We start from the raw sequence: 65,210 nt of genomic DNA on the forward strand, positions 1-65,210 counted from the left end.
TTATTTTAATATCTTTTTATATCATTTAATTATAAATTTACCTTTTATTATATATATTTATTTATAAACCTATATACAACTCATTTTCCTTATTTTTTATGCGACAGAAAACTTGGAAATTCTTAGATTCAAATTAGAACTGAAATAATTGACGACTTTCGTGCCCTTTTGCTCGTCGCGCGCTCTCTCTCATTCCTCAACCTCACTTCCCCTAATCCTCTCCCTGCTACCGTCACAGCCATCGTTTCCGACGACGTCATTGTCATCCGCCTCCGGCAACCCTTCTTTTCCGACGCCGAAACCGTGTCCTACGATGAATACCCGTTCTTCCGTGATAATTTTAGGAAAGTCAACATCGATTGTGAGCTGAGGGTGCTTTTCAGCGCGGGCAAGACGATCGATCTGCTACTGAAATCGGGCAGAACGCAGTACTTGGAGTTCAAAGAAACCGATGACATGTTTGTTTACAAAGTGAATGGGGGGTTTGGCGAATGTGCCGGATTCTCACCAAGTGGTTTTCAGAGACAAGAAGCTTTCACTAAAGGAGAAGAACCAGTTGATGAGGTTATTCCAGCTGGTTCAACAACACTTGGATGAATATTGCAGGTAAGACTATGGTTGCCTGAAGGAAAAATAGAGTATATACAATGGTTTTATTTTGTAATAGTTTCCTGCCAAACCAAGCAGTAGGAATAATACTGTGAAAACTTGTTAAAATTTCTTCTTATGCGTACAACACGGGGTTCCCAATAACGGAGTTTCCTCCTTATGCGTTCAACAATTAGCCCGCAAATAACCTCCCCCAAGCTCCATACACTTAGAGCATCATACTATTTGCCTTACCATTCTATAACTGCTTAAATACAGAAATAGTACACACAAAATTACTACCTAAATAATTGCCTACATAACTACTCAAAGACAAATACTAACAATTCAGGCCTACTAAGTCTCAGATAGCTTTTTATCCCTTATATAATTTTTTTCAAGGTCCATTAGATTGAAAAATGAAAAAGACTTGGACTCCCTAAAGATTTGCACAATGTTTTATGTGCTTAATTTTACAAACAACACAGTGTAGCTATATTCATGTGGTCTTTTAAAAATTTCTCAGATGATGGCTTTTCTTAACTTTAGCTCCCTGTGATTACTGTGATATCTGGTGTTGCACATCACTCTTTTGCGATTTGAAGTATGATGCAATCTCTTCTGATGGCATATTTGCTACTCTGTACAGGTGAGAGCGTTGATCCAGGTCGTAGAGAGGCACTCCTTAAATTCGTCAAACATGATAACGGTAAGACTCCTATTGGGGTGATAATTTTGAACATTCTAAATTTGTTGTGATCCTTTATTTTCTTGTCTTGCTTATTTATATCCTTTTTTTTCCTCCCAGAAACAAATGATACTTTCGTCCTTGCTGCAAAGGTGAGGTTGAAGTACTGCATGTTATTTGCTTTCCATGTTTATCATTTACTATTCATGTAGGATTGATAAGAAACTTCTTTATGTCCTCCCGCATACTACTGAATGCAATGATGTTTTGTAACTTAACTTATACGTAATCAATTATTTATCTGCCTGCTGAATTATATATTTATATTAGAGCATTGAGAGGCATGCTTTGCATAAGTTAAGATAGCAAGCTAATAGTAAGAACCTCAAGTAGTTCTCTAATCGTCAGGTCTTCGACCCTAAAAGAAACCATAATGAACAAAGAACCAAAAACATTCAGTTTTGAACTTCTGGTAATATAAGCAAGTAATGAAATCAATCAATCAACTCATAATGAAAGAAGTTTAGCCGACAACTGATAACGAAGCTCAAATATGTGAATGGAACAATAATTGTGAAACAGTAGCTCAATTTGTAAAGAGAAAAATGTATTATTGAATATCTAAATGAGTTCATCAATTATGAATCAAGACAACATTTATAAACCAGAACAACTAAATTGGGAATAGGACTGAAGAAGCAACGATCCTCAATCACAGAAGTAGCAAAATCTGATTCATAGAAGAATTGAGAAATTGATCAAGAAGGGGGAGAAAATGTATCAGGGAGAAATAAAGAGAAAAATCAGAGAGAAGCACATCACATGCATAATCCGCTCATGGCACAAAATTCTTCAATAAAAAATGTTATTTCTCTCTTGCCTCGCGCTTTTCCTGCCACCCCTCTGTTTTGGTTCATATGTCACCTACCTCCTTGGCATAACTAGCTTTACTTCTAAATCCATCTCAACACTTCCTTTTAATTCCATTTTTTTTTAAGGTGGATGAAATTGTGACAACTTGCTCCACTTTACATCCACAATAAAATATTAATATTTATAATAAATAAAAAATCTCCTTAATCAAAATATAAGTAAAATTTAAAATGTTAAAATAATTTTTAAATTTTAAAAATTAAATATTGGATGTACTCATGGAATGGATTCAATTGTAGTTAACAACAACGACAAATATGATTAGAAAGAACAACCCTTGAATGCTTTAAGCAAGCAGACATGAAAGACTGGAGGAATTATTGCTATATCCAATAATGTGTTGTAAGCAATTGCGCCAATTTTGGCAACAACTTTGAAAGGCCATACTTAACTTGTGGTTCCCAACTAAAGAAGGTGAAAAAAATGCTTTGACCTCTTGACTAAGGTTAAGCAAATGATATGTCAATTTAGATCATGTAGATAATGCTCTTGTTGAGATCGAGTTATTGATGCCTTGATTAAGGTAGCCTTAGAGAGAAGGGGGACGAGGAAGAAACCGAAAACGGGAAATGGGTGAAATCAAGAGAGAGTAAGGGATTGGAGGGAAGGAGAAACGAAGGTACGAACTGTGAAGGGATATCGGAAGTATAGGAATTGTTTAAGAAAATGAATGGTTTAATAAAGAGAATAAAGGAGGGTGTCTATAGTTGGGCATGGTACAACCAATATAAACAGTGAAAGGTGCTTTGTTTTGCAATTTGACTTTTTCTTCATGTACCCCATTATTACTACTGCATTGCATCCCTATACTGGCAGAAAAAGACAAAAATATCCTCCCTCACTGCACCACGCTGTCTGCCGTCATCGCCGCCGTCATTTTGGGCCTGCTTGGGGTCTATTATTTCATTGTTTGTGGTCTCTTTGAATAATAATATTTTGGGCCTAAAGTGTATCCCAATGAACAAAAGAACTGATTATTCATTCGGAGTCACAAAAGGCCATCAGAAGCTGCTGAACTAAGCATCTTGATTATACACATATCAAGCAGATGGCAGTGAGTGCACAATTGCACATGGAATGCGTATAGGGGAAATTTTATTTGCACTGTTGTTTTTTCTGAAGACTGCAAAGAATATAGTTGAGAATTTGATAGCATGAAAATGTTCTGTAAGTGGGTGCCACTCTTTTACCCGGAAATTGATGGTGACCAGGTGGACCACAATGGAAGCCAATTTTTTTGAAAATTTAGTCACTCTTTTTGCATAGAGTGAGTGAGAGAGAATCTTTACAGGGTTCTTTTGTTCCTTTCTCATCCCAAATGGTTCTTTGGGGGCACACAGAATTAATGTCGGAACAACTCCACTTTGGCCACATGTTAATTGGCTCAGGGACATGTACGAGCTGGTATACACCTTTCAAGCTACCCTTTATCCTCTTATTATGCATTATTGGTTTCCTGATTTGGTTGTACACACTTTATGATCCAGAGTCACTTCTTGGAATAATTCGTAAGGATACCCTGCTTCCCATCCCTTTATTTTCACTCAGCTACGTAACATGTTTATGTGTTATATTTGCCCACCTTCCATTTCACATCCCTACCATTGCGTGTCTCATACTTTTCAAGCGATTCCTTCTTCAAATATCACCTTCATCATTTTGCATGTTCCTCATCAATCACATCAACCAACATCTACCCAACTCACCACCACAGCTATTTCCTACTGCAAGTGGCACATTTACAAAGTCTTTATAGAAAGTTCAAGGGCTCCACGCATTCATTTTGAACGTCAAACTGAATCAAATAATCAACGAATCAATAACATACATACCAAACAATGACTAGGGTCTGCACAGCACCACACTACACACTTTGAATTACGTCTTCGTCCATGATAAAGAGTGTGTAAGCTACTCAAATGCACCATGCTTACCTATTGCATCAAGAAAGTGCTGTCAAAATGGGCCTCTCAGGGAAGTTTTCTTCACATGATGCATTTGACTGCAAATGAAAGTGTCTACTTATACACGGACTAGGCGGTGGAGGAGGGAAAAGGAAAGATCGAGATCAACATTATATCATCAACGAAACATATGTAACTTTTTGGCTTTTGCAATCTTTAGCTGGCTTCCTGTGCTCATGTTTCTGGGATGTCCAAGGTTAGAAGAGAATAAAAGGACAAGTAGTGGTCCTAAAACCAAATATAGAACCAAACCTTGTAAGCAACATGTTACCACTGCTTGTTACCACAATATGTTACTATGGTCCTAAAACCAAAAAAGTTGAATGAGTCATGTTAACTAGAGGCATGGATAGATCCATAATTGCATCTTGGGAGGGGGCAAAAAAGATAAATTCATGATTTAATTTAGAGGGCCATTATTGTATTGATTTTTCTCTAGAAAAGCACCCTCCTTTCACAAACCCCAAAAGAAAAAAGCTCCATATATATATATATATATATATATATATATATATATATATATCACCCTGTAGATTCACACACACATATCTCTCACAGCACACGCAGATAAAAGTATCAAAATCTGTTCTCAAGTTTGCTATAGCTTTTTTTAACTTATCGCCCTATTTGTCACACATCTACATTCATGTGTGGGTGACTGACATTTCCGATGTTGTCTCTTGTAGTTGCAGGATTATCATGCTCTCTTTGACCTTTATTAATCCAACTTACAGGATACATTCACTGACAAGGAAGTTTGGGGTACTAAGGGTCACATACAAGCATACATATATTATTATTATTAACCAAATGAAATCCACAGTGGGATAGCAAACTATTGGTATGGTCACGGAATGGAATAAAAGGCTAGCGTTTCAGAAGGGGACCAGTGCTTAATTACATGGTGCATGGGTAGAACAGGAAAAAGGGTCACTGCACAGGACCCTTATTCACTGTCTCAGATTTTGGACCTTAGCAGAGAGCAAAAGGGGTGTGGGGACACTTCACCCTAACACAGGGTACAAAGACTTTTGGTCAATCCATAATTTACTGCTATAGCTCACTCCAAAAAGCATTGTAGCAATTCAAAGTCATATTTAATTATCAGGTTAGGAAGTTAAGGAATTGGGTAGGGTGTGACTTTGTAACTTGTTTGACCATGTAACTTTGGAGACTGTGTTGCTAGTAAGATTTCCAACTGCCATCATGTTCACACCCTACTTTCCTTCAGTGTTTAGAAGTCTCACCTATAGTTTAACATATTTTCTTTCGGTCACCTAAGATTCTTTGTTCCCTTAACCCATCATTTTGCTCAAAACACACTTTTTTTTGTTCCCTCTTTCTGGGTAACTCTTTGTTGTAACTTGAGTTCCTAACCGAGTTCCCAAGTAACCAACCATCCAAGCAGTGCTATCACAAGATATCAAAACTACAAAGAAACACAAAATCTTATATCCGATGTGAGAAATCATTAGTGGATTCTCATGTCCCTGTGTCACTGAATAATACATTCTACCCACCTTACAACTCCACCACATGGGTCGTATTCAGAACCAACCATTTTGTTCCTTCGCTATTATTATTATCATTACAAGCTTGATCTTCGTGCTCATTAGGATGATTAGTGTTTAATAGTATATATGTGTAGTTTTCCATACATGATTGATCGTTCTTGTTTCAATTTTAACGGTTCTATCAAAAATATTTCCTGTTTTAAACTCAACCCTACAGGATTGTATCGACCAGCCTTCATGGTTTCATCTTCTAGGATGTATCTTCATTATTGTATTAGCATATGTATGTATGTTTATCAGATTAGATGTAAATGTGACTGTATTCATTTTCTTTTTCAAATCACATGTATTTTTATAGGAGAGACAAACATGGAGTAAAATTATATAATCTATAGTAATAATATAAAAATTATCTGTCACAAGTCCCTATTCTGTGTAGTGTGACCCATTATGTTTTTTTCCCTTTCTTTAACATCTCTTTTTTCTATTATCTGACGATCTCTTTTATTTTAGCCGTGGCCATTGTCCAATTATTGTAAAAAAAAAACATGTAGAATATGTAAAGGATATAATATAATAAATATACAATTGTAACTATGTACAATCAAATTAAAAACATCTTGGACATTGCTAAAACCAAAATAAAATTATAAAGCATCATATTTCCTGTTATCTACAAATTAAATTTTGTATCAATCTCATTTTTTCTTCAAAACATTCATAAAGACGTTTAGTTTATTTTTAGTTCGTCAAGAGACCATGGTTCTACATTTTCGTATTATAGATATTTCTTTAATCATTTTATATGCTGTATTGAATTTTCATAATGGCTAGGTACTTTATGTCGGTGAAGTACTTATAAGTATTATCAAATAGAGTTGGAAATGGAAATACAAAAGAAATTAGAATATTAATGTTCCTTGATGGTATTGCAGCTACGTCAAAAATTTGTTATATAGAAGCATGTTGTCTTAAATACTCTTTATATAAGATAGTAAACACTAAAACAAAAGGTTTTTTTTGAATATATGCTAACAATTATGTATAATTAACTTAAAAGTATTTAAAATGAATTTTCACCAACGTTATAGTGATGTCCTATTTTTAAATGGGTTATATTAAAAATAAAAAATTTAAAAAGTAGAGTTGAGTTGAAAACATGAAGATAGACTGAGAATTGTGATTTAAACAAATGTGAAATATTTAAAAGGTTTTAGAAGTGGTAATCTGCAATGGTGAGTTTGAAGTTGCACTCAGAAAAATGGGAGTTTGGGGAAAGCACACGACCAACAGTGGGACACAACTACAGCCAGCCACATGACAAAAACAAAGGCTGAAGACCCTTTTGTCCTCCATGAGTACGGATATCAACTGAAGCACAAACACTGCACCAAATAAAATAATTTTAAGAATATTATGAGTAAAACTTTACGGGTTAATATTTATATTATTATTTGCTGTAATAATGGTCTGATTCACTGTCTAATGTTCTACACTTTTCTACTTTAGCAATGTTATTGCTTCTAAAAATGTTTTTAAGGAAAGCATCATAATTGCTTAATAACGTTGATGAGAGAGACAGAAATTGTTGAAAAGAAAAGAAAAAATTGCAATGGCCAACAAAAATTATTTCATCTTCTCCTTTGTTAAGTCAGCCTCAGAAAACTACATTTCCAACATTTAACAATTTTTTTTCTTTATACTGGGCCCTGCTGACGTCACAGGTCCGTTTAGATCTTTCTGGGCCTTGGACCTGTCGCAATCAGGTCCATTGGGAAAGCCCACTGGCCGCCTAATGCACTCATCTTTCCTTTTTTCCTCCATATAAACCTCTGCACTTCCTCCATTCCCTCCCATCTTACCCATAACAAAAAGTTCCCTTTCTCTTTCACTCTCACTCTCACTTTTTTTTCTGTGTTTTTCTTTCTCTCTCCTTTCACCCTCTTGAAATAGTGGAGGGAGGAGAAAAGGGTCTCAAAGATGATACCAAAAGACGCGTTTTTTGTTAAAGGTACCAGTGTTTGCATGTGTTGAACTTGCAAAATAAAATTTGCATCACCTAGACTCATAGCTTGCACAGTTATCTTGAACCTTTTTAATATGTGTAATTCATGTTAAGGTGTATTTTTGTACTAGCTCAGCTTATGCTATATAAGATAATTATACTGTCACTGACTGAACTATTTTACTTTATGGTAAATTGAAGACATTCTCTTGTATTCTTTTAATTGTTTTTTACTTACTTTTTTTTCTCTCCTAGCTACTTTTTATCTAATCTAAAGCTGGCTCCTGCTTCTGCCTCTGCCATTCTTCTTCATTATTCTCTGCACTAATTAAGAGCATGATACATGATGCAGGTCCCTATAAGGGGTTTCTCATCTTGCACGTGACTAGCAGCAAGGTGGCCATGGTCAACCCTGTGAGAATTGGGAGGTGTGACCAAAAAGAAGCCATTAGTGGCTCTGAAATTGGAGCTGACAATTCCCCTGGGGTGGTGGCAGCAGCAGCTGTTGCAGCAGGAGCTTCATTCTAATCTGGTGCTATCCTATCTGAGCTTTTCCTACCTTCTCTCATCTTTCTTCTTCATCTAGTTTTTACCACACTTTGTTTTTGGTTGGAGTCTTCTTGACCTTGTAAGACCTTTTCTTGACCTTGTAAGACCTCCCATCCTATATGTTTTCTTTGTTTTTGCTTTTGTGGAAGACCCTATATCACAATCCACTGATATAGAGTTTGATCTCCTTCTTTCCCCGTTGCCACCCAACTCATCCTCTCCTTCCTTGTCTATCCCTCCTGAGCTGTTCCAATTTTGGCCAACCATGATGCAACAACTAATATTATGCCATGGCTTCAAAGAAATTGATTGAGAACCTTACCTTACCTTACCTTAGAACCTCCCTCAATGGGGGTACTTCAAACGTGCTAGCTATCCGGAGACCATGGCTTCCAAAAGTACAAATGGGGTAGCATTTATTTATGAGACCATGTTCTTTATTTATGAGAAATCAATGTAGCTTGTAGTTTGTGAAGCAGCTAGCATGCTTGGTCGTGGTCCTTAAGGTAGGTAGGTATGTATGTATGGTAAGTTGTAAAGAGTGGCCATAGTTAATAAATCAATGTTGCTTGTATTCAGAGGAATTCAAAAGCCTTCTGTGTGATATTCTGTTAAGGCAATCAATTTCGCTTGTATCATTGTGTACAGAATATTTATGCTATTGCAGACATCTGTTTCGTTGTTTTATATGTTGTTTGGCTGAGAAAGTGTGCAACTGCATACATATTCTTTTAGATCTAAGCAAGAGTCTCCCTCGTGACTGCTCCAATGTACAAATATCCACTGTATTATTGGAGTTATTATCTCTTTCTCTCTCTCTCAAATTCAGAAGCTTTCTCCCTCGTGACTGCTAGAGCCCCATCTCTCCATCCAATGCATAGGACTCAAAGGAATTAAACTCACTCACTCTCTCCATTTGAATAATATCAACCAGAAGAATGAATCACCCTTCTCTTGCTTAGTATTAGTCTTTTATTTCTCTCTTTTCATTTTTTTAGTGTATTTGAAATGCAAATGTTGAATTATCTACTGCATAGAGCAAGCACAGCAGCAAGTGAGAAAGTGTGAAAAATTTCTTAGCAAGTGAGATGGCTGCAAATTTGATGCTGAAAACGCTATTTCCCTGTCCCTCTCTTGATTTGGAAGGGTGCTTCAGCCATTCCTTTCACATAGCAGGGCAAGGACAAGCAATTTGGGATAGAATACAACCTGAGCCCATAAGGAATATCACACCCCCCAATGTTTTTGATGGGGCTGCCACACACACCTACCACCCTCAAATAGTGAAGAATAATACCTCTCAAATTACCACTTTCTCCTTCAATTCATTTTCCACATAGCAAAATATCAAATATGTCGGCATCATAAAAAAAAAAAACAAGAGGGTGGAGGTGGAATTGATGTGTTTTTAACCATATACCAATTCAGCTTCCTAACATATCGTTTCCATCAATCATCGGCACGTGGTAGCCCAACCTAATGGCGTAGACAAAGATTTTTCTCTGTATACATACTGTATGAAGTATATTCCAAAACGGATGCATAAAATTTTGTGTATTGACACGATTTGTGTGGTGGTTATGCAAGTCTAGGGAAAGAAAGAAACAAAGAAAGAACAGAAAGAAATTGTGACGCATCAACTACGGAAACCTTTTTCCCTACAAATTTAATTCAATTGCACATACCTTGACTTTAATAATTTATTCTGCTTTTTCAGAGTTTTAATTACAAATGTACTACATCAACTTTTATGTACTGGCACACTTTTTTTTTCTCGATTTTACTAATTGAAACGTAGCCGCGACGGCGAGCATAAATTTAAAGAATTTTCTGTATATAGGGTTGTAGGTGTATAAGTAAATGAAATTTTGCATGAATAAAGATGAATGTAAAAAAAAAATGCGTGGAGGGTAATTATAAGGTGAAGGTAAAGAATGCAGTGTAAAGGTTTGTATACATATTTTATGTGTCGAAAAGGGATAAAAGGTTGGTGAGTTGTGGCACAAAATGATGATGTCTATGAATGGACATTGAAAAGTTAAGTGCCTTTCCCTAGGGTATGACTTAGTAACTATTTAGCCTCACCCCACCAATGGGACCCTTTTTTTTTATCTTTTTTGTGTTTGTAGTTTGTGGCAATGAGGGAGCGATAACATAAAGGCTGAGCTTGAATTGTGTTACAGTCACAATATGCTTCACGTATTCCTTTTGAGGTCATTTGGCATTAGGTACTACCACCCTTGGCCCCATCTTGGTCAAGCCTTTTTCCACCTTTAGGTTACATGCGAACATGGCTCCTTCATTACCTCTTACTTTTTCTTCAATATCATTCCATTCACCACCCTTTGGAAGGTAAGGGAATCACATCTCAATAATGCCTTCATGGAAAAACACACATACAACAACTCAATTATTCAAATTCACATTTTCCACCACATACCAAATTTAACATATATAAACAATTCTCACTTCTACAATTAGTAGGGCTACAAACTCATTATTACATTTGTAGCATGCCAAGGAGGCCATGCCATTTTATTTCTCTCAAATAATTAACATCACATTGTATTACTTGTGTCATTTTGCAAAGTTTAACCTCCAATGACTTTATTATACATCAACTTATACCTCTCTTGCCATAGGAGGCCTTTCTTACTATCTTTAGTTGATGTTGTTGCACTCTTTAAGGGGGGTTTGGATGTTGGGAAAGATAGGTTTCTTTAACACTTTGGTGGAGGTGGATTTGAAGTGATTTGTGTATAAATAAAGGGTAGGGAGAAATGAGGAAAAAGGAGGAGAAAGTACTCTCTCTAAAGTGTGGTCACTTGAAAAGAAAGTCTGACTATTGATGATCGATTATTAGTATGTAATTGCATGTGCATTAAATTTTGAATGTGCATGGAGTTTGAACATGATTGTGTTTCAACTTATAAGGTAGTTTGATAGACTACATGACCAATTAAGAGTCTACACTCTCTTCCCTTAAATACACTCAAATTTATTCACTTTTCCTACATCAAAAAATCTAACTTTTCATCCATTTTCTCTCATTTCATTCTCTTCTCACTCCCACCATCATCCAAACAAGTCCATAAAGTTTGTGTTTTGTTATTTATAAAAAAAAAATATAAGAAAAAATGAGTTATAGTATGTTTAGATTCTAAATTTGATGGAAAGTAAAAAACTTTGTATATTAAACTCCTTCTTTTACTCTTTGAGCAATGAATTTTGTATATTAAACAATTATGTATATTAAACTTAATACCAAACTTAATATGATTAAAATTAATAATTAATATAATTATCTTCATTTACTTAGTTATTCTACAACATATAACATATTTTTAAAAATAATTCAAAAAAAATTAAAAAAATAGTATATAACCCTTTCAATTCAACCTGATTAAAGGTATGTTTAGGTTGGATAAATCTAATAAAAAATACAAAAATTCAATCTATTCTTTTTTTAAAATCAAATGATGAATTACTCAACTCAATCTAATTGGACTGGTGCACACCCATATGGCAAGTGGTGATGTGGTTAGTAAAACAATATATCAAGATTAAATTATACTCTAGGTTTATGCTCCCTAAATCTCAATATTAGACTAAGTCAGTGTTATAATAGTTAATTTAATTGTTATACATGTAATTTGATTATGATTTTATTTTTAAAAGACTTTATTACGAAGTGGACTTTAAGCCTAACTCAACCCCATAAAACCGGCTCATAAGGTTAAGGTTTGCACCCACTTATACACAATGAAAGGCTCTAATCTCTAGTCGATGTGGGATCTCCAACACACCCCCCTCACGCCGAGACTGCCAACTCGTGCGTGGGACTATATATTTTGGGTGGTCCGATAGCGGGTGGCACGATAGGCCCAACAAATACTCGTTAGGATAGGCTCGAAATGGCTCTGATACCATATTAAGAAGTGGACTTAAGCCTAACTCAACCCCATAAAATCGGCTCGATAAGGTGAGGTTTGCACCCACTTATATACTATGAAAGGCTCTCATCTCTAGTCGATGTGGGATCTCCAACACACCCCCCTCACGCCGAGAGTGATAGATAGAAGCTCGTGCGTGGGACTATATATTTTGGGTAGTCCGATAGCGGCCCGATAGCGGGTGGCACGATAGGCCCAACAAATACTCGCTAGGATAGGCTCGAAATGGCTCTGATACCATATTACGAAAGTGGACTTTAAGCCTAACTCAACCCCATAAAACCGGCTCATAAGGTTAAGGTTTGCACCCACTTATACACAATGAAAGGCTCTAATCTCTAGTCGATGTGGGATCTCCAACAGACTTGTCATAAATTTGAGAATATATATATATATATATATATAAATTATTTTAATTTTGACATGTCAAAGTATTGAATGTATAAAAATATATAATTGATTTTTAATAGGTTAAATTACTCTTATACATCTTGGAAGTTTAACTAAGATTTAGGGTTATTTTTTCCTCCATCCTCTTCGTGGGATGTTCAAAATTGGATAATTGGATAATTTGAAAATATGAATATATTTATGGATCTATAAATAAATTTTAAATAGTACAATTTATAATATATTTATAAATTTTAAATTATAAATCCAAACTGTATTTTCACAATACAATCTAAATGTATTTTCAAATTATGTTATTTAGAATACATTTTTAGATTCTACAATGTATGTATTTGTATATTGTGCAATCTTAACTCTGTAATATTCTCCATCCATTTCTATATTTGTAAAGGTGCAGAAAGAAATTATTGATTACAGAAAAAGAAAGAGCCTAAAATTCAACTCAAGCAATTTTAGGCCCAACCCATGATGAACTTGGTCCATATCGGGTTACTATGTAATGGGTTCGGTAATCCATTTTTCCACTTCCTATCATCTTTAAGCAATAATATAATAGTCCCTGCTTTTATCTGGTGGCGTAGTATAATTACACAACACTCACATGTTTAAATGTTATTGGTTTAAAAATTATTCTTAGAAATTTTAAGACGCAAAATTTATACCAAGTTTATAATTAAAAAATATTTTTTAAAATAAAAAAATGCAGCAAGCAAAATCAAAATTCACAATACACAAATAAAAACTTCATTTTGAAAATTATTGGTGCAGTGGAACCTCTCTTTTGGCATCTTAAGGTGTATTTGGATTGATGAGTGCATGTGTGTGTGAGGATGTATTTGGATTGATGAGTGCATGTGTGAGGATGTGAGAATAAAGTGAGGTTGTTTGTATTAAAGTATGTTAAATGGATGTGTGAGAAAAATTTATGGAAGATTGTGATTAATGGAATGATTGAGAGAAAAATTTAATTTTTTTTAAAAGTGTAAAATGTAAGTTTAAAAATTTATCCTTGTCTTTAAAAATATTTGAATAATGAAATATGAAATATATTTTTGTGAATATGAGTTAATTAAAATTTTGTAAATTATTTCTACTACCGATAAATAATTATTTGTAAAATATTAAAATTACAAATTTATTGTTATATTTTGAAAAACTAATTAATTAATTAATATATATATTTAAAATTAAATAATATAAATATAACTATTAAAATATTAAAATAATAATAATATTTAAAAAATTAATTTATAGAAATTATATACATAATCAATTATATATTATTCATAATTGATTATATATTTTATTATAATTATATTTTTATTATAAATATACTTAATATTTTTGTTTTGTAATATGATTTTATCTTTATTTTTTTTATTATTATAAACATGCTACCTGTTATTTGTTACCTATTACCTACTGTTACCTGTTACCTGTTACCTGCTACCTGCTACCTGTTACATGCTACCTGCTACCTGTTACATGCTACCTGCTACCTGTTACCTGCTACCTTTTACCTGCTACTTGTTACCTGCTACATGCTAACCTCTACTTGCTACATGTTACGTACTACCTGCTACTTACTACCTACTACATGTTACCTGCTACGTACTACCTGTTACCTGATACCTGTTACCTGCTACCTGCTACCTGTTACCTGCTACCTGTTACATGCTACCTACTACCTGCTACCTTTTACCTTTTACCTGTTACCTGCTACCTACTACCTGCTACCTACTACCTGTTACCTGCTACATGCTACCTGGTACCTGCAACCTGCTACCTACTACCTGCTACTTGTTACCTGCAACCTGCTACCTGCTACCTATTACCTGCTACATGTTACCTGCTACCTGCTACCTGTTACTTGTTACGTGCTACGTGCTACCTGTTACCTGCTACCTGCTACCGGCTACTTGTTACCTACTACATGCTACCTGCAACCTGCTACATGTTACCTGCTACCTACTACCTGTTACGTGTTACCTGTTACCTGCTACCTTCTACCCGCTACTTGCTACCAGCTACCTGCTATCTGGTACCTGCTACCTTCTACCTTCTATCTGCTACATGTTACCTGCTACCTCCTACCTGGTACTCGCTACCTATTACATTCTACCTGTTACCTGTTACTTGTTACCTACTACCTGTTACCTGCTACCTTTTACCTGTTACCTGCAACCTGCAACCTGTTACCTGCTACCTTATACCTGCTATCTGCTACCCGCTCGCTACCTCTTATCAGCAACCTGCTACCTGCTACCTGGGACCTGGTACCTGTTACCTCTAACCTGCTACATGCTACATGCTACACGCTACCTGCTACCTGTTACCTATGACCTGCTACTTGCTACCGGCTACTTCCTACCTGGTACCTGGTACATGCTACCTGCAACCTGCTACCTGCTACCTGTTAACCTCTACTTGCTACATGTTACGTGTTACCTGCTACTTGCTACCTCTTACCTGTTACCTGCTACCTGTTACCTGCTACCTGTTACATGCTACCTGCTACTGGGTACCTGTTACCTGGTACTTGCTACCTATTACCTGTTACCTGGTACTTGGGATCTGGTACCTGGTATCTGGTACCTGGTACCTGCTACTTGTAACCTGGTACCTGCTACTTGTAACCTGGTACCTGCTACCTGCTATTGCAACCTGCTACCTGTTAGCTTCTACCTGCTACCTGCAACTTGCTACTTGTTACGTGCTATCTGCAACCTGCTACCTGCAACCTACTACCTTTTAACTGCAACCTGCTACCTTTTACCTGCTACTTGTTACCTGGTACCTACTAACCTCTACTTGCTACATGTTACGTACTACCTGCTACTTACTACCTACTACCTGTTACCTGCTACCTGTTACCTGTTACATGCTACCTACTACCTGCTACCTGTTACCTGTTACCTGCTACCTGCTACCTGCTACATGCTACCTGCTACCTGCAACCTGCTACCTGCTATCTGTTACCTGATACCTGCTATCTGGTACCTGCTACCTTCTACCTTCTATCTGCTACATGTTACCTGCTACCTTCTACATGTTACCTGTTACCTGCTACCTGCTACATGCTACCTGGTACCTGGTACCTGGTACCTGCAACCTGCTACCTCTTACCTGCTACCTGCTACCTTCTACCTGCAACCTGCTACCTGTTACATGTTACCTGCAACCAGCTACCTGCTACCTGCTACCTACTACCTGCAACCTGCTACCTGCAACCTGCTACCTGCTACGTGCAACCTACTACCTGCTACCTGTTACCTGCAACCTGCTACATGTTACCTGCTACCTGCTAGCTTCTACCTTCTACTTACTAACTGCAACCTGCTACTTGCTACCTGCTACCTGCAACCTGCAACCTGCTACCTGTTACCTTTTACCTGCTACCTTTTACCTGCTACCTGCTACCTGCAACCTGCTACCTGCTACCTGCAACCTGCTACCTGCTTTGTTACCTGATACCTGCTATCTGGTACCTGCTACCTTCTACCTTCTATCTGCTACATGTTACCTGCTACCTGCTACCTTCTACCTGCAACCTATTACCTGTTACTTGTTACCTGTTACATGCTACCTGTTACCTGTTACCCGTTACCTGTTACTTGTTACCGCCACCTGCTACCTGCTACCTGCTACCTCTTACATGCTACCTCTTACCTGCTACCTACTACCTGTTACGTTCTACCTGCTACTGTTACCTTTTACCTACTACCTGCTACCTGCTATCTATTATGTGTTACTTGTTACCTTTTACCTGTTACCTGTTATTTGTTACTTGTGACCTTTTACGTTTTACGTGTTACCTGCTACCTGCTACCTGTTACTTACCTGCTAACCTCTACCTGGTACCTGCTACTTGCTACCTACTACCTGTTACCTGCTACCTGTTACCTTCTACCTGCTACCTGGTATTTGCTACCTGTACATGTTACCTGCTACCTGTTACTTGTTACCTGCTACATGTTACATGTTATCTGTTACCTGCTACATTTTACTTGCTACGTGCTACCTGCTATCTGTTACATGTTTTTTATTACATGCTACCTGGTACCTATTACCTACTACCTGTTAACTGCTACCTGCTACCTACTACATGTTAAGTGCTACCTGCTACCTGTTACTTACTACCTGTTAACTGTTACCTACCTGTTAAGTGCTACCTTCTACCTGCTACAATAGTGGTTACAAAGTGTTATAACAGAATCAATTTTCAAAATTCAAACAAAAGAGTAAGGAATAATGAAATACCTATCAAAACATTTTAATTCAAAATTTTATTTGACTTATTATTTTCAAATAAATGTAAGACAAGTTTTAATAATAGATTCTTTCAAATTTAATATTAACTATTTGTTTTTAGTTTTAAATTTAAATAATTATAAAATAATGAAATAACTAAAATAAAATATTAATATAAAGATAAGATAGGAATATATTTGTATATAAAAAAATAACTATAATTATAATGAAAAAATTTCTATATATATGGATATAGATATTAGAATTTAAAATATATCTCATAAATTATTCCATGTATATAAATAAATAATGTACTTTGTTTTTCTCTGTTTTACCCAATAATTTAACTTCCAAGAATTTTATATTTATTTGAGAAACATAGTCTCTATGAAAAAAATATTATAAAATAATACATTATTGTAATCTTTATTTAATTTTATTTATATTATAAACATATTTTTAATTGTTTTTCTTTTTGAATTTCTTTAAACTTCAATATGGCCTATTTCTTTGTCATGATAATATTATGAAATATATATATACTTTATGAATTTCTCTAAGCTTCAACATGTTTTTTTTTTCTTTCTCTAATAATATTTTCAAATATTTGTTTAGGCACATGAAAAAAAAATTCATAAATTTCTTTGACTTCAACCATGAGATGAATCCAAGGGTCACGGTATATTTTGCATTTGTCGATTTCAAATTTTAGACATGTCAGATGTATCTAACGGACGAAAGTATTGCTGGAGAGATGCTGCAAGTTTCATAAATCTCTCCACACCATCTGCAAAAGCTATTCTTGCGGTGAAATCCTCGGACTAAAATTCAATCCAAGGGCTGGAGTTTGATATTCAAAAGAATTCACTTACCACCGTCAGATCCGAAGCAAAAGACTCTAGAACCCTCTTTTCTTCTCTGTGTCCACCGCCTTTAACACAGGCCATTGGGAGAAAGATACACTTCAATTCCTTCTTGATTGCATAGTCTAACCCTTCAATGGGTGAGTCATTTCCTTTCTTTCTCTCAGTTTATTTCCTTTTGATTTTCCCTTTAATGTTCATTCTACTAATCAATTTTTGATTAATTCTTGTTAGGACCATCTTTTTTCCTTCAATCGAATATGCACGATTTTATTTTTAGGTTCAATAATCTATCGTAAAACAAGGTTGTTTTTTTTTTTTTTGTTTTCAGGTATGTAATGCTTGAATTTTGAGGTATTGGTTTTGTTTGGTGAGAATGAATATGATCAAAGTTGGTCCTGGTCATCGTGTTTTTCATGCACCCAACCTGTCTCACTTGCGCCGCGATTTTAATTCTGGAGCATGTTCATCGCCTGTGGCTTTTGACCCTCTCTCAGAGACTTCCCTTAGTCTTAGACCTAAATCTTTATCCCGCTTTCAATGCCAACCTGTCCTTAAATCTCGCCAACCTCTTCATCTCTGTTTCGCCAGTGGACAAGGAATGAAGGAAAACAATGGGGTAAGAAAGCACCTATTTTTTCTTTTATATTACTAGTTCTTGTTTTTTTTTAGATAGACGGGTCCTTCAGAAAACTTGACATTGCTAAAGACAAGAAATGTATGATGCATTTTGTGAGCGATTTTATTGTTACTGTGTCTGTTTGGTTATACTTTTGCAGAGATGTTTATAGAAGATAAAATTAGGTTCATAAAGTGAAAAAAAAACTGTTGGATAACAATCTGTGGAAACCTTTTGATATTTGTTTCTCCGAATCTTTTATTTCATTTTATGTTCAGAAACAAATTTTAGTTAATGGATATGTTTGTTTTTAGAGAAATGGGATCAGTTTTTTTTTTAGGCCAATTTTTAACTGAAACATTTTTTCTGTATATAACTCTCTAGTTTTCTTCCTAAAATGAACTTTGCTGGATATGTTTCAAGGAATGTGTCAGTGGAGGAGTTGGAGTTTCATGGATGCTCTTGATATATATATATATATATATATATATATATATATATTATTTGTGGTTTTTGTATTTTGGATTTGAATTGTTCTTCAGTTACTAAATAAATACTATTAACATTATTAGGATTTCCAGAGCAAATCTCTTCAAGAAGCCATGGAACAATTTAAGGGACAGTCAATAGAGGATATACTGCGACAACAAATTCAGAAGGGAGGAAGTGGAGGCATCCCTCCAGGAGGACGACGCGGTGGTGGTGGCGGAAGCGATGGTGGCAGTTCTGGGGGATCAGATGGGATGTCAAACGAAAATCTTCAAGTTGTTTTAGCAACAGTTTGCTTTGTATTAATGGTAAGTTCTCTTGTTGCACAAATTGTGCGTATCTACTTATTCTCTTAGTCTAAGATTTCTTTATTGTGTGAAAAATAAAGGAAAAACTTGAAGTGACGTTGCTAAGCTAATAATGGTGGTTAGTTGTGTCTGTAAATATAATTTGTGTGTACTTTTCCTTAATTATTTAGAATGCATGAGGTGGTTGATCTTGAAATATAAAATATTCGTATGCAAACTTTGTGATGATATTTGAATACCTTTCTTATACATAGTTGATTAACAAAATTGATAGGATGCTTGTGCATCTCCCATTTTATAACACCCTACATCATTTTCCAGTATATTTTTGTCATCGATGGCTTAGAACTCATGAAGCTAGCTAGGGACTGCATCAAGTTTGTATCTGGTAGAGGCCAGAGTGCTCGATTGAAGCGAGCCATGTACAAATGGGTACAACTTTACAAGAATATCATTGAGAAGAAGGAAGCTGTCAAGAATGGATTGGAGAAAGCCTGCACAAGCTGGTTCCACCCTGATTTCTTCCTAGGTGTCAGTAGGCATAATTTGAAATCAACTCATGAATAATTTTTTCTGTATCTGTTATAAACCTGTTTCCTTCGTTGCTTTAAATATATATTTTTGGTATATTTAATATTATTATTATATTACTGAATTATCACTACTCTAGAACATAACAGGGTAAATAAAATGATTGCAGTTCTTTGTATATAACGTTTTCCAACTAGAGGATACGCTAGCAAGAGAATCCTACAGTTTCGTGTGAATTTAAGAGTCTAGTGAGTTTTGCAATGTGGGGACTAGGTTGGTCATGGCTATTTACTTAGCATCCTGTTTCAACTCTTTTTACCTTTTTCTGTGGGTCTAGGAACATTAGCTAGATTCTAAAAAACGATTTAGAGATCTTACCATTCACATTTGGATAGCATGATTTTAGTGAAAAAAGTAGCCAGAGAAAGAGGGGGCGAAGGATGGAGGTGCCCTGGAAAAGAGGGGTATATGTACTGTGTTTGAGCAATTACGTGTTTGTTTGTCTTCATAGTATATGCGAATGTTAAACAGCATGAAAATTGCACAGGCTTTTGCTGCATAATCAATTAACTTCTTTTGCTGCATAAATGATTAACTTCTGCTACATAATGGGTTATTGTTTGGGGCACAGACAATTATATGTTTGTAAATAATCAATTATGCCACAGTTTGGTGACCTGGTTTGTGCACCTTAAAAAAGGAATGCCAAAAGATTGCTGAAGCAGTGCTAATAGTAACTTTGTGTGCTGAATTTCCACTAACATGTCCCAAGTGACTACGGCTAATAATTGTGCAATTTTTTTTCTTTAATTAAAAACTTTAAAAACAAATTTATAAATAATTATATAAATCAAAGGAAGAGGCAATGGACTCTTCATAGTCACAAGAAACTCCTAGCTAGCCAGTTGTAAAACTGATGAACAGAGAAGTTGGATGCTTGGGTCTGCATATAATCAAGAGGACAATAACCTCTTATCCATGCCCATACAAGTGATACAAAAACAACCCAAATCATGATCAAATGTGTCATTGTAATTTTTTAAGGACAAGTTCGCACTCACTACGGTAAAATGAGCTTATTTTTAGCTATGAAAATGTGTCCGGGATCCACAAAATCAACTCTATTCGCAATAGGGAAAGGAAACCATATGCATAATCAAATAATAGCTACTAAGACAATGTTTGAATATTAAAAGAATAAGCTTCTTTATAATTTAAAATAAAATTAATACATGTACAAATTAAAAACAAGAAAAGTGGAAATAAATTATATGAAATACTCTAAATGTAACCATTTATTTATATTTGTGGTAAAATTGTTTTCTTAAGCTAGGGTTTATTCCCCCAAAATATAAAACTTCGTGTTCCAATGCACGGACTACAATGAAAAAATGGTTGCTTTATTACTACATTATTTTTTATTTTTTTTAAATTACTTTAAAAATAGTTTTAAGATAGTTTTTTTTTTTCATTCTGTATTTTTTGAATTAAAAAAAGAATTGTTGAAAAAGTAGATGACATTGAGAAATAAAAGGGCTAACAAGTAATGCCTGAACAAAATAAGAGGTGTTTGAAATGAGAATTCCCGAACAGTGCAACGCTGTTTGGGAATGGGGCCTGTACATTATACTATTAATGTAATGGAAGTGGAAGGTAGAAGAAGTGCATGAAAATGGAGGTTGAGAGGGACGTGAGAGAATGGTTTTCATGGGTGACCATCACCAGCAAAGCTTGGACCTCAAATGTCCAATTTGTGGGAACGACAAGTCACCTATTTATAAAGTCCTGCAACCCTAAACTAGCCCTATACTTCCATGCCACAAAATTTTATTAATTCCGGTCAACGCAACAAATCTGTCACTCCAACCTCCACAAAAATACTTTTTATTCACATTTTTAAACTATTTTTCTACATCATTTCATCAATTCCATCCTTCAATTATTTTAATTACGTAATTTTACTTCATCTATTATACCTTATATATTCAATTCTTAACTCACTCTCATTAATAAGTACAAAAAAAATTACAATAAGTATCAAACATATTGTAAAAAATAACATCTCATTTTAGCCTTTTCTTTTCCAACACGTTTTTGCTTTTGTCATCGTTGTCAGACACATTGACATAAAATAATGTTTATATATTCAATATTACTACACCAAATTTCATGTATTTAATGTTTCCAGAATAAATATCTATGTAAATCTCACTACACATATACATGAAACAAAATAAGTACTCATTCTTTAAAAGCTAAACGTTAACTTTTGTTAAAGTTTCTCTTATTAAACGCTAACCATTTTTGTTTCCCGAAAAAGTATTATAATATTGTACACATATTTGTATATTTACAATCTAATTTTTAAAAACAAATTATCTTGGAATTTTAAAAACAAATTTTGAATATAATATTGTACACATATTTGTTACCTGAAGAGGACCAGACATAATTTGTAATTTTGAGTTACCTAGTGACCATATTAATAATAAAAGGATTTGATATTGCTTGGGAACTGTAATATAAAGCACTTTTTATGTGTTCCTACTCTCTTGTCCCTTTTAAAAAAGCTTGTCTAAAGCTTTGAATTTATACATCTGATAAAAAACTTGGGAAATTTTTTTAATGTACACTTTCAACTCTCTTTTATGTGTCTCTTGTTCCTTGGGAAAAAATAATCCCCACATGCCTTGTACGAGCATGCAACACCGAATTATGAGGCAAGCCTCAAACACTTCCTTTGTCACAATAATATATACGAGCAAAGCAATGAACAAGAACAAGGTCCCAATACCATTTATTGTTTGGATTTTTAGTATTAGAATACATTATTAAAATAATGTTAAATTTTTTTTAAAGCCTAATTCAATTTCATAGATAAGGTGATGATTATATCACTTAACATTGTTAATAAAATTGTACTAATTTTCAGACACAAATATATTTCTTTCACATTAATATTTCTTTGTTTGAAGATAATTCTATTCGTATATCATATATACTTTAAATCATTATAACCCAAAGATTTTTTCAGAGTAGATTTTGTTTTTTTATTAGCATGAATCAGATGGAAATGTTCAAAATGAAAAATCAAATCCTTATGTTGAACAAACAGAATGTGTATCCATCTATAAGAATTATTTCACACCAAATTTGCTATCTCAAACTCCACAAACAAATGTTGGATTGATTCTTTCCTTGACTCACATAGAGGACATATTTATGCTTACATTAACTCCTCTTCTAATTAAGTTCAATCTAGTGGGAATTCCACACAACAAAGTTTCCCAAGGAAGGGTTAAGACACTAGGCATTGCTTTAATTTATCAAAGATATTTAAAAATGTTGTTAGTAGCACCTCTTGCATAACTCTATGGGTTGTATATGATGTATAACCTCTCTTTTTTTTAATAGGATTGGAACATTCCTAAAATATTCTAATGATGAAAAAATATATTTATATTTGACCTAATTTAAAAAATAATTAAATAACAACTTAACCATCAATTATTATGTATGTTAGGTGTATAAGAACAAATAATATTATTTTAGAATTTGGCATACTAAATTTAACAAATCAAAACTTATAAAATATATTTTTAAATCTATATATGCAATTTGAAGTAAACTATGAATGCTCTTGTTACAAAATCCAAATATCCTATCAAATTACCTTTGACTAATATATTCAAAATAAAACTCACACGAGAGATTAAATATAGGAGATGCATAAAAAATTAAAACCTGAATTAGTCAGTGATATTGAAGCCAACAAATCATTAGTTTAATTCTATAATAAGTTTATAATTAATATTTTAATCTCATACTAACTTATATGGCTAAATTATATTTTTATAATTTATATAAAATTGTGGTTTGATAGGGTGATGAAAGTTATAAGTTAGTTATTTTTACAGTTTTCAGTTTAACAAAAAATTATATTGATTGGTCTGGTTTAATACCCTCACATGAGCCCATGCACATGTACATAAACACGTACTAAGATATCAAATCAAGATCTAACGTGTATATAAACTATTAAAAGCATGATTATAGAAAATAATTACGTTCAACATAAGTCACATCTTTACTAAAATGAAATGAAATATTGCTAAATTGGGATATTCTGTTCAAAAGGAAATCCAAATATGCACTAAATTGTGGTTAAGTATCAAATAATTTTAAATTAAAATAATTTTATAAATACAAAATATGAAATATAAAATTTAAGCTAAGAACAAATTTAGAAATATATATATATATATATATATTAATTAATTAAAAACTATTACATAATTGCTTAAATAAGTTTATATATTGTAACTACATTAGGTTTTTTGGTCTCCTCCTTAAGTCTATGATTTGACATTAAGGCTGTGTTTACTTTAAGAGAGATGTACTAATTTTTCTCATTCTTCTCATATGCAAAAGAATTGAGGGAAAAGCCACTTAAGATGGTGGTGTTTTTCCTTTTTGGCATTTTTTTCTTTGTCATTAATGTAATAATATATATAATAATATATTTTATTTTTATTATTTTTTCATCATAATTATCATATTATGATATTTCATATTTTATTATATTTTTTTTTCTTTATAAATAAATTTGTTGTACAATTCACTCTATATATAATATTTTTTTATTATAAAATGTTCTCTAAAATATCTTCATGGTTATGTATCTACATACAATCTAAATCAAAATCAATTAATGTAATTTTTTTTTCAAAATGTATAAATAAATATAACAATAAATTTGTATATGCTTAGATAATATTATTTGTATGTTTTTTTTCATGTTTTGATAATATTAAATAACTCGTATTTTTTTTAAAATAATTATTTAATAGTATCGAAATAAATTATTCAATTGTACATACAATAATTTAAAATATTTCAACTAACTCAAATTTACACAAAAATACATCATATTTTATTATTTAAATATTTATAAATACAAGGATAAATTTGTAAACTTATATTTTACACTTTTAAAAAAAATTAAAAAAACCTCACAATAATTACATCATTCACAAACTTTCATAAACTTTCCTCACACATCCACTCTAACATACTCCAATCCAAACAACCTCAATTTCTTCACACTTTCTTCTCACATCCTCACACATCCACCCCCTTAAATCCTCACACATCCACTCCTCAATCCAAACACACACTAACTAAGTCTACTAAATATAATCAGTTATATTATTTTGACAATAATTTAAGACATTTATTTGACTAGTGTATGGGACATAACAAAAACAAACATAATGAATTTTTTAAAACAGAATAAACTCCCTATTAAATTATGCAAGTAAAAAAGTAAGTACCTTAAGAAATTTAAGTTTAAAACAAGAGATTATCATTGAATTAATTGATAAAAATAACATTACAGTACTGTCAGGTTAATTTAAATATTTTATTAGTAAATTAATTTCACAAATATTTAGATTACTCATTACAGAAATAATTAAATGGTATTGTTAATTTTTTTAGAAGAATTATTTGGTGTAAAAAAATTAAAAAATACTTGTATGGCTATTTCTTTTTAAAAAAAATATTTATATTTTTGAAAACATTAACTAAAAAAAATCATTAAATAGAAACTAAACTATTTTTAGAAACTAAAATAATTAGTTAGTGTTTTGAGAAAATTTTATAAACTAAAAATATTATTGTTATCTAAAATAATTTCTATTATTAATAAAAATTTATAAAATAATTTTTAAATTGGTGTCTAACCATTAACTATAAAATCTAAGAGTTTAGTTACTTATGAGTAACTACCAATTATTTAGTTTCTAAATTTGGTAGCAAAAATATTGGTTATTAATTAGATACCAATTTAAAAACTATTTATCAATAATAGAAATTAATTTAAAAATCAATATTTTTTTTTAGTTTTTAAAATGATCTCTAATTTAGTTAATATTGAAACTAATTATTTTTATCTTTAAAAATTAGTTTCTATTTTATGATTTTCTTGCAATGTTATTACTTTATATTTTAAATTAGTCTATATTACTCTTTTTAGAAACTAATTTAAAATTTAAAATATTAGTAATTGAAATTTTGGTAACTCATTTAAATACCAATTTAAAAAATGTTTTATAATTTTTTTATTAATAATAATAATATTTTAATTTTTAAAATAATATATAATTTAACTAATATAATAATTAATTATTTTTTATCTCTAAATTTAGTTGCTATTCAATGATTTTCTTATTCTTTAAAATATATATATATATATATATATATATATATTTCTTTCTAATTTACATTTAAGAAAAAAAAACGAATAAAAAAATTGTAACTGTCACAAGACTAAAAATGTAAAATTTTAAAAAACAAATAGAAAACTGAATTCACTTTGAAAACTAAACTATTGTTGTTTTTTTACGAAGAAACTGTATCCTGGAATAAAAATCCATAAATATTTATGAAGAGTTTTTTTCTTTATATAATTTTATTGTTATTTAATTATAATAAAAAATCTTTTATACTATTTAATTAATTTTAATCTCTTGTTCTACGTAGACTCATGTTGTTTTTACAAAAGAAAATACTCCCACACTTGTTTCTACAATTAAAACAATAAAAAAATAAAGTCAAATAAGAAACACGGAAAGAAGTAGATTAAAAATAAATTATAAAAAATGTTCATTCAAAGAAGATTTTATTTTAACTATATAGTTGCATATAAAGAATGAGATTCATTCATTTAATTTCAATTTTAACTATTAGTATAATTTTTATTCTTCCTATATTTTCTTTTAAAGACAATCATTTTCAATATACAATAAAAAATAAATATAAATATATAATAAATATTGTTTGCAAAATCCTTCACTAAATTTAAAGTTTTATCTTAGAAATTTACAAAATAAATAAAAAATGCTGTTATTAAATTTAAAACTAGAATCTAATTGAATAATAACTCATAGAGGTTTAATCCTCAAAATGGATTTCTCCCACACTCTCATCTTTCACATGATACCTTTCTTCCCTATAAATATCCCATACAGTTGTTAGACTTTGGTACCTTCCTTCTTCCTCCTTCATCATCTTTCACATACTTTCCATTTCTCTACCTTTCTAATCTCATTCTCTCATACTATATATTTACCAACTCAACAACTGCTTAATTTTTTTTGCATTGAACTCCTTGTGTAAATCCCTAAGGATTAGATATGGTGGTTATAAGGAGTGAAAAGATTTTACCCATTCATCTTCCCGTTGTGGACTTATCCACAGAAAGATCAATGGTGAGAAAACTCATAGTGAAAGCTTGTGAGGAGTACGGTTTCTTCAACGTGATCAACCATGGAGTTCCCTGCGACACCATAGCCAAAATGGAAGAAGCAGCTTTTGATTTCTTTGCGAAGCCACTGGCCCAAAAGAAACAACTTCCCCTTTATGGCTGCAAGAACATAGGCTTCAATGGAGACATGGGAGAGATTGAGTACCTTCTCCTTAGTGCTACTCCTCCCTCCATGGCTCACTTCAACAACATCTCCAATGTGCCTTCAAACTTCAGGTTCGTCCACTCATTGCACGTACTTTCTGTCATTGTCCAACACTTTTACATTTATCTCTGACACTTGCTACAAAAAAGTCAAACAAAACCCTTTTTCATAAACTATAAAATCAACTTATGCTTCTTATGTATGGAGATGATTATTCAAATTGATCTTGCTGCATGTTTGGTTCTGTCTCTCCCTTAACTACAATTGAGGTGATGGATTGGTTTTTGTTTTATTTTATTCTGGGGACATGCCACTTTGTGTGATCATGTGTGTGTGGCAAAAAGATGGACAAGATCTGGTGAATAACAAAAGTAACAGTTGGGAGGTGACAAGGTCATGACTCATGAGTAAGTAAGACACCAATAACCATGGATACACACCTCTCTATTTACAAATATATAATCCTCTAATAAAATAACATGTTCAGATAAATTCCTAGTTACCATATATCAATTCTTTTCAAGTGGGGTTCATTTCAGGTATTAAATTAATGTACCTTGTTATAACTTATATTTTCAACCAATTTATTTGATTCTAAACCATTTTTATAAGTTTTTTCACACACATGCAAGATGTTTTATTAAGTAAAAAAAATGTAATTAAAACAAGAATACGGATTAATTTTATAAAAAGAAAAAGAAAAAACTTGCACGGTAGCATCAGAGTGACCAGATAAATTCTTATTTGTTGTTGATATGGACCAGGCTAGCTAGTAAGTTCTTGCCAGCTTAAGTAGTGACCACCTTAATAATTATAATGTCTGGTTTAAAGAATTAATTGTTATAAACCCTATATGACATTGAAAAAGTATATAATATTAGAAAATAGGATTTTATTTTATTTTTACTCCTCTTGTATTGGTTATTTACTATTGTTATTGTTATATTTATTTATTTTTATATTGTTTTTATCTTTGTATTCTTTCCATGCAAAATGGAACGTAGGATCTATTATTTTGGTGGGTTGAAATGATGTACGTCCCTATGAGTTGTATCTGACCAACACAAAGAAAGAAGGGAGAGAGAATGTGTTTGTGTGTGAAGGTTATTCCCATCTGTGAGTGATGGCACTGTGCCAACCATTTTTTATAGAACAGCACGTTGCAGGTGGTCCTTAGATCTGTATCATCATACAATTTCACCTTCTCCCTCCCTCTATTTTCAAAGAAAACTTTTAGTTTCATATAGAGAAAATAAGTGGAAGAAAAATACAAAAAAAATAATAATGAAAAGAGTGTTCAGTTAGGAGAAAATTAGTCAAAAATAATACTTCTATTTATTATTAATTAAGAATTTGTTATTATAAGAAGAAGAATGGAGGGAAAATTTGTTGATTTCTCCTTCATTTTGAGTAACTTAATTATGTTGATTTCTATAGATTTTTTAAGCATCCTCACACAAAGTTCTCTTTCTCATATTTTATTCACACATCACCTACTTAAACTATCCCTTCTTCTTCGTCTTCGGTTATATTTATTCTTAAAATCATTAAACAAAAATCAATTTTAAAGATAAAAAATAATTAGTTGTTATAATGACTAAATTAGAGATTATTTTAAACATTATAAAAATTATTGGTTTCTATATTAGTTTCTATTTTTGAGAAATAGTTTCTAAATTCATATTTAATTAGTTACCAAGGTTTTAACTACCAATTATTTAAATTCTAAATTTGGTAGCAAAAAAAACTTAGCTAGTTAGATACCCTTTTAGAAACTATTTATCAATAATATAAACTAATTTAGAAATCAATAATTTTTTTAGTCCTTAAAATTGTCTTTAATTTAGTCATTATAACGATTAATTATTTTTTGTTTCTATTAATTAGTTTTTATTTAATAATTTTATTGTAGTTGTAGTTATTTCTAAACTAAACCGTATGAAATACTATATATAATGAGGATTGTTTTAACCTTTTTGAATTTATATAACTGCATGAAGAATTAAAATAAAACTATGTTAATTAAGATTTTTTAAATAAAGATTGTTTTAATGAATATAAATAAGTTACTATTTGGATGGAGAAAAAAAGATAAATATAGAATAAGAGGAATAGAGTAAAATAAAGGTATTATATATACATAGAAATAACAAGAGGCTGAAAGATTTTTTTTTCTACTAGGACATAGGTGAAAAAACAAAGAAAATTTATATAAATAAAAGGTAATTGCTTATTTCTTAATTTATATTTTAAAATATATTTTTTGTAAAAAATATTAATTAACTTTTTAAGAAAATAAAACAAAAAAGTGAAATGAGCGACTACATCTTCATTTATTACTAATAAGGAAAAGGTGTTATTTTTATGAAAATGTTTTTTTTTCTATTTTCTCTAATAAATAATAGGATTTTATTTTTCATTCTATATCTTTATTACTTCATTTCATTTCAATAGATATAAACAGATTGTGCCTAACGGGAATTTTTTATGTGGTCCAACAATCCTTTACTACAGTTAATCTGACTTCCCCATATAAAAAATATATATATACATTTTCTTATATATTTATATTAGAGTTTTTTATTTAAATGATAATCTCATACAGTTAAGTGTATGTACCCAATTTTTGGTACAGCTTTAAAGTATCAATGCATGTTTTAGTTAATTCATTTTAAAGAAATGTAAATTGAGCATGTATCTACATGTCTTAAAATGTTGATTGTATTAAGAAAGTAAGAGTAGGTGAATAATTTTTAAGCAGTTAATAAAATATATGATGACCAGATCCTTTGAAAAGGAATTATTTAAAAACATCCAATTAATACGAAACTCGTAATGCAATAAGATTTTTATTTATTTGAAGTGCCGTACTGTATAAAACAGACAACACAGATGGCCTTGTTCTCTCAATTCCAATGCTTGCTTTGAGAAGATTCAGTCCTTGCCACTTAAATAACACCATTGCTTCAACAATGCTATGATTGAATGCTGCTATGATTGATGTGATAAAAATAGGGTAGAAAAGAAAATTAAAAAAATAGAAAAGTACCATTTTTCTTTTCATTTATATTTTGTTTGTTGAGTTGTGAGGCATAGAAGAAGAAAAGGTAAGGTAAGAGAGAAAGGTGTTATAATTATAAAAAAAGTAAATAAAAAGAAAAATGGTGTTAAAAGGTTTGTGATGCACGTGAGATTTGAAGTCATTCGTGGAGCACATGGGAGTATGGAAAAGGAGTAGGTACTCCTAGGAGGTGGGATAATATGTCAGAGACTCACTTTACCTCTTTCTACTCTGTCTTTGTCATGTCAACACTGATCAGTGCTGCGTGCTTGTGATTTATTTACTCATGATTATGATTAATTTGGGAAAAAGGGGGCAATCAAATTGGAAAGGTCAGAAAAAGTTCTGTTGGATAAAACATTGGGTTTCAGATTGACACATACATACATAAGTATCTCAAATAAATCAACAACGTCCAATCAAATCAAAACCAAAAGGTCAGACTTCAAAATCAGATTCCCCATTTGTTATCCACAACAACTTCTTTAACAATTCTTTTTCTTACCCAAAAAACCAATCTCACAAGTGAAATGTATAAAGCATATGCTGTCAGTGTACTGTACGGTGCAGATCAAAACATCTCTGCTATTTCTTCAATTTCTTCAATTGCCATTGCCACCATTTCAGTTCACTGTTATCTAGCTGTGGATGGGTGAAGTATACCTCTTATTTTGGCCCATATAATTTTGTTCAAATCAGTACTGCTACTATATAGTATGAAAGATAAATTTGTATTTTTGAGCATTTAATATAGTTTAAAGTTGAGATTATAGTTTACTTATCTAAAAGTTTGAGATAAGCATGAGAGAAAAGAATATATAGGGTGTGAGTGTGTGACTGTGCAATTGTACATGACAGCTGTAGTGTGAGTGCATACACAGAGGGAGTGAGGGAGCTGGCATGTGAGATTTTGGAGCTAATGGCAGAGGGTCTGGGGGTTCCGGATAGATGGTTTTTGAGCAGGTTGATCAGGGAGGTTGATAGTGACTCAGTCCTGAGGTTCAATCACTACCCACCGATACTTAACAAAGACTGCAAGGATAAGGACAAGTCTCCCTCCCACAACCACACCAAGGTTGGCTTTGGGGAGCATTCTGACCCTCAGATCCTTACCATCCTCAGATCCAATGACGTGTGTGGCCTCCAAATCTCTCTTCAAGATGGGGTGTGGAACCCAGTTGCTCCTGACCCCTCAGCTTTCTGTGTTAATGTGGGTGATCTCTTGCAGGTATATGTGTTCTTATCCTACACATCTTTTTTCTTTTCAGCCCCACAACCTGGTTTCATTTTCCTCAGCACAACACATACTCAGGGTAGTAGTGGGGGGCCTGGGGTTGCCTTTGCTTTTGGTTGGGCTGCCTTTGCTCTAACACCTCGCACATGGGACTGCCAAACAAATTAACACACACTACTTATATCTCTATCTTTCTGTCTTCAAACAAAAAGCTTAACCCTTCAACTTGATCACAAAAGTCACTGAATTTTTTTGATTGAATATCAGAAAGGTTTACTTCAAGATCCACTTAGAAGCAGCAGATAAATATTATATGAGGGTTGTGGATAGAGAGCCAAGAAGATAGACACACGCACACACACAGAACACAGAGAAACAAGATGTAATGTAACATAGTACATGGTAATGGATTTGGAAATTTAGATATCCCACTTTCTCTTGCCCCAATTGTGATTAAACAAAAAAGGGTATAGTTAGACACGTGAGATGTCATGTCACACATGACAAGCAACATGTTAGTTATGTACAACATCTTGAGAAGTGGATGGAATGAATACTAATAATGGGGAGGTAGGTTAAGGTTTGGTGACGAATTAGCTTTCGGTTATGTGTGGAAGAGGTGGTACAAAAACGGGAAGTGAATGATTTATGTTTATTGATGTGTTGTGTAGGTTATGACAAATGGAAGATTTGTGAGCGTGAGACACAGGGCTGTGACAAACTCACACAAGTCTAGAATGTCGGTGGCGTATTTTGGGGGTCCACCACTTGATGCATGCATTGTTGCTCCCTCAGTTATGGTTACACCCCAGAGGCCCTCCCTCTTCAAACCCTTCACTTGGGCTGAATACAAGAAAGTCACCTACTCAATGAGGCTGGGAGAACGCCGCATTGACCTTTTCAGGAACTGCACTCAACTCGACTGAAACCTTTCCTTCTTCCACACCCAAAACTACACTTCCTAATACCAATACCACACTGTAAAGGTTTTTCCTCCCTTTACTTTTTGCTGTGGTCTCCATTGTTCTTCTGTTGCTATGTGCTTTGCCAAAATGTCCCAACAAATTTTGCATTGCCTCATACTCTGCAAATTAACTTCATAAGGAAAACAAAAAACAAAACACAAAAACAAGTTTCTGTTGATGGACTGCTAACATTGGGTGCCATTAACTACCGCTGTTGCATCTTAACTCAAACGAATCTGTGTTTGAGGTTCTTTGATTCAGGTGGTTGTTCTTGTGATTATGAGGGAACTTTCGTTTATTGAATGGTTTTTTTATCAGCAATGGTTCTTTTATCACATGCACGTGCAACCTTTTTCTTCCTCTTCTTCTTCACTTTTATAACTAAAAAATATATAGTTATGCAATACGGACTAATTTTTATACGATAACTTATTAACTTTGTTTTTATAAAATAAAGAATATATCCAAAATGAACTTTTCTAAGTAGAAAAATAATACTTTAACATCCTTATAAAAATAAAGTATAAATATACAAATTAATGATTGATGACTTGAAATTCTGATTTCATTTTCTGGTTGATCACTTTCTATAATTAGTAAAGCATCAACATTAAAATACACCAACCTTAAAAACACGTGTTTTAGCTTAGAGATAGATTCCATGCTCCCAAAACATTTAGAAAAAACTTATTTGCAGTAACAATGAACCAGTTCCCATGTTCCAAAGCCTCATTAGTTTATTTTAAGTCATATAATATTTTTCTTATTATGAAAATCTTGTTTTTTCATTGTCTTTTTTTTAGCCTCAAATTCAAAATTAGGAGGTTGTTAGTCAAAATTAGGAGCTAAAATTGAGGTCCACTCAAGTTATGAGTTCATACATCTTTCTTATACCTTCTTATAATATTTTAGAAACTTGTATATGTTTCTACAAACTTTTAGAACCTTCTAGAACATTCTAATTTTTTACATTATTTTTTTAGAAAAAAATAATAAATCACGTTATGCCTACTAATTTCTTCTTCGAGTTTCTTTACTATGTGTTTAAAATATGGAGTGGAAAAAAAAAGAAAATAAAGAGAAAGATAGTGAAAATTTAAATTATTTAGAAGAAGTAAAAGATAATCATTACAAGAAATTCATTTAATAGCAACCAAAGTTACACACCAAAATTAATTAATCACGATATTAACTAAATTAAATACTATTTTAGAGATTAAAAAATTATTTGTATATAAAGTGATTTTTATTATTCATAAAAATTTATAAAATGGTTTTTAAGTTGGTATCTAAATTAACTATCAAGATTTTAGCTACTAATATTTTAGATTTCAAATTAGTTTCAATTAGTCTTTTAGAAACTAATTTAGAATATAAAATATTAGTAGTTAAAACCTTGGTAGCTAATAGTTAGATACTAATTTAAAAACTACTTTAAATTTTTATTAATAATAGAAACTAATTTAGGTATCAATATTTTGTGTAGTCTCTAAAATGATTTCTAATCTAGTCCAATAGTAACTAATTATTTTGGTATCTAAAATTAGTTGCAATTTGATGATTTTCTTGTAAGGAATGTAAAGTTAAAAAAATGGAAAAAAAATTGTGCAAACTTGTAAATGATTATATTGATCTAATAAATTTAAAAATATGTAAAATAATATATTTAATAAATTGATCAAAATTTCTTTGTTGATATAAATTAGTTTTAGTAAAATATAATATTATATTATATGATATTATTTTTTCTTTTTATAATTATTTTATGAATTTAGTTTCACTATTATTTTCTTCTCACAGTTTTTATTATTATTGTTTTGTTAACGGATTACATTTTTGTATCTAATTAATTGTATGTGCTACATATTTATGAATGTGTTTTTAATCGATTATATGTTGATTTCTTTGCAAATATTATTTTTATACGAAAAAGAAAGATATAATAATTTAAAGTATTTTTTCATGTTTTTTTATTTTTTATTTTTTTGTCCATATTTTTCTTCGTTCCTATTACAAAGTAGATTTTAAGCATAATTCAACTCCATAAAACTGACTCACCTAACTGACTCATGGTGAGGCTTACACTCACTTATATATAATGAAATATTTTCATCTCTAGTTGATGTGAGATCTCCAATAACTCCTCACTTGTCTATGTAAATTCATCCTTTCAAAGAAATATACTCTTATTATTCTAACAAAGTAGATTTTAAGCATAATTCAACCCCATAAAACTGACTCACCTAACTGACTCATGAGGTGAGGTTTACACTCACTTATATATAATGAAATATTTTCATCTCTAGTTAATGTGAGATCTCCAATAACTCCTCACTTGTCTATGTAAATTCATCCTTTCAAAGAAATATACTCTTATTATTCTAACAATTATTCTTTAAAAAGTATTCTTTGTTTTGTTTTAGACAATTAGAAATAGGATAAGAGTGATATTTCTCAACCTATACTTAGAAGACTTACAATATTCACTTTTAAGAGGGATCACATTGAACGTTCATAAAGATTATGTTGATGTTAATAATCATGTAAAATATTGTACATTTCAAAATGCTTCTTGTAGAGTGTTTCTCTTAGTTTGAAATTTGAAACTTGACAATATATTATAACTGATTGTATTATTTGATATGCAATTACAATTATTAACCTTCTAGATTATATAAGTTTTAACCTCTCTAAATAAAGTAGTTTTTTTAATTTCAAATTGTTTAATTTAGAACAAAATTGGATTGCTAAATTCAAAACAAATATTTATCCAAATGAGCTAGCTAACTTTAACCTCTACAAAACAAACCTTGTTCTCCAACAATTTTCTGAGCCAAAACAATATGTCGTGGGGCACCAGTGGAGAGCAAGACAAAAATGAAGCTTTTGAAGGTTAAAAGAGTTATAATTAAAAAAAGTTGTAAAATGAGTATTTCAAAAAAACTGTAGAAGGAAAATATGGTGTGTTGGACAAAAATATTGTGGTGCAGGAAGTAAAAGCCCCTTGGTCTGCAGAGGCAAAATATTTTAGTCCGACATGTTTTGGTTGGGCATTGAACACATTAAAATGGGTTTCTTCTTGTGTGACCTCGATACTTCTTAAAATACAAAATTACTTTATTGATTTTATTTATTTATTTTGGAATAGGTGATTAAAAAATTATAGATTATAGAATCTTAAATGTATTTTGGAAATACTGAATTTTATAATCTAGAATACCTATTAAATACCTTTTAAATTTTATAATCCATAATATATAGAATTTATAAAGTATTTATGGATACAGAAATATCTTCAAAATTCTCTCATCTAAAAGGTGTAAAAAAAATACATTTTTAAATTATAAAAATTCAAAATGTATTTTTTTAAAACAAAATAATCTTTTCGTCTAACCGGTGCTAAAATAAACTGTCTTTAAAATGTTGTAGAAAATAAGTATGAAATAGTAAGAAGGAATAGGGCCTATTTTATACACAGTTTTCTTTGCTGGTTGTAGTTTCTTGGTACCTAGTATCCATTTTTTAGGGTATGATGACAATAAAAGGTTAGATCTATGCCTTCACCGGCCATTGTTTATTACCTAATACCTAGATACTCACCCTCCTTTGTAACTAAAAAAAATATATAAGGCAAGGCTTCTATAGCTTTTTCATATTTATCCTTATCGGACTAGATAATCAGCACAAAAATTGAAATAAATTTATTCAATAAACTAAAATTACATTATAGAAATTTTTATACTAGTTTAAAAGATTTGGATATTTCTCGATGGGTATACATAGAAAAACATAAACCTATTTTATAATAGTTAAATTACAAAATAGATATTAAACTTATTTTCCGTTAAAATCATTTACTTTAATTTCTCCATAGATATATATTTTCACATAATTAAGCCAGCATGAGCAAAAGCGTGTATCAATTATTCATCTGAACAGGTTTGAGAGTTGAGGACTTGTGAAGGTAGACGAAACCGGTGCTCCACTAAGTATCTCAAAAATACGCTAAATATCTCATAATAAGATAATTAATCAAAAGTAAACATATTAAATATTACAGGCATATTCAAAACACGTTTAAAAAAACATTAGAAAATGAATAATGCTAGATTAGTAGTGCTGCTTTTTCTAGATGTTCTTAGTAAAGTCTTAACAAGTTATTCCACTTAGTGGAATCTAGAATTAGGAAAGATATACATACACGTAACTTTCCAATGATTAAAATGTGGTGCATTTTGAGCTTTGGCTTCCTTCCAGAACGTTGATACTTAATTTGGTCATAATTTATTATAACAGTGTGCAATAAAAAGAAAGGTTTCAAACTTAGCCGAAATCCTGTCCCCAGATTTTGGACCTTTTGCTGAAAAAAAGATGGTGATGGTTAGTGGTGGCAAGAGAAAACGAAGATGATGGTATATTTTATGTTGAATAGGGAACATTGTCACAAGTTGAGCAGCAAAACTTGTTGCGATAATTGAGCTAAAGTTGGGGATGAACTAAAGCAACACTGGGAGGGGTCAAACTAGAAGCTTAGATGATATTTGATAATTCACACATCGAAATTTGGGAACTTAATTCAACTCAAACTGCTATGAGATGAGTCAAAGTGTTGGAACTTGTGGATGAAAATAACATAAATAATAGTGAGTGCTTTATTTTATTCAATTTTTTTTATCTCACTAAACTTTCATTAGTGCCCTTGTTAAGTCATATATTAAGTAGGGTAACAATAGTTTTACTTAGAAATAAGTATCATATCTCCAAGTCGTGTCCTGAAGTACTCTTCACAACATTGACTTGTAAGCTTAAGTAGGGTAAGGGTGACTTAAATTCAAACTCTTTCTCAAAGTGGCAAAAAAAAGTCTATGCATGAATTGAAGCCTTTTTTATTTGTAGGATTTTTTTTCTTGTAACTTAGAAATATTTATTTTTGTAAACGCAATTTGAAATTTGAATATTTTCTAAACCCTTACTCAAATTTTAATTCTTGTCTTCTAGATCTAGTCCTATAGAACTATTTTTTTTTTGTTCTTTCTCAATTTTGGATTGAATTATTATTATTAAGTTATAGAGATTAGCACAAATATAGATTTGATCATCCAAATTTGAATCATAATTATAGGTTATTTAATATAACATCTATAGTATTTTAGTTAGAACTTATAAATGGTATCTATAAATGGTATCTGAGTAACTTTATTTTCTTATTTCAAAATTAAAATATACTTCATTTCTTTTACTTTTTAAGAAACGAAGATAAGCATATTTATAATAGTTGCGTTAAATAAATAATTTTGAAATTATAAATAAATATGTAGTTATTTTGAAGAATAAATACTACTATTTATATTGTTCTTATTTGCAACAACTACTTTCAACCATAATATACCATAATATAGATGTGTTCATTCTCAATCCTATATTGTTAGAGGAATTTAATTAAAACTCATATTTATAGATTAAATCGTTAAACAAGTTAAAATCTCATATTAATTAAAGGGTTGAACTTAAACAAAACCTAAAACCACTAAAGTTCATCACAAAAAAAAGTATAAATAGGTTTCGAGAGGACAAATAAATGATAATTCTCTCATCGAGAAAGAAAAACAAATATTTATATCTCAACTTAGTTGGAACATATTACTTCTCATAAAGAATAGATGTAGTTTTCTACTAATTTTTTTTTTCTGTTTTGGAATTCAAAGTGTTACAGGTTTTTTAAAAGACTTGCATTATTATGAGTGAAATGTGTATTTAAAGTGTTACTTTGATCTCAATTTTAAATAAGTGAAATTATTAGACGTATTCGAAAAAATAATTAATAACACTTTTATATATAAAAAAATAAAAATAAAAATTAAGTTTATAGCCAACAAACATCTAAATAAAAATTTAAAAAAAAAACTAAATTTAAATAAAAAAAGTGTATTGAATATTAAATCACATAACAAAATATAATATGACACAACTTTTTCATTAATAAGTTTAGATAGATTATAAATATATGTTCATAGACTGAACCTGTTTAATCCTTAAATTATGCTAACTGAACCAACAAATCACATCTTAGAAAATCCTAAAATTTAAAACCTACATCCACGCATCCGAGATTAAACAAAAAAAGCCCTTCTGATTGGTTTAGGTTTGCCGCAAATCATTGTTAGAAAAGGGATTGGTCCATAATAATAATAGTTATTATTATCGTTATGTAGTGTAATTATGTTGTTACTATGTTGACTTGGTCTTAAGTTGCTTATTTAAAACTGTCTTTTATTGACTTTATCTTAGTTCTGTCTTTTTCTTATGGGAAGAAAATGATGGTGACTTCTTGAACATTGAGGTGTTAGATTTCTAAAATGGTGCATACAAAATCAACCATATAATCATAACTCACTCTGCAAGATATTTCTTCAGAACAAAGAAGAAATAATATTACAAACCTCCACCTATGTATACGACAGTCAATAAAAAAATAAAAGATAAGAAATAAAAAGTGAAAACTAAAGCGTTGTAATTGTTATACATTAATAGATTATAAGAAATCCATTTCTAGTTTCTTCATGAAAGATACAGTTATAAAATAGGTTTCTCCACATGAGAATGGAAAATCCATAAAATAGATAAGACTATAAGTTCAAAAATATTATCATATAAATTAAATCCTATCATTTTTACTTATTATTATTTTGTCTTTTGTTTTTTTAATAATTAGAGTTGTCTCTCAAATTGGATTATTCGACTCATTACAATTTATTAAGGATCGATCATTTATTGGATTAACTAAATTCGATTAATTTATCACTCACCACCACCAATTGGTAGCTTAAACACGTTAGTTCACTTAATTTAAACAATTTACATCTTTTATTTTTTTTATTCTTTCATATACTGATTTTTAATATAAAAACTGAAATCAAATTTAAAATTTGTAAAATAACTATGACAATTTTTTTTATCATATTAATATGTATATAATGATTATGACGTGTGTCAATAGAATGTGAGACAATTAATGTATATTTCTACCACCTTATTTTTTTTGGGCATTGCATTTTAAATCTCATGTTTTTAAACCTACATCCCGTATAAAGAAAATTACAATTTTATCCTTTTGAAATTTTGTATTTTATATTCACCTTTTGTATTTTAAAATGTATAATATATTTTTTTTTATTTTTGACTTGTGCATTTGGAAATAAAAAATACATTCTTAAAATACTTTAATTTAAAATACATTAATATCTTTTTGAAGATATATCTGATTCCAACAAAATATATCGAATTGTGCATTTAATAATATATTAATGAAAAGTATTGTCTGAATGAATATATAATATAATTTGAAGTGCATTTCTTTAGGGATAACTTTGTTACTTTTTACCCCTCATTGGGGTGCAAGTTTTAAAACATGAGAGTGAAAAATACAACATGCTGTTCTTTTTAATTATGTTAGAATATTGTTGGAATGCGTCAAAACATTTTTTATAGTTTTTTTTATCATGAGTTGGTAAGTCGAATTTTTATCATACATCCGTAAAAGTTTTACTGTGTTAATTTAGATTTTTCTAAATTTAAACATATTTTTTAAGTTTTTTATGGTAATAATAATAGATGAAAACCTTAAATGAATTACTATCTTAAAATATTATAAATTATAATATATATATATATATATATATATAATCCAAATTAATTTTAATAGTAAAATTTGTGTGTTAAATTTACAGTCTTTTGTCTATATTATTACTAAAAAGGACAAAAAAATATCTTAAATTTTATAAAGATAAAAAAAGTAATATATAAATTTTTTGAGGACATGCTTATATATGAAATTTATAGGAACACAACGCACCTATTAGCAACATTACCTAATATATTTATAGTCCCAATAAAATTATTATATTTTGATTTCAATTCTTATAAAAAAATTATTCGGTTTTCATCCTTTAAAATTTTAAGATTTTATTTTTTACTCTAGCATTAATTACATTAGCTAACAACTGTACTATTAGCAAAACGGTTGAAAATTTATATTTTGTCACACTCACTATTGTTTCATAGATAATGTCAACATTTGACATCTCCAAAAACATATAGATCTCTTAAATAAAAATAAATTAATTTAACTCAAAATAAATTTTAGAAAAGAGAGCAGTAGTTTCATATTTTAGAAGGATAAAATCAAAGAAAAATGTTGGGACCAAAACCAATATTTATTCATTCTACGAAGACTAAAATCATTGATTTTAACTTTTTTAAGGTACTAAATATAAAAATATCAGAGAAAATAAAATAAAAACACAATCACTTTATAAAGTGATTACAGAACTATTTAAGTTAAAATTAAAACAAAAAGGAAAATTACAATTTATAATTTTATTTTGCTCTTATAAACAATAAAATATCAAATACCATAAATCAGATTATTTATCAGAATTTTTTATTCATGGTAATTAAAATGAGTATCAAGGATTTTACAATAATATTGATTGGTAATGAATAAGTATATATATTATTTAAATTTAATTTATTTTAAAAAAAAATAAAATCGGAGACTGGAAAGGAAACGCTGGTTTGGTGTGTGAGCTAAGTCCTAAGCTTGAATTGGGAGTTGAACGGATCTTCTAAGTCCCCCAACCAAACAAATTTTGTGGCCCACTATTATGTCACTCCACATAGGCCATACGCCTGGGCTGGGACCATCATGCTGGCCCATTCTCTTTTTTATTATTATCTTTTCGAAAAGTTACTTATCAATTTCCTATGCTTTAATTGTCTGAGCAATTTTATATAAAAAAAATTGTTATATATTTTTTAATTTAAAATATCATTATTTAATTATTTTCATAATTTATCTAATTACTATATATACATAACTAAAAGTGATGTTGACCTATATCTTAACGATCCTGCATTTAGTTCCTGATATAAAAAATTAAACTAAAAGAGAAATGTTGAATTCGTTAAATGTCTTTAACAATATTACTTGTTTATTTATTTATAATTATTAACTGACGAATACCATAACTGAATGAAAAGATACCTAACTAGAAAAATAAAAAGAAGAATTTAATAAGAAGGAGTATTTTGTATTATGAGGGAAAAGTGGAAATTAGGGAGGGTTTGGTGCATAATTCAAAGCACGTGAGAATTAAGAATGACACTGTGGTTGATTAGTGTGTTTTATGACGTAAGCAATGATTCAACTTCACATCTCCATGTATTAACAAATTTATATATTTTCTGCTTCACCCGCGTTTTAGGTGTAAAACAGAACTCTCCACTCAACCATCTTTTCTTTCAAGTCAAACACCACTACACTTAATCTTATCCCTAATTACTACATTTCTAAACAAAAACTCCTTTTTTTCTACAATTTTATTTTTTTAGTGTTTATGAAGATTTTATTGTGTTTTGTTCTTGAAAATAATTGTTGAAGCTCTACAGGAAAAGATGTTAGAATTACAATGGTGTGGTGCAGATAATTTTAAGGTTTAATTATTTTATAATTTTCGATATTTTAAATTAAGATTTGATTATAAATTTTATTTTATTGAGTATTTAAAATATTTTTTATTTTCAATTAAGTATTTGTAATTTGATTTTGTAATCGTTATTTTTATCTTTTTGTTTTAACTTGTTAAGGAGTTCTTTTGTCTCCATCTCCAATCTCTTTCAACTTATGAGTCTTGGAATGTAAAAAATTGAAGAAAGAAAGTCCAATCTCCTTCAACATATCAGTATTGGGATGGAAAAAAAGTTGGTTGACAAGTTGAAAAAAATTGAAGAAGGAAGAAACTAATTGATAAAATATTTTTAATAAAATTTTAATTTAAAAATATTTAAATTTATAAGTTAGTTAAAACTTAATTAAACCTAATTATATTCTATTGTTGACATGGAAAAAAAAATCTACACTTATTTTATCGGAAGAGTGTAGAAATGCGTTATAATTTTTTACTAATTAGAGTATAGATGATTGGGGTGTTGAGAACGGATCCTATATAAAGAAAGTTGAAAAAAAAGTATTAAAAAATTAAAAATCAAATAAACAAAAAATCAAACAGACTGCAACTTAAAAAAAGGTTTACTTTTAAAAAGTAAATTTAATTCAAATCTTTACATATTTTATTCATAAATTTATAACATCACTTTATATTTATATTTCTTATATATTTATAATCATCAGATAACTTATATCTATTTATGAAAAATATGTTTAATTAAATATAATTTTTATTAACTATTTGAGTTAAGGTACATAAATATAATTTTCAACTTGTGAATTTATATTCGATATAATATTTATTTAATTTTAAATAATATATTTAAAATGTTATACTATTATCATTTATATAGTGACACATAAATGACATACTTTATATTTTACATTATATATCTTACTATTTATTTAATATTAATAAAAAATAGTAGTAAAAAAATTAGGTGTGACTAACCCAATAATCCTGGCAAATTTATAGATGAAAGATGTGTTATACCATGAAAAGCTATGAGTATTTGATTCTTATTCAAGCATCACTGACAAAAGTAATAAAATAAAAATTAATTTTAGAGAAAAAAATAATTAGTTGCTATAGTGATTAAATTGAAAATTATTTTAGAGATTAAATAATTTTTTTTTTCTAAATTAGTTTCTATTATTGTTAAACGGTTTCTAAATTGGTATCTAAGTTAATTAGATACCAATTTAAAAATTATTTAGAACTAATAAAAACTAATTTAGAAATCATTTATTTTTAATTTTTAAAATAATATTTAATTTAATTATTATTATAATTAATTATTTTGATATCTAAAAATTGATTTTTATTTGATAATTTTCTTATATTACATAAGTTTTAGATTATTTTCTATAGTTTAGCAAGTGCATTATTTTTAGTACATATTGTATATAGATTGGGTAATCCTTGTACTTATTATTGATATATTATTGTTAAAAAAGTAGTTTTTAAACATAAATTTATTATTAATTGATTTATGTAAAGTGTTTCAAAACTCTTGTATCTATCAACGTAGAAATAATTAATATAAAATGTTGATAAAAAATAGCATTTATTATTTGAAGACATTCATAATTTATATATAATTAATAGGAGCATTAATTACCTTCTTAACAGTTTATCTCATAAAATGGTTGTTTAGTAAAATATTGAATTAATTTGGTATAAGAATGAGCATCCATTAATCTGGAGCCAAACTAATTAAAATGTTGGTTATCGTCCTAATTAGTATTAAGGAATTGGACAACGAAGTATTGACGTAATTGAATAGTGATTAGCGAGTAGTTTCATCACGTAATAAGAGACTACAAAAGTTATTTTCGGCTTTATCTAAACCTTATATGCCCAACTAATCACGCATTAAACATGGTTTTATTTCCTTTTACTATATTAATTAATATATTTTCGTTAAGTATGAACAAAATATATATTTCTTTTACTTCATTAAGCTACCCTTTTGGCCAAGCACAAAATAGAATCTGCATAATAGACCACAAGTTTTTTCTATCAATTTTTATTTCCTTTTGTTTTCATTCCCTTCGTTCACTAATCTACTAATCAATTTTCCCCAAAAAAACCAGTACATAATTTAGTTGCTTGGTCAGAATGTTCACTGTAAAAAATCATTAGCAACAATGAATAACAGATTTTCATGTAAAAATGTATTTGTATTTTTATTCAAAAACATTCATAGTTATTATATACTTTTACCCTTTTGGTTAATTAATGTTCACGAGAATAAGAGATAAATATTTTTTTATCGACAAAAAATAAATAAATAAATATGAGTCACTTTAGGAGTGATCAAACCCTTATACATCTTGAATACTTAACATTCAATTCAACATAACAAATACGATATCCCCTCGCAAACAGCAAAATAAACACTCGATCAACTTAAAACAAAATAACTTTTTTTTTAATCGAAAACATACATACTAGAGGTCAAGACACCAATCTGAAAAAGAAAAACAAGATGAAGAAACTTTGGAGGTAATCCAAGACCAAACCTTCAATTGAGCCGTGGAGAAGATTTCGAAATAATCGATCACTTCTCCGTTAAAAATGTGTTTATTCCAATGTCGACAAAAAAGATATATATATATATATATATATATATATATATATATATATATATGTGTGTGTGTGTGTGTGTGTGTGTGTATGTGTCATGTTAGACTTAAAATAAACAAGTTGGTAACTCTAGAAATCACAATCGACTAAACTGTCCAAATCTAGTTTAGCTTAAATGAGATTAAGACAAATTAGATTATGTTTAACCGAGTTTAGTTTGACTTGTATTGAGCCACTAGATGAGGTCAGGACCATATCAACATTAGGTAGGATCGATGTCATGTTAAATTGAACTGAATTTACATGGATTTAGATCAAGTAAAATCAACGTCAATCTAATTAACCCAAATTACAAAAATATGAATTTGAGATACAAATTATTTTAAATTTTTACTTTTAAAGTTAAATTTGAATTTTTAAAATTTTAAATAATTTGATTAGTATAGTGAAATTCAATATTTTCAATTTCTTTCAAAATTTCTTACCTAAACATTATACTTTATCATGAAACATTTAAAATTATCGATACTCTCTTAAAATGTCTTATCCAAACATACTATAAGATTTTGAATTTATTACATGAAAAGTATTTGTGTCTAATATAAATAATTGATCCACGGATAAGATTTGATTAGGAGATAAGTACATAATTATAATTTGCAAAACCTAATATAAGACAATAGTTTTCTCTAACCATTGCATTATAAACAACATCTTTCTTCTTAATCTTGAAGATATGATTGATTCCATATACAAGCATAGGTTGCATATGAGGTTTGTTTTATTATTAGCTAGAGTATGATCATAACTAAATACTAATTGTAAAACATGTTTTTCCTTTTAGTGGAAAAGCCAACAAAAGAATCCACTTTCTTTGTTACGGGAAGGAAAGAACTTCCCTACATTTTGAGGAAATGACCTATGAAAGTTGACAAGAGACAAGAGTTGGTCACCATTAACTGTTGTTGACGCATACTTTAACTTGTGGCTGTGAAGGGTCTGGGGAGGCCTTTGAAATGCCTTAAACTTCAAAATCATGCATGCTTAATTATTATTTTTTATTTATAATTAAATAAGTTTTTTCTACTTCCAAATATATTTTTTAATACTAAAATTTTAATAAATATGTTAATTTGATGACATGATTTTATTATTTTTAACTAACACTATATATATATATATATATATATATATATATATATGTGATAAAGTGTTAGTACACCTACAAATATTTGAATAAGATAATGTTAACCCTAATGATTTAAGAATAACAAAATTAATGTCATATGTATTAAATGATATAAAAAATTTCAACACTTTTATTTATTTATATATATATATGTATGTATTTATTTATTTATTTACTTATGATTGTTTCATCACAAAACTTCACGCAAGTGATATGCATCATTGAAAATGATGTACACGGATAGAAAAGAGAAAAGGATTAAGTGCTTCCAATCAAATGCATGTCACTCAATAAAAATTCTGTTCGGTCATTTTAAAAAAATTTAATGTTTAAATTTTTAAATAAGAAGAGTTTCGGATATAAATATGAATAAGTTGTTGAGAAAAAAAACTGTAACTAAAAAAATATTATTTTATGTGTGTACTCTAATCCGAGACTATTTAATTACTGTTGACTAACCCCTCAATAATTTGGGGTGAATTAAGCCCATTATAATGTATTATGTAAATATATGTTTTAAATATTTTAATTTAATAATACATATAATTATACATATTTAATTTGAGTCAGTACATTATATATTACTAATATTATGTGTTTACATATTTTTATATAAATATCTTTGCAAAGTGGGTGGGGCCAGGGACCTTTTGCCTTTCCCAGCGGCTGAAAGGTATATGGACATAATTATTTGAATTTAATTATATTCTTTAAAATCTTTACTATTGTTTGTGATTGGATAAATATAAATCTGATTAATAAGTAAGATGTATTACCTATTACTAGTTTTATATTAAATAATTATTTTTATTTTTATTATATATTAAATAATTATATATTTATGTTGGGTGTTATATATTGTTATATTGTCTTCTATTACAAGTACTTCAATATAAATTTAAAAGTGGTTTGAATCATTTCCTAATTCCAGACAGCCTGTTTAAAAGAAAAGAGGTCCACTAAAAATAAGAGAATACACACTTTTATATAGATATTATTAGAATCTGAACTTTTGTTAGATAACTATTTTAAGTTTTATATAGATATTATTAGAATCTGAACTTTTTAGAGAACTATTTTAAGTTTTATATAGATATTATTAGAATCTGAACTTTTTAGAGAACTATTTTAAGTTTTATATAGATATTATTAGAATCTAAACTATTGTTAGAGAACTATTTTAAGTTTTGATGATAATAAAAAGAAATTTATTTTTTTTATCAATAATAATAAATAAATAAAATTAAAATGGATTAATAGAGATGATTTCGCAACATAATAAAAAAAGCTTAGCAGTATAGATTGGCTACAAAAATAAAATGTGTGATTTTCCAAAAAAGTTATTATATATGGTATTCTTACAACTATTTGATACCAAATGTCTTTTATTAAATTTTTCTTGTTTTCTTTTTTATTCTAATTGTTTTTTTCGGATGTTCGTAAAAGGTACTTGCAAAGATATTCTGACATTCAAATCAGTTCAGGTCAATTTTAATGATTTATTAATTTAAGATGCAGAGTAACATTATCTTTAATCATAAAGTCTCTTCTTATTTATATTATTCTTATGGATCTTATCCTATCACGACAATTACTACATGTCCAATAAATACATAACCATGCTTTGTTGCTCTTAATTAAAATTAGCACACTTAAAATGTGGATCCTTTTTTAACTATAAACATTATCGGACATCCGGTCTATTGATCTCTACGGAAATACCAAGAGATTGCTTACATGTTAACTAGCGAAGACCCAAAATCCGACTACCACTTACGTTTGTTATCAGAATTGTTATAAGAATTGGTATTTTTACAATTGGAGATCTTTCTTATAATTTATGTCCCAAACATAGCTTAAACTGTCTGAAACATATATAACTGGATAACTTATTTATAATTTATCTCTCAGCCATGAATGTGTTCCAAAATTGTGGCAATTTTTTAATTGTATTATAGTGTATTTTTAGGTTTTATAATTTTGTAACATACACAACTTCAGTTTTTGTTACAAATATTTGTAAAGAACAAACTCACGTCTAGTATAATCAACGAATGCCCTATAAAAGAAGTACAAACTTTCGTCCAAGACTAATAATGCAACTAATAACTTTTAATTTTTTATCTTTTTAAAAAATATTAATTAACCTTTTGGAAGAACAAAAGCACAGTGACAATATAATCTTCGGTGCCGTATAGACAAAGGAAAATACTAAGTCAACAATAACAAAATAACAAATAGAAAATTGTTGAACCTGTATCAAATTACTTGACAACTTAATTCAAAGAGATAAAATTTGTAGGATTCAATTTTCAACGACTTTGATTAGTTGCAATGCAATTTTGATTAATTAAAACTCTGAATTTCATTCAAAATCAATTCTAACTAGAAGTGATTTTGAGGGGAAAAAAGGAAATCTTAAACTTAGGGAAAATTTAAATTGTTGTTAAAAATAACATAAAAAATATCTATAATAAAGAAGGATGGAATATAAGCTTTTTTTGTAATCACTTATGATTAATGAAATTCTTAGTGACTAATGTTGAGATAACAGTTATAAAATCATTATATATATATATATATATTATTTTTTCAAAGTTTTTTTTTATTGGATAACACATTTTTTTAATGATCTTAAAAAAAACACTTATTTAAGACACTATTTGACCTGCTGTGTGGTTTTTTTAAAAAAATATTAATATATATAATATTTTATTAAATATGGTCTCTGATAAAAGCTTTTATCATCTAAATTGACATCATACTATTTACAATATTTAGTTTAATTATTTTTAAATATATTTTTTTACAATTTATAATTTTTTTAATACATCATTCAAAAATTAAAGTTTTGGAAACTTTCAACCAAAAATAAAATCAAATTATACCAGCAAATTTTATTTTACAAATTTATTTACGAATCAAGACCGATATGAACTCACTAAGAACAGTAATGAATTTTTAAAAAAATAACACTTGTTTGAAACAAAAAAACTTGGTAAACTAAATATCATTAATTTATAGATTGTTTACTATACTATGTTAAAATATTTCAAAATTAAGAGTATATATGAAGTTTTTATTGACTAAATGTTCCTTTTCTTCCTCTATACAAAAGTAGAGTGCCATTCGGTTTGCACCTTATTTATTCTATTTCAATTACGAATTTCTTAAAATTAGTAAATGTTAGAACAACTTACATGTATTGTTTAGCTCCATTAGTAATTTTGAGTATAAATTTTAAGAATACAATTTTCTTAATATAGAAAATAAGTTATCAGACATTTATAATAGTATTATCTTGATAGAGTGTGATTTATTTTATAAAAAATAAAATGATTGTGTTTTATTTTAAATAGAAAAAGTTATAAATGAACAGTATAAAGTAGATTTACATTAGGATTTAATAACAAACTATCGATGTGATAATTTGTTAGTTTACTATTATAATGATTAATATAAAAATTTGTATGAATAATAATTTGTGATTAGATTTCACACACATTAAATTCTTAAAATATTAAGGAATCTAATTCAGTTGTTTGAGTAACTGATTCAAATTCCTCAACATATTCTCAATTCTTACTTAAAAAGGTATCAAATTCCTAAAATAGTGATTTTGAAAATATAAAATTTATTGTGATAGTTACTACTAATGAAGAATCAATGAAAGATAATGAAGTTGATATTCCCTAATTTCTTTAAATTAAAAGAAGTGTTGTATTAGGGTCATCATTAACATACACTAAAATTAAAAAAAAGAAAACAAAAAGGTGGTATTATTATGTGTTGTTGTTGTTGCAATGGAAAAGATGGCGACAGGTGAGTGTGGTTGGATGATAAGTTTAAGGGCGCAGGTTCATTGTAAGAAAGGGTGGGGAGTGTGTTTCCAACAGTGTTGAGACGGAAGAATATGTAAATGTTGTGTCGTGTGGGCATAACATCGCACATAGTATTCTCAGATACCTTAATGCTGCAATCCAACTTTAGTTCCTTCAATGCCCACGTGGGTTCTCCATGGGCCCCACTTCTTGACTCCTAAGTCATCATCTTCCTGCTAGAATCGTGAACAACAAACATAACACTGCAACAACTCAGACGTGGCTCCACGATAAAAGCTTAAAAAGTCTTCGCAATTCTTTGTTTTCATGTGGAGTCCAGTTATGTACTTCCCTCTTTTTGTACTACTGGAATACGTTTCTCATACCTCTATCTAACGTCAATGGTTCTCACTGCTAAATTTTAAAATAAAAACTCAAAACAAATATTAACATATTCAGCATATATTTGCCTAAGATAAACAAATAAATATAACACATCTTGCTGTATTTGAATAAATTAAGCCATGTAGCATTACCTTAATGCATCCTTCATCTTCGTTATTATAATGACCTAGTTTATTATTTTGGACGATACAAAAAGTATAATACTTTTTTTGTCACATTCCAATAAAAAAAAAAGTCGATTTTTTGCGTGTGTTACTATCCGTTATGAGAACATTGATTAAATAAGAAATAAACATTGTATTTGATCATTGTTATTACATTCTTATTTTTCTTAGACGTATGTGATTTTTTTTCAACAAAAAATTAATTAATTTAAATGGGTTACTTCAAAGATATTTTAACCCTTATAAAAAAAATAGAAAAACAACCTTCACCATCAAACGTAGAAGCACGTGGTTATTAGCTTAGATTGTACACACACGTAATTCTGAAGAAAAGTCTTTCAGCACAAGTCTTATGCGTGATGAAATTTATTTATTAGTAAAATATTCGGTATTTAAACAAAATGTGTTAAGAATTCAAAGTTAACTAAAAATATAATTAGCCACATCACTTTTTTTTATACTATTATGCAAAAATGTTGGTGTTCTTGTAAGGATTGAAACTGTGAGAACCATCTTTCTTGTTGCTCGATCAGTTTTCATCTTTTCTTCATTTCACTAAACAACTTCATTCATCTTTTTCACTAGTGTATTTCGTAAACTTTTGATTTGGATGATATCTGCAAAAGGTACTCCGATACTCAAGTGAACTCTCGGTATTTGGTGTTTAGTACAATTAATACATGATGATGACGTACTTTTTTTCTCAAAATTTGTGACTATTTATATGATTATAAGACTCATTTGTCATTGAGATAGATTAGAATTTTGGATCATAATTAAGAACATATTATCTAATACTTAATCACTATTTAGTCACATTAACCTTTTGTTCAAATTTAATGATATTTTTCCTCTGGATCGATTCAACCTGGTTCCAAAATCTTCAATGATCGTCTAGTTGCGATGGGAGTTTAGTTTTGGATAATAATACATTGACAACCCCAATTTTTTATACAATTACATTACAACTCTCAATACTATTATTTTAATATAACAGGTTGAAATATTCCTAAAGTATACAATTTTTAATTAAATTTTTTTTTATAAAAAGACTATTATTTTAATATTTTTTATATTATTTAATTACAAATTTAATCTTTACTATATATATTTATAAACTCATTATATCAAGCATTATATAACTCCAAAGAGTTTTCAAGCTACCATTTTTCTTTAGTTTTATGATTTATTTGGAATATAATATAATATAATAGAAGGGAACGGGTGGCAAGTTCTAAACAGCTCTTTGTTGGGACCACATGGGATGGTTGTGGTGTAGGCACGCGGCCTACAAAGATACCCCGCCGCCACGACCATCTTGTTTCTCTCTCTACTATTCCTTCACGTTTTGCAACTCACACTCTGCACGTGCACTGCAGGATTTTACCAAAGCACCCCTGAGGGCATCTTGGCTTCCATGGATTGGACTGAAAGTTGGTCATTTTGGATCATAGTGGAGCTCTGTTCGTACGAAATCCAACAAGGCGTGAGACTTGGAATCGTACTTAGGTGGCAAATTAACCTTTATGATCATTAACCATCCTAATAATGGAGCCTTATGTTTTAACTTTTCTATGTTTTGTCGCCAAGGGCCAACTTCAACATTGGGTGCCAATAATACAACACCACGTCTAAATATATTACACTTCCTTTCCACCTCTTTTCTAACCATCTAAACGCTTTGCGGGCTTTGGTTCAGCTCCCATGGACAACCCTTTTCAACTGGGATTACTTATTACTTCTATAATAAATAACACTTTTTAATACGGATTTCACAAATCACAAAAGCCTTCGGCTATGGAATCATTTTTTTACACGTCTTTAGGATATCATATATAATTTAGTTTATTTGTACTATCATGCATTCATAATGCACTCACTACTACTCCTCTCTAGCTACCTTGCTACCTTCTTAGGGAATTAAGATGGCCGGAATCCAAATTAAATAAAAACCGAACATCATTAATAATTTCAAAGAATGAAATCTCATATAAAGAAAACTCAGATTACAAATATTTCCCACACCCCCTCTAAACTAAGGAAAATCAAAAGAACAATAAAAAGATGGTACAAATTAAACTTAAAAGTGTAATTCACATTTTTCTTCCCTTTGCTCTTCATATCCTTAGTTTAAAATCTATGTTCATCGTGGTTCCTACGTCTGTGTCCTACATATGAATTTATTCTATTTGCTTCCTCATTTTTCTAGCTACACATATAATTTTATCTTCTGTAATAGCCCCTTCTGTTTTTTTTTTTACCCTTTTGTAAAGTCCCCGTTACTCCTCCTACCAATGTTTCACATGTTGTCAGTGAGTTGTTGGAACAATAACATGTTTTCAACGTTCCAGAAACCGTTGTATGTGTCCCCATTACTCTGAATCCACGGGGTGTTTGGTTCCATGGATTGGAAATCCAGCTGCTGAGAGAACAACCCGGATGGGCTTGTGATGCAATCCAAAAAGCTGAGTTGATCTTGTACTTGTGGGTAGTAATCAGGATTAGGGTTATTGTTATTGTTACTGTTAACAACCGTAACATTATTGTAGTAATCCTGAGTCAACTCCGACACAGGTGAAACCTGAGTCCCAAACGAATCAGATGATGCACCAGTGCTACTGTTTTCTGGAGTGTAACTTTGTGAACCACCGAAGTTGTTGTTCATAATTGCTGGACTCAACATCATGTTCCCACTGTGCACCTCAAAACTGTTGTTAAGGTTGTTGTTGTAGTTGTATGTTGTATTATTGTTGTTGGTGATGGTTGTAGTAGCACTGGCAGAAGCCGTGGGAGAACCGGCGGTGGCGGTGGCGGCGGCGGCTTGAATGCGTTCCACCAGCCTCGGCATCCAAAGGTAGCGCATGGCATCCTTGAATTGCTTGCTATTCACGTCACATTTGAGTTGTTTGGCGTGCTTTTGAACACGAGTTCTCCAATAATTCTTGATCTCGTTATCAGTTCTTCCAGGCAAATATTGAGCAATTTTAGACCACCTGATGAATAAATATAAAACATCAAACAATCATAAAAATCTGAAAATATAAAAGCACGGCGAATAATTTAATTTAAAAACTGGCCTAATGGTTGGTTGCATGAATATATACAGTTTTGAAAAATGCTAAATGCAATTGGTGTTTATGTTTATAAGCAAGATAGACAGAAGAAACAGAAATGATGTGATGAAAAATAGAAAAAAAGAAAAAGGTAGAAGATATTTATGTAAACAATGGATATTTGATTTTTTGCATACCGGTTTCCCCAGCGACCATGGAGCTCGAGAATGAGAAGCTGTTCTTCAAGAGTGATGTTGCCACGACGAACATCAGGACGAAGATAATTCAACCATCTCAATCTGCAACTCTTGCCAGTTCGTTTGAGTCCTGTAACAAAAGAAATTGCTTGTATTGGTAAAGTCTTGAGGTTGTAATGAAGGAAATAAAGAAAGAGCATTTTGTTTTTCCTTTATGGTACTTTATATTTTGAGTGTGCGATTTGGAGTTGTGGTATGAATTTTCACACCTCTTTTTTCTATTTTGGCAAATGGGGATGCGGCCAAGCAACTATCGACAACCTATAATTACATATTTCATTTTATGCCCCCACCACGAACAAGTATATGCCATTATAAAGTCCTAGCCAAAATAATCCACTACCATATCATGATGCCCTTCTACATATATATTAGAAAACCGCAAACTTTGGCTTTTTCACCCAACAAATTGATTGGTGACGAAACGGGACGAGAGGAGAAGAGCTTTTCATAATCATAGAGGTGTGAAAGATAGAGAGCCAGTGTTTGAAAAAAATAGTGGAACCAATTGGTGTCAACAATTGCAATCATCAAATATATATGTACATCACTAGTAGTAATACATATTATATTGGGATGAAAATTGTAAGAAAGAAAGAAAAAAAGTTATGTTATGTTACCAGCTGAACGTGCAAGGGAATTCCATCGACCTTCTCCGTGATTGGCAATGTAATTGATGAGAGCAAGATCTTCATCGACGGTCCAAGGACCTCTTCGAAGATCTATCTCGTCTTCACTTTGGACTATGGTGCCTGTTGAGTTGCTTACCCTTCCTTTCACTTCCATGAGTCACCCCACTTGGATATAACTTTGATTGATTGATTGATTCCAACCCAAAGCAACAACAAAGATAGCTTTTGATCTAAGAAGTGTGCTTGAGTTGAAGAGGTAAAGAAATCAAGAGAGAGAGAGAGAGAGAAAGAGGGTTTTGGCTTATTACGAAGAGGATAAAGAAGGGTGGGGGCTTTATATAGATACTCAAGCATGAAGCTTTGAAAATTGGCAAAGAAAAGAAAAAATAAAAAATAAAAGAAAGAAAGGAGAAAACGATGGAGTTGGAAGGGATGATGAGAGAGAGAGAGAGAGAGAAGAAAGTAAGGTGAAGTAGTAAAAAGATAATGATTTAATTAACCAAAACTTAAACTAATATTACGAAGAAAATTATTATTATTATTATTATTATTATGGCTTGTAAGTAAGAAAAGGCTACGAAGTTTGACGCTATAGTTTGACTTTTCCGGCTTCGTTGTGTGCGCGCGTGCGCTCTGTAACTCTATCAGTTGTTACGTGCTCATAATACTATTTTGCAGCCCATTCTTTACACGGTTAATCAATTAGAAATGAAAAAAAATTATATATATATAACTTTTTAATAAAAAATATTTATTACTTTATTCAATTGCTGCCATTAGAGTTGTAAGATTGATTTTTTATTGTTAGTACAGAGATGTAGGAATTGAATATTATGATCTACGGATTATATATATATATATATATATATAAGGGATGATATATTGAGAATTTTATTCACAATACAAAGTATTTTTATTATTTTATATAAATATTAAAATTTTAAATAAAGAAAGAGGGTTATATACTGTTAATATATTTAAATTATTAGAATAATATTAAAAATTCTACCTAAATTAGAAATAAGAAAATTTAATAGTTGAGAGTCGTATAAAATTAGGTAAATTTTAGTTCTTAGTATATGAAGTGTCGTGTCTATTATTTTGATCAGTAACTAATATCTGTCAAAAATTCTCTTATTATTATTTTGAATCTTCCTTTCAATTTTCTCTTCATATATAGAACTCAAATTTAAAAACTTATTTGATCAGTTGTATTTTTCTGAATGATATTTTACTAGTAGTACTTTTGTTTGTTATCGGTTTATTTAAATAGTTTTGTAGAAATGTTTCTCATGTAAAACTCCTGTTGGTTTGTTATTTGTGTCAATTACTATGACGGGAAATTTGTCTTTCATATAAACTGTACTTAGTTTAACATTTAAGCGGCTTTTGGTGAACAAATTATTTAAGAAAATGTTTTTCTACTAAAAAAATTGACTGATATTTCGACAGTTCAAGGGATGATTTGCTATCAGAAATAAAATACGCACAAAAATATAAATCCAAAAATCAAGTAGTGATAAAGTAATTAAACAAGAAGAAATAATAAAAAATGAATTAAATGAATAAAAATCTAGAAATACTTTTTTTTTAAATAAACGTCACAATTTTGGTAAATTATAAAGTTAATATTAAATTATATATCTTCGTATTAAATACATTCAAAAGAGATTTTTCATTTATAATTCAAGTTCAAGTGAATGTTGGGGTTGTTGAGTGATCCTCTATATCTGTTTTTCTTCATAAATTTATGTTTCCAGATATTCCCCCAATGACTTTGCCCCCCTAGGATTCTAAATGCTTATTCCTCTCCTTTATCACAATTAAATAACCTGAAAAAGTTCAATATCGTAATTAAGTGATGCTTTAATTTTAAAAATTTATTATAATTTAATTGTGGGGCCACTTATAATTAATAGTGGGACCAAAATTTAAATTTATTGCAATAATGATCCTATTCCCTTCCATGAAAAATGGTCCGTGAAAAAAAAATATGAGAACGATTTCAGTTGTTTAAAATCGGTCAATATACAAATTACATGAGTATCTTAATATAAGAAAAATAACTTTACATATATAGAATTTCAATGAAAAAAAAATTGTAAAAAAAAATATTTTTTAAAATAAGTACTATGTAGCGGGAAGCCATGTACTTTCAAAATTTATAAAATAATTAAAAATCAACTCAAGTTTTTTACTATAATTTTTTTCAGCCATTATTTTTTAATTAGAAGACTAAAAAAATAATCTCACTTATAATAATATATTTATCGTTAGTTTTACCATCAATTCACTTATGTTATAAGAAAATATAGTTGAGTTCAAGAAAAAGTGATGAAAATGAACTATTTTTAAATTTTTTAAATTAAATCTTTATATTTATCAAGTAATTTCAATATGTAGTAGTTTCCATCATTTTAGATAAGGAACAATTAAGAATAAAAATAATACATAGATATTATATTTAAGAGGGAAAATGAAGTGTTTGTAATTTTTTATACTTATTCACTTTATGTAAGAGCTCTATTCAGTTGTTGAGTTAAACTCACATTATAACAGACTCAAACTTACACACACACACACACATATATATATATATATATATATAAATTAATATATAAAACCATTAAAAAATAGTTTCTTTTCTATATTTGACATCCATAAAACTTTTGTACACATATAGAAAAAATTTGACACCCACAAATATTTTCTAAAATTTGTTGGCAAAGTAGTTTTGGAGAGTTGTAAAAAAATTAAATTATCATTTTTAGTTAATTAAAATTATATTTTAATATGTTAATTTTGATTTATTTGGAAAATAATCGATTAAAATGCTCTTTTAGCATATTAAAATAGAATAAATTAAAATCTTCTAAAAACACTTAAAGTAATTATAATTGATTAAAATGAAATTCTAATAAATTAATCGAACCATTTTAAATATAGGTAAGAATATCAATATTAAAACATCTTTTAATCAAATAAAAATATTTTATTACCAAAATAAACTCTAAAACATCTTAAAAAAACTTTCTAACAATAATTAAAAGATCAAATTAATTAAAGAAAAAAAGTATATTCAATCCAAATTAACACAACACATTCGGTAGACACCTCTAAGTCTTCAATATTCATCCTCATTAACACAACACACTTCATAGACACCTCTAAGTCTTCAATATGCATCATCATTAACACAACATATTCCATACACACCTTTAAGTCTTCAATATTCATCCTAATTAATACAACACACTTCATAGACACATGTAAGTCTTCAATATTCAAGAATATTCATCTTCAATTAGTAATTAGACTAAACTTGAACAATTTCAGTATAAATTCCTTCTTACATAATCCCGGTAACATACTCTATCAGAAAATTAATAAACAAAAACTAATTTTAGAGACCAAAATAATTAGTTACTATATTGACTAAATTAAAAATCATTTTATAAACTAAAAAAATTAGTGGTATCTAAAGTAGTTTTTGTTACTAATAAAAAATTATAAAGTAATTTTTATTTTAGAGACCAAAATAATTAGTCAATATAGTAGTCAATATACTAACTACTATATTGACTAAATTAAAAATCATTTTATAAACTAAAAAAATTAGTGGTATCTAAAGTAGTTTTTGTTACTAATAAAAAATTATAAAGTAATTTTTAAATTAGTATCCAATCACTAGCTATCAAGGCTTAAGCTACTAACTACTTTCTATTCGAAATTAGTCTCTATTAGTTTTTTAGAGACTAATTTATAATTTAAAATATTAATAGTTAAAATTTTGATACCTAATTTAGATATCATTTTATAAATTTTTGTTAATAATAAAAAATCACTTAGATACCAATAATTTTTCAATCTCCAAAATAGTATATAATTTAATCAACTAATTATTTTTTTATCTATAAATTTAATTGTTATTTAATGATTTTTTTTTCTGCAGTTACATAATTGTGATTTTGTTTACAGAAAACTATGAAATTTTATTTAGTATTTTCTATACATTCTTTTTAAGTAATATGATATTGCTGTAAAACATTTATCAATTCTATTAATTATTAATATTTGCCAAAAGAACTGAATAATATTTGTTAACATTTTTTTTAGCAATGTTTATTTATTTACAAAATTTGAATCTTAAATCTTATTTACAAAATCTGAATATTTATATTCTATGTAGTCGTTGCAGTGATCTCAGATCACACCACATGTACTTGGGTGATTCCGTTTTTTTTTTTCTTTTTTTTTTTTTTGCTTTTTCGGGTGTAAAAGGTTTCGGGATTTCTTTTATAAAATAAGGTAAAAATTAGTTTTGTAATTTAGAGAGTTGTGCAATATGTTTAGATGAGATGGAATGTTAAAGAAACTTACACTTTAGTGGTGAGATTTTCATGATTTTTTTATAAGAGTTCGAATACTCTTAAATTAATTTTTTTAATTAATTAAGTTATTTATTATTGATAAAAAAATTGTAGTCACCTATGTTTTATACATTGATTTGTAGACTTTTTTTTGTTTGGAAGAATATAATTTTCTCCTATAATAAATTTTGGAGTACCATCCAATGTTACCAAGCAGCAATTCTCAGGCAACATCATGGTCCTGATTTAATTTTTGCAATGAAAATAAGGATTATAAAATCTAACATCTTTGTCATAATTTCAAAGGCCAAGGTTTCTTCTACACGTGCTATTAACTAGGACGGCTACAATAAATTTTCCATTTATTCCTTTGAATTTCGATAAATTTAAATGAGGGAACACTATCAACTAAATCCCAGTTTAGAGTTACTTGATTAGTTTTTTTTTCCTTCTCATTCGAGAATTACGTATACGATGTCTTCGTATTAATTACAATCACTTCATTTACGTTCAAAGTATTCATATTTTTCTTCGTAGAGAGGCTAAGCTTTCTATTTTTCATTAAATAATGTGATATTTTTTGGTACATATATAATAAAAATGTTAGTATTTAAATTTTTACGGTTAAATCCAAATAACTTAGATTTAAACTTTAAAATAATTTTTATTTTATAAAAAAAATTAATAAATAATAAAAATATTTAAGAAATATTTAAACTCTTATAAACACGTCAACCTAAAATTATAAACACAAGAATAAAATTGAGATACAAACCGATACAACAATCCAAAACTATTATAATCTAACTAATATTTTTTGATAAATTTCATATAAACTAGTGGCTCTAAACACTCATTAGAAAAGGGAAAAACTAATTAAAACAACTTTCAGAAAAACTCATAACAATTTTTTCGAAATAGGATCTTACATTAGCATCGTGGAAAAAAATGGTACCTAGATTTCATTCCTTTCCAAATAAGGTAAGCCGTTTAGGAGTATAGGCTGAATTAATTTAATTGTTAATTTTTTTTTTCAATTGCTTTAATTAGTAAAAATGCTACTATAGATTTCTTCTATTAATACCACCATGCCAGTACATTGGTAGCAGTCAATTGGAATGGACCACAAGAATATAGATCATAAAGTAATCCCACTTTATATTTTCTAGATAAAAAGGCTAATTAAATTTAATCGCACGGCTTTCACTGCTTAAAATATTAGAAAATAGCAGCAAGAAGCAAAAGAAAGAGTTTTTTTTTTGCTCTCTTTTTCCCTTTAAACAATTAGGGTGAAACGTGCCAATAATTGCAGTATCCCAACACAACTAGAGGGAAGGAAAACAAAAATTGAGTTACGTATTTATACCCTTATGATCCATATGAAAATGATGCATATTTTACGTACCGACCAGTATTATGCTACATATTCATCCACTGAGGCTGCTAGGGTTACGGGCTGCTTCATTAGTTTAAATCAAAATGAGGAGATTTTTTTATTGCTAATTGTTATTTATAAGTATTTTATGTCCCTTAATCTTATTATATAAGCCAAGTGCAAAGTGGGTGGGGAAGAAATCTGGAATTCCATTGAATTTCGACATGTATTAGATGCTGGAGAAGGGTGACATGTCTCTTAAAATATTGCCACAAGCTCAGATTTTATATGCTTTTGTGTATATATAAAAATTGAGTTTTGTTATGGACCACCGTATGATTATTATCTGCTTGCAATGTGGAGTTTTTAATGTGATCGAGGGAAAAGAATGATGCATTATTCCATTGATTCGTCCATTTTTCTCGAATTAGATTTCAGAAATCATTTTCTTTGGATAAGATTGCAAAGTCTGAAGGACAAGCTGTATTGCTGGGTGCGTCGAATCTACATGCATGTGTATTAACTACTATATAATAAAACTTTATAATATAAGTATTTCTTAATATATATATATATATATATACGTATGGGTGATTATGATCACACGTATGCTCATGAATGGCACTAATTTTTATTACACAACAATCATGTGGAATCAGATGTAAAGTTTAAACATGCACTGTGTCGGATAGTGTCCACGGGATTTCTGCTACTTTTGTGGTTGAGTTTTATATTAGGTCTCAAATAATTCTCTCTCAGGTTTCATATTACTTTATCAAGTTTTCTTTTCTCACGGGATTCCCTTCGATAAACAGAACTAGTTAATTTAATTTTTAAAACTAATTTCATCACGTATAAAATGAAATAAATTTAATTACTTTAAAAAAAAATTCTAAAGAAATAGAATCCGTGGTCGGTGGGCATGACAAAGAGATTGATTGTGGCAGATTTTATCCTCTCCATTCTCCATAGTGGGTTATTTTATTATTCATAAAAATTTAAACAAATATTAAGAAATTAATAAATTTTTTTATCAACAAAGAATAAATAAAATAAAATGAGACACTTCAGATGTCTCAATCTTTATATAAAACTCCAAAAATAAGTTTCCTATCACCTACCAACTAAGGATCCAACAAACATTGCACTTATAGATCAAGATAAAATCTCAGTATGAGATATAGAAACCCAACAAATACAGTTGCATCAACCCACCAACAATTAAACAAGGTCTTTGCCATCAGGCTGAAGTACCATAACCAAGTGCCAAAGTCGACAAATCAATACAAGACACAACATCCAACAACTAAGTCATATATTTGTACCAGACTGAATTGTACCAAATAATCAAGTGTTAACATCAACAAACCGATCCTACAAGGAGGATACATAAACCAAAGATAACCTGCAAAACGCCCATAACAACTTCTCAAACTGGACACAACAATAACAAAAAATACCACGTATCTATTTTTCGCAGCTCAAAACACCATAAAGATTCTAAAACCAAACCGAAACTGTGGATTTAAAATTGCGGTAAGAGGAGGTGTGTAGAAAAAACATGAAACTATCAACGTGTTGGCCTATTGTAAAGTATAGTTTAGGGCGTATACTTAATATTCCATTAGATATTTTAAAAATAGGGAATGGTTTATACTTTTAATCATACTTTTAGAAATGGTTTGCAAAATTGATATTTCATTTATGGAAAGGAAAAAACGAAGCATGTTTCAACACGGCTATAATGAGTTCTTATTGGATTATTTTACACTATTTGTTGGCACACTTGATGTTTTATTTATTGTAAGAGAAGAAAAAAGAAGCAGGAAAGAATACATAGGGTATAAAATAAAGCACTACATATTTTAATATAGATATTAACAGAAGAAGATTGAAAACTATGATCTACTTTGGTTAAATAATGTGGTTTGTTCCTGTGGATTAAATGGACGTGTTAGCTAGGTAGCTAGGTAGGTTGGTAGGGGCTTTCTTTAAAGTCCCATTAGTTGCTCTCAAAAGGAAAATGGGATTCCATAAAATTGATGCTTCATTGGTTCTTATATATTCTGCCACAACTATTGCTGTTATTCATCAATTTCTGTTTTGGAATGTTCTTAATTTCCCTACATTTGCACCACCTTCTCCAATCTGATTTAAGAATGTTGCATTTCTAGAAACCCTTTTAAGTGGAATTTTCATATTATATGTAGTAGAATGTTAGAAGCCAGATAGTGTTTTTTTTAAAGAATTTTAGCAGCATATGTATCCCACTGTGTGGATGACAATTCCCATTAATGTGATGGTGATGTCAGAATGAGTCCATAATTGATTCTGAGTGATAAAATAAAGAAACCCCATTAAGCACTGAAGCTGTTTTCCAATTATCATCCAAAACAGATCAAAACTAAACAGTGCTGCTTATATTTAACTTTCTGTTACAGTAGGAAGGGCAATGATTTGCCTTCATCACAAAGTTCTGAGCATATTACTGTACTTACATCACATCATATGATAACACTCAATAGGGCAATACCATCAAACAAATTTAAAGAAAGAGTTACCCATCTTTTCTATCTTCTCAAGGATGGTAAGAATGAGATTTCTACAAAGTTACCCACCACATTATATATAAGATATATAGATACACACATATAATTTTTAAATACTCTCATTTGAAATTTATCTAAATTAAATTTTATCAATTGAACTTTATTAAAATTGCTTATATTTTTTAAAATACTATTTATTTTTATATTATCTTGTTACATTTTATTTTATTATATCATAACTACTTAATAAGTCTTAAAAAGTTAATATTTTTTATTTGTTACTAGTCATATCTCCAATTTTAAAGATAAAAAACTAATTACGTTTAAAAAAACTTTTTATTTAACTATCCTTCGTCATATTCAAAAAGCAATTAAAAAATTAACTCAGTTAATTAACTGACCTTTTTTTAATCATAATAGTGTGAAATTAGTTAAAATTTATTTATTTATTTACTCACAAGACTATAATTGTATTATTTATACTTGAGTATCAATGAATCATTACTAGCTTATATTATATCATTTCATATTCTTTTGCCTCTTGCCTTTTCTAATAATTAATGTTATTTTATTTTAAGTTGTGTTGGGATGGGGAGGAGAAGTGTGAAGATTTGAAGGAGTAGGTCTCTGAAAATTTGAGAGGAAAGTATGAAAAAAAAATGAGTGTGTTTGAATTCAGGTGTGTTAGAGTGAATTTGTTAAAAAAATTTATTGAAGTTTGTGACTGATATGTGATGGTGTAAGAATATTTTAATTTCTTTAAAAATGTAAAATATAAGATTATAAATTTACCCTTACATTTAAAAAATCAGAATAATCAAATATAAAATATTTACATTTAGGTGAATTAAAATTATGTAAGTTATTTTCGATATCATTCAATAATTAATTTAAAAAAATATATAAGTTACTTGACGAAAAATAATTTACATGTAAATGTAAATTATGAATATATGTAAAAATAATAAATTATTATATAAAAATAAATAATTTAAATATTAATGAATTCTAAAACTAGAATTAGAAAATGATTTTATATTAAATGTAAATAGTATTATTATATTTATAATTATTATTATTATATAGTTTTTTATTATAAATAATTAAATATTTTGTATGAATATTTTATTTTATTATTAATTTTATTAATTATTATTATTTTATTTTATTAAAATATTTGTATTAGTTAAATTTATGTAATAATTAATATATATAAAAAGGGTAAAAATGAAAAAATCACAGTGATGAGAGCTTTCCTTGACCTTCTCTGCGTAAATCCCTAAATTCGTGAAGAGTAAATCACTAAAACAAATAGATCCTTAGTGCTCTTACTCTCCTAATTCTACCAATTTTTTCTCTATATTTTTGTAATTTATCGACGTATCGATATTGGGTCTTAAAAAACAAAGAAAATACAATGATAAATCACTAAAGGGGAATATAAGAAGGCTAGGCAAATTCTCCAGCAAGATTAAATGCTTCCCTTTCCTCTTGCAAAGTTTGCTCTTAATCTTATCAAGTAACAACATTCAAAATTGATTTTTCCAATAATTTTCATCTACTAATAATCTTTAAGTATTTTAAAGATAATGGACTTTTGAGTACCCAGATTAGATAAGTAAAAATTATAAAAACTTACTCTAAATCCTAATTTTTATAAGTCATCATCATTTAAATAAAACTTACAATAAAATTTTATAAATAAAGGCATGAGTATTAGAAGAATACACGAGTTAAAAACACTTGCACGTATGTAATATTTAAAAAAAAATACAGTAAAGTAGATGCCTTTAAGAGAGTTAATGGTATGTGAGATACTACTTGTTATTACTTACTACCATTTTGTAGAAATAAAAATATAAGTTAATCTCTTATCCTCTCCGTAAGAGGTGTTTAACATGAACGAGGAGGAAAGCTTGTAATGTTTCAAACCATTTTAAAAACAATCTAATATCTTTATGATAAAGAAATAAAATAATGTTAATTTTTCTATTATTTGATTAATTATTGATATCAATATTATTTTCATAACCAATTATTGATGTCCCGGATAATCTTTTAGAGATTAAATTATTCTCACTAATTGTGTTTTATTTTTAAAGATAATAAGGAAGACTATGAAGCGTTAGGGACATGAACCAAAAGAGATCAGTGTGAACCCATAAAAGTGGATATAGGAGCATTGTGTAAAGCAAAATGTTTGTGGCTTAGTTTTATTTATTTTTTCTTTTCTCTCTCATAAATTGACAAGAGAGGTCTATAGGAGTCTTGTTGTCTTCAGAAAAATCTATCTTTTTTTTTTCCTTTTATGTTTTATTTTGCATATTATTTATAAAAATGCTGAGCAGATATGTTTGTGATAGTTTAATATTACTAATGTTCTTTAAAAAAATATCAATACAATTATTATTATATTAAATTTTGCTCTTGAAATTCCTGTCTTTATTAAGAAGGAGAAAATTGTTTGAGTGGACAAGTTTTTCAAAATATTGTTTTTATCATTTTTTTCAGTGAAAGTTTTAAATAAACTTCTTCATTATCTTGTATTGTAGTATAGTACATTATTTGGATTAATTAAACAAAGAACAACATTATCATATATAGTGTAAAATATCATGTTGTTTTGGCATACAAATGCTGACTTTGGTTACCTACTGAGTGAGAAAATGCTAAAGTTGAAACAGCTTCTTGTCTCATTTTTCTTGTTATGTCTACAGAAAGTTGTATAAACAAAAAAGTTTTCTAGATTGTCGCAAAAACATGAGTAGAAATATTAGAAAGTGCATCCATGCACCCTTTCTTCTCCCATCAAAACTTTATTAGTGTGTTGATATCAAAGTTATCGATCAAGTTTCAAATTCAATTTTGATAAGATTAGTTTGAGATCGAGTTTTGAAATAAT

The 65,210-nt window shown here is 29.4% G+C and overlaps 3 protein-coding genes and 2 long non-coding RNA genes across 6 annotated transcripts; 4 read left to right on the forward strand and 1 right to left on the reverse strand.

The window, feature by feature from the left end:
- Positions 1–102: 102 nt before the first annotated feature.
- Positions 103–1,600, forward strand: LOC137831958 (uncharacterized). The gene is made up of 3 exons (XR_011084499.1): positions 103–606; positions 1,238–1,297; positions 1,397–1,600. It is a non-coding gene; the product is annotated as an uncharacterized LOC137831958 (long non-coding RNA).
- Positions 1,601–7,536: 5,936 nt separating this feature from the next.
- Positions 7,537–8,928, forward strand: LOC137831959 (uncharacterized). Its single transcript, XR_011084500.1, has 2 exons — positions 7,537–7,698; positions 8,045–8,928. It is a non-coding gene; the product is annotated as an uncharacterized LOC137831959 (long non-coding RNA).
- Positions 8,929–17,654: 8,726 nt separating this feature from the next.
- LOC137831960 (uncharacterized) lies at positions 17,655–19,793 on the forward strand. 2 transcript variants are annotated; one of them, XM_068639880.1, is made up of 4 exons: positions 17,655–17,859; positions 18,051–18,338; positions 18,911–19,135; positions 19,457–19,793. In XM_068639880.1, exons 2-4 carry the CDS (start codon positions 18,096–18,098, stop codon positions 19,700–19,702), a joined length of 714 nt encoding a protein of 237 aa, XP_068495981.1. In that variant the 5' UTR covers positions 17,655–17,859; positions 18,051–18,095; the 3' UTR covers positions 19,703–19,793. The 2 variants fall into 2 exon arrangements, with proteins under 2 accessions (XP_068495981.1, XP_068495983.1); XM_068639882.1 differs by having other exon boundaries at positions 17,721–17,859; positions 18,920–19,135.
- A 6,879-nt stretch (positions 19,794–26,672) lies between these two features.
- Positions 26,673–32,711, forward strand: LOC137831961 (gibberellin 2-beta-dioxygenase 2). The gene is made up of 3 exons (XM_068639884.2): positions 26,673–27,209; positions 31,058–31,427; positions 32,105–32,711. The coding sequence occupies exons 1-3, from the start codon at positions 26,863–26,865 to the stop codon at positions 32,357–32,359; spliced, it is 972 nt and encodes a 323-aa protein (XP_068495985.1). The 5' UTR covers positions 26,673–26,862; the 3' UTR covers positions 32,360–32,711.
- A 19,327-nt stretch (positions 32,712–52,038) lies between these two features.
- LOC137831964 (transcription factor MYB108) lies at positions 52,039–54,323 on the reverse strand. The gene is made up of 3 exons (XM_068639886.2): positions 54,003–54,323; positions 53,323–53,452; positions 52,039–53,065 (listed from the first exon to the last, which is right to left on the reverse strand). The coding sequence occupies exons 1-3, from the start codon at positions 54,166–54,168 to the stop codon at positions 52,372–52,374; spliced, it is 990 nt and encodes a 329-aa protein (XP_068495987.1). The 5' UTR covers positions 54,169–54,323; the 3' UTR covers positions 52,039–52,371.
- Between the last annotated feature and the right edge of the window lie 10,887 nt (positions 54,324–65,210).

This window comes from Phaseolus vulgaris, chromosome 6, assembly GCF_051622355.1.
Source record: "Phaseolus vulgaris cultivar YP4 chromosome 6, ASM5162235v1, whole genome shotgun sequence".
NCBI lineage: Eukaryota > Viridiplantae > Streptophyta > Magnoliopsida > Fabales > Fabaceae > Phaseolus > Phaseolus vulgaris.

Bases quoted from the DNA above. Each gene is read 5' to 3' on its own strand.
- LOC137831960 (XM_068639880.1), top strand. From the start codon at position 18,096: ATGAATATGATCAAAGTTGGTCCTGGTCATCGTGTTTTTCATGCACCC. The intron at 18,339-18,910 runs GTAAGAAAGCAC...TAACATTATTAG, and splicing joins GAATGAAGGAAAACAATGGG to GATTTCCAGAGCAAATCTCT. The intron at 19,136-19,456 runs GTAAGTTCTCTT...ATCATTTTCCAG, and splicing joins CAGTTTGCTTTGTATTAATG to TATATTTTTGTCATCGATGG.
- LOC137831961 (XM_068639884.2), top strand. From the start codon at position 26,863: ATGGTGGTTATAAGGAGTGAAAAGATTTTACCCATTCATCTTCCCGTT. The intron at 27,210-31,057 runs GTTCGTCCACTC...TGTACATGACAG, and splicing joins AATGTGCCTTCAAACTTCAG to CTGTAGTGTGAGTGCATACA. The intron at 31,428-32,104 runs GTATATGTGTTC...TGTGTTGTGTAG, and splicing joins ATGTGGGTGATCTCTTGCAG to GTTATGACAAATGGAAGATT.
- LOC137831964 (XM_068639886.2), bottom strand. From the start codon at position 54,168: ATGGAAGTGAAAGGAAGGGTAAGCAACTCAACAGGCACCATAGTCCAA. The intron at 53,453-54,002 runs GTAACATAACAT...CTTTTGTTACAG, and splicing joins TTCCCTTGCACGTTCAGCTG to GACTCAAACGAACTGGCAAG. The intron at 53,066-53,322 runs GTATGCAAAAAA...TTTATTCATCAG, and splicing joins CATGGTCGCTGGGGAAACCG to GTGGTCTAAAATTGCTCAAT.